Raw genomic sequence first — 72,089 nt, 5'->3', positions numbered from 1 at the left:
TCATGCATTAAATTAATTTAACACATTAAGGCTAGGAGTATTTAAATTAAGTTTAAATACTTAGGAGAAGGAACTCATTTAATTGAAATTATTTAATTAAATAAGTAGAAGAATGTGAGCAATATGATTAATTAATTAATAATTAATTACAATTCCACAAGCAATATTAATAAATTAATATAGTCTTTAGGGATGATTTTAAGCATCTACACTTACCAACTATGCCCTTCTAGGCCCCAATTGCATCATGGGAATAGTCTACACTATCTAGGTGCAATTGGGAGTATAGGTTTCAAAAATTTTAGTTTCTAGGTCTTATTCAGGCACCATTTCCTCACAACTTGCCTTTGACTTCCAATTGCACCTAAAAACTAGCAAGTGCACCCTACTAGGCCCCAACTATGTCATGGGTGTAGTCTACACTATTTGAGTGCACTTGGGGGTGTTTTGAGCCATTTTGGCATTCTGGGGTGTAGCCTACTCTGTCAGAGCACACCTAGTTCATAGAAAACACACACATAACACAGAATCTACATCTAAGGTTTCTATCACTCCCTAGGACATAGGTTAGAGGATTTTGTGTTACTAATGGCTTGTTTGCAACATGTGACAATTGTTGGATGAAGACTAATCATTGAAAGCTACTAATGTTTGTTTACAAGACATTGTTGAAGAGCATTGTGTGTTTGTCAAAACCATGTGTGTGGATTTCCTAGATTAGATAACACTTCATTTGGTGCTTAAAATAAACTTTTTCTTTTCTTCTTGGCATTTCTACAGTGTTAAAACCCTAGGGGTTACATTGGACATATCCTCTCTCCTCACCATTCATGGATCTTAGGTGTAAGAGAAATCCATGTAACTTCTATAGGAGGCTTTCCTTGGACCAAGATAGTTCATATTGGGTATGCCAAGGGATGACCTTTGATCAGTAACGGACCAAAAGCTAGGTCAACATTCTAACTGCTATATAAAAATCAATTACAATGAAAGTTGTGTTGCCATTATTGCTACGTGATAGTGTATACACTCAAAAATGGTTCACATCTATAGTTTCATCACTTCTTCAAACTAATTTATCCCATTTTCTCATTCTACTAACTCTGATCTTTTGGCCAAATTGATCATATTTCATCATTTGTGTCCTCTTTCACATATTTTCAAAACCATTTCATATCAGCTCAAAATCACCCCAAATCAACTCAGAATCACTCAAAATTAGTCCTAATCAACCTAGAACATATCAAACATCCAAAATCAATCATCATTTATCCATTCCTAGGAAATCTTGTGGATTTCAGTGTCTTAGAAACCTATCAACCTATCAATCTTATAAATCTAACCTTGGTACTATCATGGCACTTATTGCTAGGTCAAACTATCATTCATGTCATCCAATCTTTGACATTGCTGAGCCTTTCAATGTTTTGATTATGTAAAAATAGGTTTTAAAGGACCCAGAACCTTACATCAGTAGAGTATTAAGAAAGTATCATGAAAAGAGAACAAACAAACAACATGAAACAGACCTCAGAAAACAAAAAGAGGTCATAGACAACATTGCTGGAAAAGACAGCAAAAGACCAGCACAAGAACAACAATTGACCAGCTAAGGAGTATTAATTAGATGCATAGCCTACTCCACCAAAGAATGCATAGTCTCAGTAGCAACATTCACCTCATCCTTCTTAGTGGTTTCCTCCATCTTCTTTGAATTGGCCCGAGTATGCTTGCTAGGACCTTAAGAGTCTACCCCTGGGGGAGAAACTTGACCTTTATCTACCTCATTCTTTTTCAAGAAGCTGGTCATGTTATCCCCCAATTGTCTGAGTTGTTTATCCATGTTACCCAGCTTGGTTTCAAATTTAGACACCTTCCCTTGGATAGTGCTAATTTCCTTGTCCATCACCTTCTACTTGGCTTCCAACATAGGGGTCTTATGCATCAATTTTTTCACTTCTTCCACATTACCTATGACCTTTGAGATCTTGTCGATATGTTGACCTAATGTTCTTTCCCCTCTAGCTGTCTTGCTAAGATTCTCCATTTCTTTGTTCAACAACACCATTTTATGTTTAAGAATTTCAATGTCCTTTATAGAATGAGGGGTACCAAATAAGCCTTTAGAGGGCCCAATTCCACCACTAAAACAATCACCTATGTCATATTTGGACCCCTATTCACCATCATCAGTAAAGTTGGAAGCCTCAATCCTTGTTTTCACATTTTTGTTTTCCTGTCGTTGTAAAGACTTTCTTTTTCTTTCCAAATGTTTAGCAAGAAGCTCATCATCTGACAGAGGAGAAGCCCTCTCATAAATATTACCTTTTCCCCTCTCTAAAAATTTCATCAAAAAAATCACTTTCCTTCTCAAAACTCTATTTTTTCTCTTTAGTGCTACCACCTAAACCTCTTTTAGGACTAACTAGACCCCCTTTCGCCTCATCTTGTGTCGTAGAGTCATAGCCCTTTTCCTAAATACTTCCTTTAGTATCTTGATCTTCCCCTATAAAAATTATAGGTTTCAAGATTTTTTTAGATGTCAACACATTCATAGTCAAAACCATTAATCCTTCATGACAAACATGTTCACCAATCGGGTCATGCTAAATAGCTAGGGTAGAATTGGAGAGAGATTGCAACATGTATGAAGGAAAATTTACCCTAATGTCATGATGAAAATGATTTGCAAACACAAAATGGTAACCATATAGTTTTTTATATCTTCCATCCAAAGTCAAATATTCCATAATAACATAGAACAAAAACTGCCATGGACAAGACACAAAAGTCGGGTTAAAATAAGAAGCACCTATTTTAACCAGTTGATTTCTTTCTTGTTCGATCTCAGCAAAGTCATCAATCACCTTATTCAAGAACTTCCTTTCCCTATAGAAATTCATCCCATCCAACTCCAAACCCATAGCCTCTACAATGATTTCTTCTGTAACATCCAGCCTCTAATTCCCAACCATAATAGAACCATCCTTCCAAGATTTCACAAGCTGGTGCATAATAGTTGGGTTGTATTTTGAGTCTCTCCATGTAACCATTAAAATTGCCATGCCTAAGGATATCCCACACCTTAGTTTTCTTCTTCCAATCCATGCAGCTAAGCAGTTCAACCCATTTCCTCTTACCTCCCATGATCTATGCAAAAAAAGCACTGGTTTGCATGCACTGAAAGCCCCCAAAAACTCTACAAATACCACTAGCTAAGCATGGATAGAAAGAGGCAACCCATAAACTGTGCGTTCTATCCACATTTCTAAAAATAATTTCCCACCTCACTCCAAAGGAGTTAAAATCATAATTCTCTGACAACATCATAATTAAAGGATTTTTGCTAGGATTTCTATTTGTCCTGCTTAACATGCTCATAGCCATCAACAAGTAAAGTGTCATATGAATCCCATATGATTTTTTGATCATTACAACATGCCACATTCAAAGCCCAGTCAACTAAACCATTATCTTCCCTATAATTATGGGATATAATGCAGTTTTGAAAGGAGTTAATAATATAACTAGCCTTAGACATAATATTACTAATGGTCCATGAAGGTGGATAATTTTTTTTTAAGTAGTTTATAATATTGAGGGAATCACCTTCAATCCAAATGTTCTTCAAGTTCATATCTTTAGCATAAATAAGACCATAAAGTGCAGTAGAGGCTTTAGCAACATGATTGGTTTGACGACCCAAAGGTATTGCCATACCACCAACAAAGTCCCCACAACCAGCAATGCTTGGGTTCCCTTTCGATGCCCCATCAAAGTTAATTTTGAACCAATTATTCGGAGGGTAGTCCCATCTAGCCCTTTCCCTAGGGTTGGGATCTTTAGTATTCAAAATCATATTCCTGATATTTTAGTTATTCATCACCCTAGCATCCCATTCATTAAAAGGTTGATGTCCCTTACCACAATTTTTGATATTTTCATGCAAAAGGACCTTGATTTTATGGAAAACCTGAGTAGGATTAGATTCCACCCCTCTAAAGATTCTATCATTACGTTCCTTCCATATACCCCAACAAAGATAAGGAAGAATAAGTTTTGACAATTTGATAATTAAAGTATTCTTGGAAGGAGCTCTCTAATAAGAAAAGAACAGTTGGATGGTAGCATGGGATACCCAGTCCATGTTCATCAAACTCAAAATAAAATCCCACACCTACTTAGTAAAGGAGCAATGGAGCATAATATGGTCCACCAACTCCCCATCATTTTTGCAAAGGACACATTGATTGACAATGAAAAGCCCCCTCTTCTTAAGATTATCAAGAGTTAAAAAAATTTTTTGCAAAAGAATCCAAAAAAAAAATTTAACTTTAGAAGTCATACCTTTCACCCAAGCCATAGCCTAGCAAGGTACATCATGATCCTCAAAAGAATTTGTGTAGGCAGACAAAATGGAGTATTCTCCACTAGAATCATCTTTCCAAATCAGAACATCCTCTTCATGATTCAAACAACAAGCATTTAGGAATTTAGCAAGCTCCACTAGATTCAGGTCCACCCTAAGAAGATTGACCCACATATCATTATTTCAGTAATCACTAACCAACGTACCAAACTAATTCTTACACTGCACCATAAACCCATTCTATCTAGGGTCATCACAAATGGGGTGATCCAAAATCCAAATGTCTTCCCAAACAAGGACTTTCAATCTATTACCAACCTTCCATTTAACTCCTTTCCTTAATATATTTTTAAATTTATTAGCATTCTTCCATATCTGAGATCCCCCTTGATCAACATCAGAGAAAAGGAAATGCTGAAAATCAAAGTTATTTGAATTGTATTTATCCACCCAAATATTCCTCCATTCCCCCTCTTCCTTATGCCATCTCCAAAGAAGTTTAGCCAGTAAAAGTTCGTTCATAGTAGAAATCCTTTGTAGCCCAAGCCCACCTTTTCCCTTAGGAATACAAACATTCTCCCAAACAATAAGAGGGAGTCTCTTTTTAGACTCCGTACCAGTCCACAAAAATTTCTTCTAAATTTTCTCAATAGCAAGAGAAAACTTTCTTGGAATCTTAAAGACACTCAAGGAATAAAGTGGAGCACTTTGAAGTATAGATTTCAAAACAATCACCTTACTAGCCAGGCTAAGGAGAGAACCCTTCTAGCCAGCAAGTTTGACATAAATCTTATCAATCAAAGTGTTCCAAAAGCTATTAGGAGGGGATAAACCCATAGGTAACCTCAAATAAGTGATTGGAAAAGAACCACTCTCACACCCAATAATCCTTTTAATCTTTAATTGTCTAGCTTTACTAACATTGATAAAGTAAATCACACTTTTGTTCCAATTAATAATCTGGCCAGTAGCATCTCCATAGTCAGCCAAACCCCTCTTAATATTCCTTGCATTACACATTGAGGCCTCCCCCATGACAATAGAATCATCCAAAAATTGCTGATGCAAGCAAACAAGAGGTGAGGAAGACGGGCTAAGACCCACAAAGTCTCCTTTGACAACCATATTATTAACATATCTTCCCAAGCACTCAACCAAGATAATAAAAAGAATAGGAGAAATAGGGTCTCCCTGTCTAAGGCCCCTAGAAGCCCTAAAAAAGGGGAAAGGGGAGCCATTAACAAGAAAAAATAAGGAAGCTGAAGAAATTAACATAAAAATAAGATTCTTGAATCTCTTATTAAGGCCAAAAGCTTCCAACCCCCTTAGAAGGAAGTTCTAGTCAACTCTATCATATGCTTTAGAAAGGTCAAGCTTAAGAAGAAACCCTTCCTTCTTAGAAACCACAAGAGAATGAATTTTTTCATGAATGAATATAATGGAATCCAAAATCTGTCTGCCTGGAACAAAACCATTTTTCTTTCTAGAAATAATAACCAGAAGAATAGAGAGAATTCTAAGAGTCAAAACTTTGGAGATGATCTTATAAAAAGAATTACATAAACTGATAGGCCTAAACTAATCCATACAATTAGCACCCAGCTTCTTAGGAATAAGAGCAATAAAAGTACCATTAAGCTCTCTAAGGAGGTTTCTTGAGCCAAAAAATTCCTTAATCCCATTACAAACATCAGAACCAATAATATGCCAGAATTTATGAAAAAATAGGAGAGGAAACCGATCAAGACCTGGGGCCTTATTGCCTTCAAAAGAGAAAAAAGCTTTAGAAATCTCTTCCATAGAAGGTATGGAAAAAAGAAAAGAATTTTGGGCTTTAGAGATGCACAAAGGAATACAATCTAGGAAGAAATTTTGCTTCTCAGCATTGAGGACAGGGTCACTTTGCAACAAGCTAGAAAAGAACAACATGGCCTCCCTTTTAATAACATCTTCATTATCAGCCATTCCATCATCTGTCTTTATTTTGGAAATTCTATTAGCCATCCTATGCTTGAGGGTAGTCATATGAAAGAACTTGGTATTCCTTTCACCTTCTTTAAGAAAAACCTTTTGAGATCGTTTTCTCCAGAACATTTCCTCCTTAGTAATAATATCATTAAGTTCAACCAACTTATCACTCTCCTCTTTCCTAGATACCAGCTCATAACCATCAGCTTGAATCTTGTCTTGAATGTCTTTGAGTTCCTCCACAATCTTGTTTTTGTTCTCAAAAATGTTACCAAAGGTGGTTTTATTCCAGATTTTGATGTTTTTCTTAACATTTTTCAATTTAGTTGCCACTCTAAACAAAGTAGTACCCTCAACATTAATGTTCCACCACTCCTGAATGAGACTCTCCAAATTGGGATGTAGGGTCCACATATTTTCAAATCTGAAGGGGAAATTCTTCTTGAAGAACCATTGGTCAGTAGAGAAGAAAATAGGATAATGATCTGACCCAACCCTAATGTAGGAACTGAGGGAACATTTATAATTCAAAATCCACTCATTGCTAATAAGAACCTGATCCAATCTAACTTGAATAAGATCCTTACCTATTCTCCTATTCATCCAAGTGTACTCAACCCCATTTAACTCAATTTCATGAAGCATATGAGAGTCAATAAATTGCATAAGATCTAATCTATTATCCAAATTGGTTTGATTACCTCCCCATTTTTCAGAATCCTTTAAGGGGGTATTAAAATCTCCAATCACCAGCCACTTATCCTTAGCAAAAAACTTTCTTTGATAAGAAATTTCTTCCAACAAAGCCTTCCTTCCCCATTTGGTATTGGGGGCATAAACATTAGTCAGAACCCCACTAAAGTTGTCTTTTGTATTAATAAAATGCACATTCATCATATTTCTACTATGATAGATGAGATCCCCTAAATCCATTTATTAATCCAAAATATAGCCAAGCCTCCAAAAGCTCCATCAGAATCACTTCCAACAATATTCCCTCCCTTAAAAATAGAAAGACCTTCCACCTTCTCCTTTAGCATCTTAGTTTCCTAGATTAAAAAAATGTCAGGTCTATTATCCCTAAACATGTTTCTTAAAACATCCTATTTGTGAGGATTATTTAACCCTCTTATATTCCATGAAATGATCTTCATAATTTAAAAAAAAAAATTGGAGTCAAGGATAGTTCTCTGACTACCATCTATAATGTTCTTAATAGCCTCCATTGTTCTTATAATCTAATTCGAATGCCTACCAATAGTAGAAGGAGAAGACCCAACATCACCATTCTTGACAATGGCTCCACCTTTCTTAGACTGACTAGACTTACCCTTAATAGGTTTCGAATCAACTTTGGAACCCTTCTTAGTTCTTTTCACTGGGGCAATATCCTCATCTTCTTTTTTATTAGTTTTCTTCCTACCCTTAGAAAAAATTTCAACTATTGTCTAGTTGGCCTCAGAATTATCCTTTTCCAAAACTACTTCCTCAAAATGGGAGATAGTGAAAATATCCTTAATGACTCCACTAACAAAGGAATTATTCTTCAGCATAGGAACTCGAGTAGAAGAAATAGAAATATAATTCTCCATAGAAAGAATATCTAAAGCTTCCTAATTCCTCTTTGAACAAAAAATCTCAGGATAACCAAGGGAACCTAAGAAGGGGAAGTCCCCTCAATCACCATCAATGGTGAGTCCTTATTAAGCTCCTTCGAGCAAAAAACCAGACCAATATTCTCCCCAACAATATTTGTCAGGTCTATAATCTTTCCAGCCTCCTTAGAAACATCTTTTCATGTTGAAAGATCAAAGTGGGGGCCACCTTCCATTCCATTCATAGAGAAACTATCCTTTTGGGTTTGGTCCTTTGGAGGAGTAGGTCCCTCAGCTACAGCCACCATATCTTTAGATAGGTCTTTCTTAACCTAAATTTTCTTACTCTTCTTTGCAGTCTTTTTAGCTTTTCCTTTCAGAGATAGGTATTACTTTGCCTAATGGCCTGCTTTCTTGCAAAGTAAGAAAGCAAAAGGGATTGATTCATACTCTATACTTTGGTCCCAAACACCTAGTTTTGATTTTAGTGTAATGGATTTTGAAAGATCCACCCCATGGGAAACCCCAACACAAAACTGAGCATAGTTCAGCTCCTCCTTGAAACTATCACCAGATCTAAAGAGAGGAGTTCTTTGAAAGTATTGGCAATGCCCTTGAAATATCTTCCACCCAAAACTCAAGAGGGAGACCTTGAATCTTAACCCACATAGGGGCTTGAATAGCTTAATCATCCAAAGAGTAAAGATTTGGAGCCCATTTCTGTGATAGCATGGTATGTTTCCCCATTACCCAAGGGCTACAACATAGGATATCTCTCTTATCCTCATCACAAGAGAAACAAAAAGATAGACAACCCTTGGCCATAGAAGAGATGTCCACTTGACCCCTTAAACACCATTTTCTCTAGACAAAAGCACACACGTCTTCAATATTTGGTCATGCTCCAATGAAGTGCCCAACCAAGGTGGAATCCATACAAGAAATATTTCTATCTATGATCTAATTAGGAATTTCAATGGAGAACTTACCTGTATCCTTCACAAAGATATCTTTGACAAGCGAGAAAGAAAACTTTCCAGCGGGTCGAATCCCAAATAGACTAGACCATTTTTTATTCTGTTTGGGTCTCCCACCCATTTGTTTGGGTCCCTCACCCGCATCTGCCAAAGACCTACCATCTTCATCATCTCCAAAAACACCATCCCTAGATTTGACAGGGAAATCCCCAAACCACTCGCTAGGTATAGAGGAATTCAAAATCTAGTTCTCACCTAAACTCTCTCCACTCCCACTTTCGCTTGCCATTCTTCAATATCCATCGAGATGTCCTCAATGTTAGATCATGGCATTATCAACCATTTTAATAATATTGACAGTGTCTGTCAATGTTATTATGATCAAACATTTTCAATCAATTTTGATCCTAAAGCATTTACAATTCTAGTTAAATGTTACATATCAATCAATTCATGTCTTGTGTCCTTGGCATGTTATCAACTTCAATCAATCAATCTGGCATGTCTTTGGTCTACTTGTCATCATCTTATTTGTCTATATTATCATCACATTTTCATCTTATTAGAAATGAAAGAGAAAGTTTCTATTGCTTTCTTTATTAGTTTGGCTTTCATGATAGACTAGTGGGTGCTAACATATGTTGATTGAGTTTGTGATTTTCTCATAGTATGTTATGCATTTAACCCATTTTTTGGTCCTACATTTGGTGAACCCAACGTGGACATGCATATCTAACTTGGGTTTTCTTGTTTTGCACTTGTAGGTGCAAGGAAGGAGCTCACTTGGAAGGGTACAAAAATATCTACTCTTCCTTTTCACACCTAGATTAATTATGGAGTCCATTAAAATTCTTGTATGCTCTCATTTCATGCATTTTGTTAGCTTGCTATCCTAGGGTGCACTATGCTCTGTTAGGGCACACTTGTGACTGCTAGGAGTAGTTTTAGGAGTCTAGGAGCCACCAAAACCTCTTTCTACTATTTCTAACTTACAAAATGCATCTATAAATTACAAAATACATCATTGACATAGTCTACTTTATTTGGGTGCACTTGAGAGTGTAGCTTTCAAAATTTGCAATTTTTATGTCTCATTTAGGGCACAATTCCCCACAACTTGCACCTGGGCTCCGAAGTCTGCCCAAAAACTACCAACTACACCCAACTAGGCCCCAAATACATCATGAACATAATTATCAATATCTAGGTGCACTTGGGGGTGTTTTGAGCCATTTTAGCCTTCTAGGGTGCAACCTGCTCTTTTAGAGGACACCCAATTCACAAGAAACACACACATCAATCAAAATCTGCATTTAAGGTTTCTATAACTCTCTAGGACATAAGATAGATGATTTTGTGTTACTAATGGTCTAATTTCAGCATTTAGTAATCATGGGATGAAGACATGATCATAACAGACTACTAATGCTTGCTTTGAAGGACATTATTGAAGACCATTTGTGTGCTTGTCAAAACCATGTGTGTGGATTTCCTAAATTAGATAACACTTTGTTTGGTGCTTAAAATGAAATTTTTCTTTTCTTCCTAGCATTTCTATAGTGTTTAAATCCCTAGGGGTTACACTAGACATATCCTCTAACCTCGCCATTCATGGATCTTAGGTGTAAGAGAAATCCATGTAACTTCTATAGGAGGCCTACTTTGGACCAAGATACTTAATATTGGGTATGCCAAGGGATGAACTCAGAGTGGTAATGGGCCAAAAGATAGGTCAAAATTCTAGCCACTATATAAAATTTAATTACGGTAAAAGCTATGTTGGTGTTATTGCTATGTGATAGCTCTCCTCTAGTACCCTTGTGGTGCATCGAACCTCAGTTCTCAGGGTTGGGAGACCTTTCGCAAAATTTTATCATTCACTTGCCAAATGGAATGCCCTCACTAAAAATCATATTTTAGTGGCCAAAATCATTTCTATTGACTAGCTCAATGGGTCACCCATGCTCGTGAAGACATCCTACATTCTTGTGGTCTTTAGTAGAGGCAATAGTCACTTGGGAAGTCATGCCCCTTGGGAAGCAGATCTTGGTAGCTCTGAGAAGTGAGTGCATTGTAAGGGGGAGCCAATGGCACCAAGATCCTAGGTTGTCTACTTTGGATAAGCGTGGCTAAACTTTGATTCAAGTAGGAATTTAGTGGATATAGTCTTAAAGTCTAGGTTGTGGTGTGCTTGTTCACTTTTAACAACAACTATTCTTGTCTTAATGTGTCTTGTGTATGTGTAAAACATAATTAATATAAAATCCAACATTAAAATTTACACCTTGGAAACTTGAAAAAACTTGTCAAAACATTACACATTGTCAAAAAAATATAAACTTTTTCACATCCTTGAAAACTTTGCTCAAATACATTCAAATCTTGGAAAAAATGGCAACTTGTGATCCTAAACGTGCTTGGCAAAACATAGATTTCATCCTTGCATAGAATCCACTTTCATTTACTCTAGTTTGGGCCTCATTATTACATCATATAGACTTAATATTGAACCTTTTCATCCTCATTTAGTATCCATTACCTTTCATATTGCATCCATTTGTGTTTAGTTTATCTCCCCTAGTTTTTGCATTCCAATCTCAAAACTTGCATGTTGCATTGTCCATCTTGCATCTTTGCATGCCCAACCCTCATATTGACCACCTTAACCCTCATTTTGGTGTCCTAAACATCATTTTGAGCATTCATTCTGGTATTAACACTATCACCTACTATTTACCTCTTTGTGACATCAATCTAGAAGTCATAGCCCCCAGAATTGCCTTAGTTTCAGCCTAGTTTACCAACTACATCTTGAAACTACCAACTATGCCCAAACTAGCCCCAACTACATTATGGATGTAGTTGGTACTATCTAAGCACACTTGGTTGTCTAAGGACCCAATTTGGGGTTCCAAATAACATTTTAAGTCTTTAATAGTGTCCTTAGGTACCTAATTAGCTTCCATTGCATTAGCTTGCCCAAATTTGCATTTTACACCTCCTATTCTTCATTGCCTTCACTTAGGACATAATAATTTAGTTCATAACCTCTATTCTACATCTCCCAACCCATCATAACATCAAACCCAAAATCTTAGCTTCCTAGCATATCAACTTGGCAACCATACCCTTCAGAATTAGCAAACATTCTTCCTGGCTTACCAACTACGCCCAGAAACTACCAACTCTGCCAAACTGGCCACAACTATTTCATAGGAATATTTGGTACTATTGGAGCAAACTTGGCACTATCAAGGTACACTTGGGCACCTGCATGACCATTTTGGGCCTCTAAACTACACTTTAAGACCCTAAAATTGCATCAAGGAGCCTCTATACCTCCCCATTATGCACTTGACCCAAAATCGCATCTTGCACCCAAAATCCCATTTTTCATCATAGGCATTGTCCATATTGCATATCCAATCAGCATCATCACCATTTTGAGTTCCCTAAATGTCATTTTGAACTCCAAAACCTTTGAACTTAGTCAAAAATCTAAACAAAAGTATGAACTCAAGAGTATTACATTATGTCAATGGATGATGGATCTTGACCATGGTCATTTTATCCTTTTATTTTATCATTTTTTTTGGTTAAACACTACCTATGTCAAGGTAGATTTTCCTTGGTCATTTTGATCTTATCATTTTTTGTCCTTTTTTTGGGTCAAGATCCAAAGTCTATTGTCAAAACATTAAACTCTTAAGTTAATACCTTGTAAAGGTTTCACCTAAGTTCAAAACCTTTCATATACCTCTATAATTAGCATAATAATATTCCTAAACATCATTTTTTCTTACCCTAGTGGTATATCCCCTTCATCTAGTATTGATCGAATCTTAGCATCATTTTCACTAAAAGTGTCCATCAACCAAATTCTCCTTTTGATCACTTATCCTTATTTTTGCATATCCCAAACATCATTATAAACCCTAGAACACCATCCTTTTCACAATATACCTTTCATAAATCAACCTTAGCATCCCTACCAAGTCTAAAAAATAACCTTAATTATCATTTTGCATACTTTAGAGTCATTTTCATCCCCTCTAGTCAAACTTCAAAATGACACCTTGCATTCGCATTTGCATAATATCCCTGGCACATTTGCAATTTGCATGTCAAAACCCAAATTCATTTACCATTTCCTCACATTTCATAACATCCCTAAACACTTAAAAATCCAAAAAACACTCATATCTTGCATGCACACATCTTAGTTATCAATTTTTGACCTCTTTTACCAACTGCAACCCTATTTTACCAACTGCAACCCTATTTTACCAAATGCACACTTCAAGTGCGTAGTTGGTGTTTTTAGGATGCACTTGGTAGTTTTAGAATGCACTTGGTAATTAGGTTTTTCATTCTAGGTTCCAAAACCCTAATCTACACTTCCACACCTTGCATTGCATCCCAAGACCTTAGGAAACACTCTAAATCACTCAAAACACTAAAAATTTGCATTTTAGGTACCATAGCACCTTTATTTACCCATTGCATGCCTATTACTTACCAAATAATCACTTTTAGGCCCCCAAATACATCATGGACACACTTGGTACTATCTAAGCATAGTTGGTAGTTTAGGTGCACACTTGGGAGGCAGAAAAGTCCATTTAGGTTTTCCTCCATTGCATTTGCATTCTTAGGTATCATGCCAGCTCTTACTAGGACACAATTAGCTCAAAGACCTAAATAAATTTACCAACCATTGTTTCCTAAGACATTAACACAACCAAAAACTCATCCAAGATAGAAGAAGAGCAAGAAAACTCAACAAACCATTGATGAAGAACAAATCAAGGCATCACAATCTTTACTTGCAGACCCCTTGAACATGTATCCACAAGAGCACCATAATCAGGCTATGAAACAAAAAACCATAAACAATGCACCTACCATGATATTTCCTCCAAACACTTCCCCACACATGGGATGGTTCAATGGAGTCCTAACTTTGAACCTATATTTTTGTCGATACCACCTGGAGGTGGAAGTGTACCAACCACACCTGTCGATGAACAAACATATTCATTTGAATTCAGCAAACCCAATGCAAGTACTTTCAACTATAACACATCAAACATACAACAAGGTACTATACACCTAATAATGACTCTAACACTAACAATGGCATCACTAATGAAGAAATGGCTAGGGCATTTCAAGACAAAATTTTTTGCAAGAACTTCAAACTTTTGGTAGCCCAAGAAATTCTCAAATTCAACCCAAATGTGGAAGGTCTTAAGTCCAAAAATCAAACCAACACAACAATTGAAAACATACAACCGATGATCAATTTAGACTTAGGTAAGGGAAAACAACCTTTGGAGTTGTCAAATGCAATAATGGAACCTATAAGGTCCCATCAAGAACCAACCATCAAAATCCTCCAAGGTACATTTGAACACATCAATGTTAATCCCTTGCTTGATGAAATACCACCAATTCCTAAACACCCCAAAAGGACATTAAGACTTGATTTTATTCACATGATGCAACAACAAGATGCACCTAAAGGGATTTGTGCTCTAGGGATGCCAAACATACCTCCTTTGGAGACAAATCTACAAAGTGCACCTTTTCTCCTAACCCTACCAAGTGTTATGACATCAAATATTATGGAGCCTCCCACAAGTACACTATGTGAAACATCAACTACAAAAATCCCTATTGATGTACAAATGAAAAGTGTTATTGACATTACACCTATTCCCAAAAGGAACATGCCTCATTGTCAAGTCAATATGATATCCCAAGGAGAAACCTCTAACACAGAAAGGAGCCAAAATGACAATACCAAGATGACAATCACTTCTCAAGGACATAACAAACTCCCCCAACAACATCCACTTGTGATAGTCCAAGGACCTAATGTTTCCAACGTACATTCAACATATCAACAACAACATCAACTACAATAGCAACACCCTCAAGTGATGCAAGGATCAAACATCACTAACTCACAATCCAACATAAACCCACTTGACTTACAACAATTCCAACAACAACAAGCCATGTTTTCTAAACAACAAGAGAAACTCAAACAACAAATTGAATACCAATGATTCCTTGAGCAAAAAATTACATACCAGGAACATTTATTACAACAACAACATGTGTCACAACAACCTCGATTGATACCTCTACAAAAAAAATCACATACATGGTCTCACATATAGCCAATAGAGGTATCCCAACAAAAACACATGATACATCAATCATAGTCAATATCAAAAAAATTACTACATCAAATACCACAATAAGTACCCCAAAAATTATCACAACAGCAACCCTTTTGTCTTTGTAGTGCCAACATGCCTCCACGACCTAGTGACACATCATTAGACTCATCAAACATAGAAATGTTAGAACTAAGTAGACATAGCTCCTGCCACAACAAACGATCTACTCATTGGCACAAAGGACTTGAAGGAAAGACCTTCATGCAAAATCCTAATGAAGAACTATTAAAACAATTCAAACAACTTTCCAAACAAGTTGAGGCACTGGGAATCCAAAAGAAATAGGCTCTATATACAAAAAGGGACCTACGTCCTAATTTATTCGATAAAAGTCTATATATGCCTCTAGTCCCAAAACACTTTGAGGCTACAAGATTTGGAAAATATTAAGAAAAAGGCAACCCTATTGATCATATCAGAGAATTTTGTGCCTCATGTACCAAACTCAGTGACAAGCCCACTTACCTCATGAGGTTGTTCCCTTGTTCTTTAGGTGGGCCCACACTTGAATGGTACTGCAAACTTCTTGATAATATCAAATCTTGGTTGGAACTCACAGATAATTTCATCTCCCACTTTTCCTTTAACATTACAAATGAGGTGACACTTTTTGATTTGTGCTCAACTAAAGAAAAGGCAGGAAAACCATTCATCACATTCTTACTATGTCGAAGAAGCTTAGTTAGTCAATTCTCACTAGACATTCCTGAAGAACAATAAGTAAACTTTTTCTTTGAAAACTTAGTCCTAGACAAGACAAACCTTGAAGACATCCTAGAACCAAGGATAGGAAATTCACACCATTTGGGATACCTCCTGAGACTACACTACAATAGTTATTGAGTAATAACTTCATATAGTTACCCTCGATCAAAGATGAACTGTTGACTAAAGCCAATTGGTGGGATAACAAAAAGTACTATGATTACCATCGCACCAAAGGACACAAGACTTCATTGTGCTTCCAATTGAAACATGCAATACAAGACCTTATTGATGACAGTGTAATCATAGTTGATCCATCACTATTAGCATCCAACTTTGATCACACTATCTTCAAAGATCCTTTGGGTAATCATGACAAAGAGAAGCCCTCTATTTCAAACTCTAACTCACAAGGTAATGTGAATTACACTCACACTAGATATGACTAAACTATCAATTGTTTCAATGAGTCTAATTGCTACATATCCACATTCACATTGAAGGTTGAAGACCCTCATTACACTATAACTGCATGCCATACCAAGATAACCCTACCTATAGCTCCATCTAGACCTACTACTTCTACTAGACCTACACCCCCTAGTAGACCTGCTACTCCTACTTTTTTTTATTATAGCCTTGTTGAATAGCTCATCAAGGACCTTGTGCAAATATCCATTTTGGACCTACTACGTGCATCTCCCCAACATTAGAAGATCTTGGATCAAGCCCTTAAAGAGTCAATAGTCCTAGATAACATTAATGTTGCCTAGTTCCAAGACATGGTTGGGAACCTATCTGCATCACAACATATCACCTTTTCCCCTCAGGATATCCCTAAACACAAACCCAACCATAATGATCCTCTTCACCTTGAAGTCTTTGTCCATAATGCCAAAGTTAGATGTGTATTAATAGATGGAGGAGAAGGACTAAACATCTATACTCTTAAGGTTGTCAAAGGTTTGGGTTATTCTAAAGATGATGTGGATCCCTCTTGAAGAATCACAATAAATGCTTATGATGATGGTGAACACTTCTCCAAGGGCATCATCACATTACCTATTAGAGTTGGCCCAGCTATTGAAGACACATTGTTCCATGTCCTAGATATCAAAATGAATTGCAACATGATACTAGGATGCCCTTGGCTTCATTCTATGAAAGTAGTCCCTTCTACATATCATCAATGTCTAAAGTTTTCCTATGACAACGTGGAGGTTACCATCCCCAATGATCTAGATCCTATCACACTTTGTGCTAATTTGAGAGATGCTACTACATACCATGTCCCAAAAAATAATGAAGCATGACCCATAGATTCCTCTAAGTATGTGGATGCTGATATACTCCTCAATAAGGCCAAGGAAAAGATGAAGATTTAAGACAATGGGTGTGGAGAGTACTTTATGTCTCAAGTCTCTCACATTAGGGAGTCACCAGTTTCTCCCCAATCTTATGGTAAATCACAACTATTACAAGAACAATTCTTTGAGATCAGTACATAAAACACCACTTCTACCAATGAGAATACTTTCATTTGAATTGAGAAAGCACAAGTAGAACAAAAACCCACTTTGGTATCTCCTAGCAAGTATGGACTTGGGTTTACTATAATGTACAAGAAAGGCTATGATGGATGTAGTGGTCTTAGATCTTAGAAATAAGGTATAATTGAACCTATCACTACAAAATAATGACCTCCTAGTTTGGGGTTTGGATTTAAATCATTACAAATAGGTCCTCCTAGTACTACAATACCTACATGCAAGACTATGGATGTTTTGAATGATGAAAAGGCATCTGAGGATATCCGAGCTGAAACCAACAATCCTCTAGCTTCTGAGCATGACCCCAATGATATAACTAAATTTAATGCCCATATCCATACCTTTAACCAAAGCCCATTCAATACTAATTATGATATTCCCTCAAGTTATCCTGAACTATTGGATTGGGACCAATGTGGACCACCAATTTTTGATCGATTTGACAATGATGACACTCTCACAATAGACTTTGAAATCTATGAAGGCATTATGCTTGACAATCATAAAGAAGAAATTTATTTTAAAAAGAAACACATTGGCATATTTTGAGGAGCCAAATCCATCTTCTAGTTACAAAGCTAAAAGCAAAGGAAAAAATGACAAAATTAATTCTCTTGGTGAAAATTGAAAGGTGCCATTAGACCATAAAAAATCAAAAGCTAAGCAGCTCCCAAGATACAAAATGAAAAATATGATGCCATGAATATAAGTGTTTGAGTGTTCAACATGCCATAAATTCTTTTGGAGCTCTCTCAATCAACATTCATCTAGAAGGTCATTGGTCTCAACTCTCCCTTATATCCAATTACCTAATTTGCCCAACACCCAAGATCAAATCTTTATCCCACAAGCCTTTTCACATGTCATGATCAGTGACATCCCACATGACATATCTGTTGACCCAATTATCCTTACATGCCTTGATTCGCAAGAGTTAGACATTGTCTTACATACGATACATGATGGTATATCTTGAGGCCTTTCTAGTGGTTTAATTTTAGCTACAGACTCAAAATAACTCCTACATAGTTGTGTTCAATCATGGATCCAGAGATTAACAACTAGTAGCACCAGCAATAGATTTTTTCTGATCATTTTTTAGCAACATTCATGATTCTATCTAAAAGTCCTAAAAAAAATGGCAAAAAGTCCTGAAAAAATAAACCAATTGCAAAACGTCCAGAAAAAAGAAAAGAAAAAAGTGCAAAAAGTCATGAAAATTTGGATGCCTTGATGAAAACCTAGTAAACAAGTGTCTTGGCACAAAAATTTGAGTCAAGAGAAAAATCCCATCCAAAAGGGAAAACCTAGCAAACAGGTGCTTTGGGCAAGTACCATGGTAAAAACCTAGCAAATAGGTGCCATATGTAGTCAGTTGTTGCTCCTCCATCTATCAAGATTCCATCTAGTCTTTTCCCCCTCTATTATTCCTTGATCATATCTTTCCTATTGAAAAAAATCCTTGGTTCTTTGACCATGGCTCTTGAACTAGTTAACATCCATTGTTATCCTACTTAACACATCACCAGTCTATATATACTCTGTCATTAGCCTTTGTACATAGTTTGTGTCTCCTCTGGGGGGCATATCACCTACATAGTGCATGAGTTTGAATTTGAACTAGGGGCATATCCCTAAGAACTCTTTATCCATTGGACTTATCACATAATAGATTGGAGCTAACACTTGTATATGCTTTTACAATCTTGAAAAAATCCTAAATATTCAAATATGATCCTGAAAAAATCAATAAAAAAATCACATAATGTCCTGAAAAAAGCACCAAAAAAATCATAAAATGATCCTAAAAAAATCCCTAAAAATCATAAAATGATCCTGAATAAACCCTAAAAATCATAAAATGATCCTGAAAAAATCCCTAAAAATCATAAAATGATCTTGAATAAACCCTACAAACCATAAAATATCCTGAACAAACCAATCACACAAAAAAATCAATTATCCTCAAAAACCTTAAAAATCACAAAACCCATAAAAAATATGCAATAAATCTTGTACATATTCACTATGCATAATCACCCCTTTTGCATACACACTTGCACTTTGTCGACTGAAACTCAAAGCACTACACTTTCAAGACAATCACACTATCTAAGCAACGTGAACCAACAATCAATCCAACATATCACTATGAACTTCTCAACTGAATCCAAAAACAGAGCTATCACATCATCAACATGTCAAACGCTACCTACACACCTTCAAACATTAAAAAGAAAGTAATAATGGACAAGGATAGTTGTTGACTCACGTTATTCAGTGAGTGATTTATTTTTGGCTTTTTTTTTCTTTGATCATGTTCCTATGCCACTTGATGATATAAACTGATCTATAAGAGTGGTTGGGATGGTTCATGGTCATCTTTTTCTATTTTTGTCTATTATAATGTACCTTTGAGAGTTTGGTGCATGTACATATGCCTTAGGAAGGACAAGTTCATTCCCTATCTGCATCGTGCTTGTTTATGCAAAAGACTTGCATTTGTACTTTGGCCCTTTATGACATGATGTGTTACATTCCATTTGCCATATCAAAACAAAGCTCCATTTGACATATAGTGCACTTTAAAAAAGAAAAAGTATTTCCATAATACTAACATCTCCTCATCTCATCTTTCTTCTTCATCTCATTCTCCATCACCATGATCATGTCTTTTGATTCACCAAATCATCTTCATCAGGCATTCATGCATTCTTGCATCATCCTACACTGTCAATCAACTTTCTATGGCTTTCCACCTAGTTGAACCTTAGTCTAACATTTGTCTCACCATATTTGACCAAATCTAACCATTTTTGATGATTTCACTCATGTTAGGACATCTTTCCATCATTTTTGGCATGCACACACAATTTTGGGTCATTTTGAGTCCAATCAGGTTGATTTTGGCCCTCGGAGCCTTCTAGGGTGTAGTTTGCACTTTTAGAGTATAGTTAGACTTCCCAAGTGCATCTTGGGCACACTTGGTACTATCATGATGCACTTGGGATTACCAAGTGCATCTTAGGTGCACTTAGATGATTTTTGGATGCACTTGGGGTAGTAGGATGCCTAGAATTGCTCCCAGAACCCATATGTTGCACTACGGAGGCCATAACTTTTGCATTTCAACTCTGATTTATGAACTGTTAGTTGCATTGGACTCATGTATCTGTAATGAAAAAAATGAGCTATCATTTTCATTATTTTTTCACTATATTGAGTTTTCATTCTTTCAACTACTCTTAGGCTCCCGCTTGACCCCTGTTAGGTTGATTTTGGCCCCTAGATCCTTCTAGGCCATATTCTGCACTTTCTAAATTCACTTGGGCTTCCCAAGTGCATCATGGCCAAATTTGGTGCTGTCATGGCACACTTGGGCTTACCAATTGTGCATTGGATGCACTTGGATAATTTTTGGGCGCACTTGGGGCAGTAGGATGCCCAAAATTGCTCCTGAGGGCCCTATGTTGCACTTCGGAGACCATAACTTTTGCGTTTTAACTCAAATTTTCCATCCTTCAGTTGCATTGGATTTTTATCTTCATTGTGGAAAAAATGAACTATCATTTTCATCATTTTTTGTCTTTCTTGAGTGGTAACCCATGCAATTACTCTCAGACTCCTAATTGACCCCGTTCTACATTCTAGACCTCATAACTTTCACATTTTAGCTCTGATTTGTGATCCATCAATTTCTATGGTTTTTTATTCTTTTTGTTGACAAATTGAATTATCATATGCTTATCTTAGTCAATTTCTCAAGGGGGAACCCATATATATCATCCCTACTGCCGTATGTTATGGTTTTCTCATCAATTATTCTTTGATACAATGCTCTAAATCACATTATATCAAAGAGGGGCAAAATGTAGATGCTCAAAAATGGTTCACATATATAGTTTCATCAATTATTCATACCAATTTTTCCCATTTTCTCATTCTACTAACTCTGATCTTTTGGCCAAATTGATCATATTTCATCATTTGTATCCTCTTTCACATCTTTTCGAAATCATTTCATATCAACTCAAAATCACCCCAAATCAACTTGGGATCACTCTAAATTAGTCCTAGTCAACCCAAAAGATATCAAACATCCCAAATCATTCATCATTTGTCCATTCCTAGGCATTTTTGTGGCTTCCAGTGCCTTGGAAACCTATCATCCTATCAATCTTATCAATCTAATGTTAGTACTATCATGGCTCTCAGTGCTAGGTCAAAATATCATTCATGTCATCCAATATTTGACATTTTTGATGCTTGCAATGTCAAATCATGGAATTATCAACCATTTTAATAATATTGATAGTGTCCTTTGATGTTATTATGATCAAACCTTTTCAATCAATTTTGATCCTGTAGCATTTACAATGTCAGTTAAATGTTACATATTAATCTATTCATGTCATGTGTCCTTGGCATGTTATCAACTTCAATTAGTCAATCTAACCATGGCTTTGGTCTACTTGTCATCATCTTATTTGATCTATATTATCATCACATTTTCATCAAAGGTTACTGTTGTGCATTTATTTAATCAATTTTGGCCAATCATCTACTAATTTTCTCTATAGGATTAAATAACCCATAATTTAATCCTATTTTTATTACTAATTATTCTTCGTAATTTTCATCCTCAATTAATTAATTTTATTAATTAATTGATTTATCATTCACAAACCATGGAAATTCACAATCCTAAGTCACATTTTCCATCATTAATTCTATTTTTTACTAATTCTTATTTTGTGGAATAAAAGGATTTTTAATTCAAATATTCTATAAAATATTGACATCATCATGACACTTGGATATGACACCTCGTGGATTCTCCTTTGACACTTGGATAAAATATGTCATAATTCAATATGCTTATTCTCTTATGCATGTCCATGTTTGGCTTCTTTGTCATAGATTCTCGGCTTTGAGTAGGTTGAGCTATCTTATGATGCATCATAGATTCTCTTCCACATTTAGCCAAGTTTGACTTCTATGCATCATAGAATCCTACATTTGGCATCTTTTGTCATATGTGTCATGAATTCATAAAGGAATCTCTTTCCACATTACATATCTAAGCATGACAAATCCAATGCACTCGCCTTGTGTGCTAATTATAAAATGAGCACTCTTCCTCTCATTTCTAGTCCTAATTCTTGAGTCTTTCAGGTCCTTAGCTTCTTGCTATTCTCACACCATTTCTCTTAAGCTTAAATCACAACTTCAAGTATTCTCATAGCATTATCACCATTATCATATAATTTTTCTTCAATATTGTGTGCATTATAGGCAAGTTGGAGCTACATCATTTGGAGAAGAAAGAAGGACATGGAAGCTACAAATGAAAGAGGGGGTTTCTATTGCTTTCTTTATTAGTTTGACTTTCATGGTAGACTAGTGGGTGCTAACGTATGTTGATTGAGTTTGTGATTTTCTCATTGTATGTTATGCATTTAACCCATTTTTTGGTCCTACAAATAGCTCTCCTCCAGTACCATTATCGTGTGTCAAACCCTGATTCTCGGGGCTAGGATACCTTCTACAAAAGTTTATCAATCATTTGTTGAGCAGAATGCCCTTACTAAAAACCATGTTTTAACTTGGCCAAAATCCTTTCTATCCACTACCTCAAAGGGGTCACCCATGCCTATGAAGACATCCTACATTCTCACAGTCCTTAGTAGAGGCAACAGTCTGTTGGGAAGTCATGCCACTTGGGAAGCGGATCTTGGTAGCCCCAAGAAGTGAGTGCACTATAAGGGAGAGCTTGTGGTACCAAGATCCTAGGTTTTCCACTCTAGATAAGTACAGCTAAACTTTGATTCAAGTAGGAATTCAATGGATATAGTCTTATAGCCTAGGTTGTGGTGTGTTTGTTCACTTTTAACAGCATATATTCTTGTCTTATTGTGTCTTGTGCATGTGTAAAACATTAATCAAGATAATAGCCAACATTCAAATTTATACCTTGAACCTTCTCAAAACATTACACATTGTCAAAATAGTATAACCTTTGTCACATCTTGGCAAACGTTTCTCAAATACATTCAAGACTTGGAAAACATGGCCATTTGTGATCCTAAACGTGCTTGGCATAACATAGGTTTCATCCTTTCATAGAACCACTTGCATTAACCATAATTTAGGCCTCATTCTTGCATCATATAGGCTTTATCTTGCATCTTTTAGTCCTCATTTAGTATCCCTTACCTTTCATATTGCATCCATAGGGGTTTAGTTTCCCTCCCTTAGTTTTTACATTCCCATCTCAAAATAAAAACTTTGCATCTCGCATCTTGCATCTCTGCATGCCCAACCCTCATCTTTCCCAATTTAACCATCATTCTAGGTGTCATAAGCATCATTTTGAGTCTCCATTCTCATCTTAACATTATCCCCTATTGTTTAGCTCATTGTGACATCAATATGGAAAACATAGAACTTAGAATTGCCTTAGTTTCAACCCAATTTACCAACTGTGCCTTGAAACTACCAAACTAACCCCAGCTACATCATAGGCATATTTGGTACTATTTGAGTGCACTTGGTGGCTTGAGGACCTAGTTTGGGACTTCAAATAATATTTTGTGGCTTCAACAGTGTCCTTAAATACTTGGATAAGTCCCCCTATCTTGGCATGCCCTGATTTGCATTCTACATCTCCTAGTCTTCATTTCCATTACTTAGGACATCATTCCTTAGGTCATAACCCCTATTCTACATCTCCTAACCCATCATAACATCAAGCCTAGCATCTTAGCTTCCTAGCATGTCAACTTGGCAACCACACTACTCAGAATCAGCAAACATTCAACCCAGCTTCCCAGTAGCGCCATGAAACTATCAACTCTTCCCAAACTGGCCCAAACTACACCATAGGAATAGTTGGTACTGTTAGAGTGCATTTGGTGCTTCTAGGGCATAGTTGGGCACCTATATGACCATTTTAGCCCCTGAAACTGCATTTTAGGACCCCAAAACTACATTTAGGAGCCTTTGTACCTGCTCATTCTGCATTTGACCCAAAAATTGCATCTTACACCCAAAATCTCATTTTACACTTTAGGAAATGTCGATATTGCATATCAAATTAGTGTAACCACCATTTTGAGTCACCTAAATGCCATTTTTAACTCCCAAAACCTTTCAATTTGGTCAAAAATCTAAACAAAGTATGAATCTTTGAGTATCTCCTAGTGTTGATGGATAAAGGATCTTGACTAGTCTTTTTATCTTTCTTTTTGTCTTTTATCACTTTTTGATCAAGATCTAAAGTCCATTATCACAAGGTTAAACTCCTAGACAAAATACTTTCTAAAGATTTCACCTAAGCTCAAAATCTTTCATATACCCTCATCACTAGCATAATCATATTCCTAGTATCCCTAAGCATCATTTTGAATTACCATAGTGGTATATTCCTTACATCTTGCATTGTTCCAAAACCTTTGCATTATTTCCACTATCAAAACTTATCAACTTGTCTATCAACCAAATTTTCTTCTTGATCACTTATCCTAATTTTTAATATCATAAACATCATTATTAACCCTAGGAAACCATTTCTTACATAGTCCACCGTGCATACATCAACCCCTACCATCATTACCAAGTCCAAAATCCAACCCTAACCTTCATTTTTCATACTATAGAGTCATTTTCATCTCCTCTAGTCAAACCCCCAAAATATCACTTTGCATTTGCATTTGCATAGTTTCCCTAGGACATTTTCATCTTGCATATCAAAACCATATGTCATTTGGCATTTTCCTAGGTTGCATAACATCCTTAGATACCTAAAAATCCTAAAAATACTCATATCTACATCCTTAGGTATCATGCCAACACTCACTAGGACACAATCCGCTCAAAGACCTAAAGAACTTTATCAACCCTTGTTTTCTGAGGTAGCAACACAACCAAAACCTTTTCCAAGACAAAAGAAGAGAAATAAAACCCAAAAAACCTTTGACGAAGACCAAATTGAGGCATCAAAACCTTTACTTGCAGACCCTTTAAACATGTATCCGCAAGATCACCATAACTAGGAGATGATGCAAGAAACCCAAAATAATGCACCTACCATGAAGTTTCCTCTAAATACTTCCCCTACACATGGGATTGTCCAATGGAGTCATAACTTTGAACCTTTATTCATGCCAATACCACCCAGAGATTGAAATGTACCAACCACACCCAAGGATGAACAAATGCACTTCTTTGAATTTAGCAACCCAATACAAGTACCTTCAACCCTAACACATCAAACACACAACAAGGTATTGTAAACCTAACTGATGACTCTAACATAGACTATGGCATCATTGATGAAGAAATGGCTAGGGCATGTCAAGACAATTTTTTGCAAGAACTTTAAACTTTTGGTAGCCCAAGAAATTGTCAAATTCAACCCAAAAGTGGAGGGACCTAATACCAAACATCAAACCAACACAACCATTGAAAACATATAACCCATGATAAATTTGGACTTAGATAAGGGACAAAAACCTTTGAATTTTTCAAACACAATAATGGCACCTATAAGGTCCCATCAAGAACCCACAATCAAAATCCTCCAAAGTACATTTGAACACATCAACATTAATCCCTTGTTTGATGAACCACAATGAATGAAGGGAAACAATATTCTCCCTAAATATCCCAAGAGGACATTAAGACTTGATTTTAGTCACATGATGCAACAACAAGATGCACCTATAGGAACTTGTTCTCTAGGGACACTAGACATACCTCCTTTGGAGACAAATCAACAAAGTACACCTTTGCTCCTAACTCTACCAAGTGTTATGACATCAAATGTTATAGAGCCTCCCATGAGTACACTATGTGAAACATCAACTACAAAAATCCCTATTGATGCACAAAGGAAAAATCTTATTGACATTACACATATTCCCAAAAGTGATTCACCTTATTCTCAAGTCAATATGATGTCCCAAGGAGAAACCTCCAACATGCAAGGGTGCCAAAATAACAATACCAACATGGTGGTCCCCAACAACATCAACCTAGAATAGTCCAAGGACCTCATGTTTGCAACTCACATTCAACCTATCAACAGAAACATCAACCACAACAACAACAACCTCAAGTGGTGCAAGGATCTAATGTCCCTAATATGCACTCCAATGTGAACCCACTTGACTTGAATGCAATGTACCAACAACAATTCCAAAAATAGCAAGTCATGTTTGCTAAACAACAAGAGAAACTCAAACAATAGTTGGGATATCAAAGATGACTCGAGGAAAAAATTGCATACTAGCAACATTTGTTACAACAACAACATGTGCCACAACAACCTCAATAAATACCTCTACAAAAATAATCACCTACATGGTCTCACATACAACCAATAGAGGTATCCCAACAACAACTACCACAAATGGCACATCAACAACACATGATACATCAATCACAATCAATACCACAACAAGTACCACATCAAATACCACAACAAGTAACCCAACATTTGTCACAAGAAGGACCCATTTGTCTTCGAGGTGCCAACATACCTCCACCACCTAGTGACACATCATTAGACTCATCGAACACAAAAATGTCAGAACTAAGTAGACATAGCTCTCACCATAGAAAATGGTCTACTCATAGGGAAAAAAGACTTGAAGAGAAAGTTATCATGAAAAACCCTAGTGAAGAGCTATTGCAACAATTTAAATAACTTTCCAAAAAATGTTAGGGCTTTGGGAGTCCAAAAAAAACAAGCTCTATATATAGAAAGGGACTTGTGTCCTAATTAATTTAACAAAAGTTTGTATATGCCACCATTTCCAAAACACTTTGAGGCTCCAAGGTTTGAAATATTTCAAGGAAAAGGAAAGCCTATTGATCACATCCAAGAATTATGTGCCTCTTGTACTGAACTCAGTGATGAGCCCACTTACCTCATGAGATTGTTCCCTCATTCTCTAGGTGAGCCTGCACTTGAATGGTACTCCAAACTTCCTGGTACTATCAAATCTTGGTTAAAGGTAGTAGAAAAGTTCATCTCCCACTTTGCCTTTAAAATTACAAATGAGGTGACACTTTCTAATTTGTGCTCAACTAAACAAAAGATGGGAGAACCATTTATCACATTCTTACTACACTAGAGAAGCTTAGTTAGTCAATGCTCACTAGAAATTCTTGAAAAACAACAAGTTAACCTATGAATTGAAAACTTAGTCCCAAACTTGATGTATGAACTTAAAATCAAGAGTCAAAGCACCATTTGCAAACTGATGAAAAAAGGGGCTAGCATTGAAGATGCTCTTATCCATAAAGGAATCCTCAAGATAAAGAAGGAAAACACAAACACCAACTCATCTAATGACAAGGTGAAATTTTTCTCCAAAAACAAGAATGTGACCAATGATGGAATTGTGGATTCCTACATGATTAGCACAAAAAAACCTCAACTGACTTTAAAAGGTACAAAACCTATGAATTCACAAGCTCCCAATCAAACATCAACCCCACAATAGAAGACCAAGACTTCCACACAAGATAAACCTTAGAGACATCCTAGAACCAAGGATAGGAAATTCACACCATTGGGCATACCTCTTGGGACTTCACTACAATAGTTACTCAATAATAACTTCCTACAGTTAGCCTCAATAAAAAAATGAGCCATTAACTAAAGTAGATTGGTGGGATGACAAAAAAATTTGTGATTACCACCACACCAAAAGACATAAGACCTCATCATGTTTTCAACTAAAGAATGCAATACAAGACCTCATTTATGATGTTATAATAATAGTTGATCCATCATTTCTAGTATCCAACTTTGATCACACTATCTTCAAAGATCCTTTGGGTAATCACCACAAAGAGAAACCCATCTAGTTCAAACCCAAACTCACAAGGTAATGTGAATTACATGCACAAAGGATATGGCTACACCATTAACTATTTCAATGAGTCGGATACCTACATATCCATATTGACATTGAAGGTTGAAGACCTTCATTTTTCTATCACTACATGTCATACCAAGACCACCATACCTAGAGCCCCATCTAGACCTACTACTCCTACTAGACCTATAACTCCCTAGTAGACTTGATGCTCCTACTTCATCTGATTATAGCCTTGTTGAACAACTCAGCAAGACCCCTATGAAAATATCCATCTTGGACCTACTTTTTGCATCCCCCCAACATTAGAAGATCTTGGATCAAGCCCTTAAAGAGTCAGTAGTCCTAGATAACATTGATGTTGTCTAGTTCCAAGCCATGGTTTGGAAAATATTTGCATCAAAACATATCACCTTTTCCCCTTAGGATATTCCTAAAGGTAAATCAAACCATAATGAACCCCTTCACCTTGAATTCTTTATTCATAATGTTAAAGTTAGACATGTCTTAATAGATGGAGAAGTAGGACTGAATATTTGTACACTTAAAGTTGTCAAGGGTTTGGGTTATTCTAAGGATCATGTGGATCCCTCTTGAAGAATCAAAATAAAAGCCTATGATGATGGTGAAAAATTCTCAAAGGGCATCATCATCTTACCTATAAGAATTGGTCCGGCTATTGAAGACACATTATTCCATGTCCTAGATATTGAAATGAATTACAACATGATACTAGGATTCCCTTGGCTTCATGCTATGAAAGTAGTGCCCTCTACATACCATCAATGTCTAAAGTTTTCCTACAATAATTTGGAGGTTACCATCCTTGGTGATCCAAATCCTTTCTAGTTTTGTGCAAATCTAAGAGATGCTACTACATACCAAGTCCTAGCAAACAATGAAGCACAACCCAAAAATTCCTCTAAGTGGATGCTGATATACTTTTGAGTAAGGCCAAGGAAAAGGTAAAGATTGAAGACAATAGGTGTGGAGAATACTTTATGTGTCAAGTATCCCACATTAGGGAGTCACCACTTTCTCCCCAATCTTATGGTAAATCACATCTATTACGAGACCAACATTCTAAGATCAGTATACAAAATTCCACTTCTATCAACTTCATTAGTGGAGATGGCCTAGCCAAAGAACATGTTTATCACAATACATCTATTTGTATTAAGAAAGAAAGAAAAGAATATGAAACCACTTTGATATCTCCTAGAAAGTATCGACCTAGGTTTACTATTATGTAGAAACAAGGCTATAATGGATGCAGTGGTCTTGGATCTTAGAAACACGGTATAATTGAACATATCACTACAAAAGGATGACCTCTTAGTTTAGTGCTTGGATTCAAACCATTATGAATAGGTTCTCCTAGTACTACGATACCTATGTGTAAGACTATGGATGTTTTGAATGATGAAAAGGAATCTAAGGATATGCCACCTAAATCAACAATCCTCTATCTTCTAAGTATAATGCCAATGATACAAAAAAATATAATTCCCATATCCATACCTTTAACCAAAGCATATTCAACACTATTGATGACATCCCCTCAAGTTATCTTGAACTATGGGATTGTGACCAACGTGGACCAACAATTTTTGATCGATTCAACAATGATGATGCTCTCAAAATAGACTTTGAAATCTATGAAATAATTTTGATTGAAAATCATAAAGAAGAAATTTCTCCTAAAGAGAAAACATTGGCATATTTTGGGGAGCCAACTATTGCAAAGAAAAAAGAGAAAAAATTGACAAAAGCAGGTCTCTTGGTGAAAATTGAAAGGCACCATTAGACCATGAAAAATCAAAATCTAAGTAGCTCCTAAAGATACAATATGAAAATGATGATGCCATGAATATCAGTGTTCTAGTGTTCAACATGCCACAAAGTCTTTTTGAGCACTCTCGATCAACCTTCATGTGGGTAGTCATTGGTCTCAATCTTGCCAATCCTTCCTTACATCCAATTGTGTATCCCCAAATCTAGCTAGCTAATTTGCCCAACACCCAAAATCAAACCTCTATTCAACAACCCTTTTCATATGTCATTATCAGTGACATCACATACAAAGAATCCTTTGACCCAATTATCCTCATATGCCTTGATCTACAAGAAGTAGACATTTTCTTACATATGGTACACGATGGTATATCTCGAGGCCTTTCTAGTGGTTTGATCTTAGCTACAGACTCAAAATGACTCCTGTGTAGTTATGGTTACTTATGGGTCCAAAAATTATCAGCTAGTAGCACTAGAAATATATTGCTTCTTAGAATTAGTTAGCAACTTTCATGATTCTATCTAAAAGTCTTGAAAAAATATCAAAAAAATTGAAAAAAGGCCTAAAATAATATAAAAAAAATAGCAAAAATTCATGAAAAAAGTAAAAAAAGTCATGGAAACATGGATGCCTTGATGAAAACTTGGCAAATAGGCATCTTGGCATGAAAATTTAAGTCAAGAGAAAATTTTTGTATAAAAGTGAAAACCTGGCAAATAGGCGCTTTGGGCAAGTACCATGGTGAAAACCTAGCAAACAAGCACCATGAGTAATCAGTTATTGCTCCTCCATCTATCCAAATTTCATTTTTTTCTTTCCCCATTATCATTTCTTGATCATATCCTTCATATTTCAAGACATACTTGGCTCCTTGACCATGGCGCACAAACTAGTTAATATCCATTGTTATCTTACCTAACACATTACTAGTCTGCACATACTCTGCCATTGTCCTTTGTACATAGTTTGTGTCTTGTCTGCAGGCATATTACCTACATGATGCATGAGTTTGAATTTCAATTGGGGGCATATTCCTAAGAAATTTTAATCCATTCGACTTACCACATAACGGATTGGAGCTAACACTTGTATATGCTTATACAATCCAGAAAAAACCTAAAAATTCAAATATGATCCTAAAAAAATCCTAAACATTTGAATACAATCTTGAAAAAATACTAAAAATCATAAAATGTCCTAAAAAAATCACTAAAAATTAGAAAATGTCCTAAAGTAAACCCTAAAAATTGTAAAATGTCCTAAAGAAACTAGTCACACAAACAATATCAAATATCCCCAAAAAACCCTAAAAATCACAAAACCCACCAAAAATCTGTAATAAACCTTTTAAATAGTCACTGTGGATAATCACCCCTTTTGTGTGAACATTTGTAGTTTTGCAGACTGAAACTCAAAGCACTACACTTTCAAGATAATCACACCTATCTGAGCAACATGAACCAACAATCAATCCAACATGTCACAAAAAAAACCTATCAATTGAATCAACAATCAGAACCATCACATGGGTAACCTATGAAACACTATCTAAAGACCTCAAACACTCAAAAGTAGGTAATAAAAAATAAGAATAGTTGTTGGCTCACATTTTTTAGTGAGTGATTTATTTTTTTCTTTTTTTTTCTTCGATCATGGTCCTATGCCACTCGATGATATAAATTGATCTATGAGAGTGGTTGAGATGGTTCATGGTCATCTTTTATTTTCTACCTATTAAAATGTACCTTTGAGAGTCTGGGGCATCTATATATGCCTTAGGAAGGGCAAGGCCATTTTATGTCTACATTGTTCTTGTTTACGCAAAAGGTTTGCATTTTGCACTCTAGCCCTTTATGCCATGATGCATTGCAGTCTATTCACCATATCAAAATAAAGCTCCATTTCACATATAGTGCACTTTATAGAAGAAAAAATCTTCCTATTATACTAAATATTCCTCATCTCATCTCCTCCATTTTTTGTGTCTTCTTCATCCACTACCTTGCATCTCATTATTGACAAATTGACCTACCATATGAATATCTCAGTCAATTTCTCTAGGGGGCACCCTTGTATATCATTCCTACTAGGGTATGTTTTTATGGCCTTCTCATTAGTTTTCTTTGACACAATTCTCTAAATCACATTATATCAAAGGGGAGGAAATGTAGATGATCAAAAATGGTTCGCATCTATGATTTCATCAAAATGAAGTTCCATTTGACATATACCACACTCTTTGAAAGCAATAGTCTTCACCTCATTCTAGTTGATCCTCATCTCATCTCTTTAGTATTCTTTCATTCATGTCTTCATTCATCACCATTATCATGTGTTCTAATACACCAAATCATCTTCATCTTGCATTGCTACATTCTAACATCATCCTACACTATCTGTCAGCATTCTAGGGCTTTCCACCTAGTCCAGCCTCGATTTAACCCTTGTCTGACCAAGTATGACCAAATGTGACCATGGTTGACTTATTTCACTCATGTTCTAACTTCTTTTTACCATTTTGGACACTTGCACAAAGTTTTAGGTCATTCTGAGTCCAGTCTAGTTGTTTTTGCCCCCTGGAGCCTTCTAGGGCACATTCTACACTTTCTGGGCACACTTGAGCTTCCCTAGTTAGCCATGGGTCTACTTGGTATAGTCATGGCATACTTGGGCTTACCAAGTGTGCAATAGGTGCACTTGGTTGAGTTTTGGGTGCATTTTGGGTAGTAGGAAGCCTAGAACTGCTCCTGGAGCTTCTATGTTGCACTCCAGAGGCCATAACTTTTGCCTTTCAACTCTGATTTTCAAATCTTTAGTTGCACTGGATTTGCATCTTTTTTGCAAACAAATTTACCTATAATTTTCATTATTTGGTCACTATCTTGAGTGGTAACCCTTGAAAATACTATCAGCCCCTTAAATCAACATCAATTTTCACTAATTCATCTTGTTCCCTCATTCTACTAACTTTGATCTTTTGGCCAACCTGATTGTATCTCAACAATGTCTATCATCATCATATCCTCTTTCACATCAATTTGACATTAGGAATCATATCAAATCATCTTGCAATCATATCAAACCAACTCAAAATCACCCCAAATCAACCTGGAATCACCCAAAATCAGTCCTAACCATTGAAAAACATGTCAAACATCCAAAATCAATCATCATTTCTCCATTCCTAGGCTTTTTTTTTTCTTTTAGTGCCTTGGAAACCTATCATTCTATCAAATATTTTCATCTAACCTTAGTACTATCATGGCTCTTAGTGCTAAGTCAAACTATTATTCATGTTATTCGATCTTTGACATTGTTGAATCTTTCAATGTCAGATCATGGCATTATCAACCAAAATCAAATCTTCTAGTATTCTCATAGCACTATCCATATCATAGAATTTTTCTTCAATATTGTGTGCATTATGGGAAATTTGGAGCTAAATTACATGGAAAAGAAAGAAGGACATGGGAGCTACAAATGAAAGTGTTAGTTTTTAATATTGTTTTGCTTTCTTTTGATTCATTTGGCTTTCATGGTAGACTAGTTGGTGTTATTATAAAAATTGGGCTAATGTATAACATATTATGAGAAAATATAAAACCCAATAAACATATGTTAACACCCACTAGTCTACCATGACAGCCAATTGGATCAAAAGAAAGAAAAAGAATATATTAAAAACTCCCTCTTTCATTTGTAGCTCCCATGTCCTTCTTTTTTCTCCATGTGATGTAGCTCCAAATTGCCTATAATGCACAAAATTTTGAAGAAAAAGTCTATGATATGGATATTTCTATGAGAATACTTGAAGTTGTGATTTTAGTGTGAGAGATGGAATGAAAATACCAAAAAACCAAGGATCGAAAATGAGAGAAAGAGTGCTCATTTTATAATCAACACTCAAGGTGATAGCTTTAGATTTGTCACCCATAGATATGAAACTTGGGACAAGATTCCTTTGAGAATCCATGACACATATGTCACAAAATTCCAAGTGGAGGATTCTATGATACTTGGAAGTCAAACAAGGATAAATGTGGAAGAGAATCTATGATGTGTCATATGACACCTCAAGCCCACTTAAAGCCAAGAATCTATGACGAATAAAACCAAATATGGATGTACGTAAGAGAAAAAGAATCTTGGATTATGACATATTTTAGCCATGTATCAAAGGAGAATCCATGAGGTGTCACACCCATGTGTCATGATGATGCCAATATTCTATGGAATATTTGAATTAAAAATCCTTTATTCCACAAAATAGAAATTAGTAAAAATGGAATTAATAGAGAAAAATGTGACTTAGGAAATTGTGAATTTCCATAGTTTGTGAATGATAAATTAATTAACTAATAAAATTAATTAATTGATTGAGGATGACAATTAGGAAGAATAATTAGTAAGAATGATAGGTTTAAATTATGGTTTATTTAATCCTGTAGAGAAAATTAGTAAATGATTGGCCAAATTTGGCTAAATAAATGCAACAACATCCATTGATGAAATGTGATGATGATATAGATTGAATAAGATGATGATGGATAGACCAAAGCCATGGTCAAATTGATCTATGGATTGAAATGATAACATGCCAAGGACACATGACATGAATTAAAGATATGTAACATTTAACTGATATTGTAAATGCTATAGGATCGAGATTGATTGATAGTGTTGATCATAATAATATTGATGGAAATATTCAATATTATTAAAAATAGTTGATAATTCCATGATACAACATTGAAAGGCTCAATGATGTCAAAAAAAAATGACATAAATGATAGTTAGACCTAGCACTAAGAGCGATGATAATACCAAGGTCAAATCGACAAGATTTGATAAATTGATAGGTTTCCAAGGAACTTAAAGCCACAAAAATACCTAGGAATGGACAAATGATGATTGGTTTTGGATGTTTGACATGTTTTACAATGATTAGGACTAATTTTGTGTGATTTCAGGTTGATTTGGGGTGATTTTGAGTTGGTTTGATATGATTGCGAGATGATTTGATATGATTTCTAATGATGTTGAAATGATTTAAAAATGATGTGAAATTTATGTGAAAGAGGATATGATGATGATAAACACTATTGAGATACAATCAGTTTGGCCAAAAGATCAGAGTTAGTGGAATGAGGAAACAAGATGAATTAGTGAAAAGTGATGTTGATTAAGGGGTCTGAGAGTATTTTCAAGGGTTACCACTCAAGATAGTATCCAAATAATGAAAATTATAGCTCAATTTGTTTGAAACAAAGATAAAAATCTAAAGCAACTAACAGTTCAAAAATTGGAGTTGAAATGCAAAAGTTATGGCCAGTGGAGTGCAACATAGGGGCTCTAGGAGCAATCATGGGCATCCTACTACCCCAAGTGCATCTAAAACTCAACCAAGTGCCTCTAGTGCACACTTGGTAAGCCCAAATATGCCATGACAATACTAAGTGTGTGCATGGTGCACTTGGGAACCCAAGTGTGCTAAGAAAGTGTAGAATGTGGCCTAGAAGGCTCTGGGCAGCAAAAACATCTTGACTAGACTTAGAATAACTTCAAACTTTGTACAAGTGTCCAAAATGGTGGAAAGAGGTAAGAAAATGAGTGAAATCAATCAAAAATTATCAAATTTGGTCAAATTTGGTTAGAAAAGGGTTAGACCAAGGCTAGACTAGGTGGAAAGCCCTAGAAGGTTGACAAATAGTGTAGGATGATGCCAGAATGTAGGAATGCAAGATGAAGATGATTTGGTGTATCAGAACACATGATAATGGTGATGAATGAAGACATGAATGAAAGAATATTGAATAGATGAGATAAGGACCAACTAGTATGAGGTGAAGATTGTTTCTTTCAAAGAGTGTAGTATATGTCTAATGGAGCTTCATTTTGATGAAATTATAAATGCGAACCATTTTTGAGCATCTACACTAGTGCTAACCAATTTCGCTCAGTTGCCAAAGGATTTTCATGATTTTGCAAGGTAAACTGAGATAATATTGGTTAACAAAAGAAATCATTTCTAAGTTAGTTTCTACCAAGCTAGGTCAGCTAACAAAGGATTTTCTTATTTTGGTATAATAAATTTAATTGATTTATCTATTGATTCCAGCTAACTAAGGTGATAAATATTTATTATTCTAAGTTGCATTTGAGTTGACACGAAAAAAATAAAGATATAAGTATAAGATCAAGTTGTAATTCCAAAATGTGTGTGTAATACATGAAGATGTTATTGAAGATTTAATGATGAGAATAGGAAGAAAATTTGAAGGATAAGTAGAATATCCTTGTGGAGCAACAAAGCCATATTCGATTAGGAAGGACTAGATACAAGCTAGAATAGAGATCTATAATTAGCAAATCAGTTGCATTCAAATCAGGGTGATGAGGCATATTAATGTCTCAAATTTGATATAGTTTTTTATATGGTTTGAACTTACTCTTTGATCCTTGTGAAAAATATTCCCAATATATTTGTTTTAAATATCTTGTGAACTTATCTAAGGTATGGCTAGAACTTATTAAACTTATAGATAGTGGATATGACATACCTTGCTAAATATTATACATAATGTGCAGTATTTCATATAAATATTTTAAGCTATGTTCTAATATTTGAATAAAAGTAGAAATGTTGTTGTGCATATGTTTCCAATGTTTCTAATTTTTAGGGAAGTGGCACAAAGAGTGGTGATCACCATATTAAAGGACGAAGTAGTGAAGACCATTCATGGAAAAAGAAGCATAGATCAATTTTGGATGATACGCTATGTCTACAAGGAGAGTAATTGTTTTAGAAAAACTAGGAAGATATGACTTGCTATATATCCTATGAGCTATTATTCTGTTACTTAATCAATTTTTTATGTCATGGTTGTCATTATGCCTTCTTGTCTAGTGATGTTTGTTTGTAGTTTTTATGTTATGTTTTTAATAAGTATCCAATCCTGTATATATAAGGAAGAAGGGGTCATCTTGAGGAGAGGAGATGAAAACTTAATGAAATATTACTAGTTTGAGATTCAAAAGTTGTTCTTTCCTATTCTTCATGAACTATCCATTCATATAATCAAAGAAGAATTTTAATGAGAGAATTATTTTGGAATATCTATTGTGTTCTTAGTTAGTTGAAGCCAACTAATGGGGCCCACTTGGGAGTCAAAATAGATTTAAGTAGAGTAGATTCATTTCTTATTATTTCCTATTTTAAGATAGATTTATTGTATTGGTCTTGTAACGTAGTTACTTTGAAATTTCTTGCAGCACTTGTGGAAAATGATCGTAGTGAATGTTTGAATTCTTAACCAATTTAGAATTCCTTTTCTAAAGTTTTTGTAGTTATCTGCTGTTAGTCTAAGTATGTTTACTATTGTGTATCAGTAGTATAGATTCCTTTCATGCATTTTACTCTCCTATATCATAGGTGTTGAGACTCTTTAAGAAAATTAGTGCACATATCATGTTGATCCATTTCAAGTACTATGTCCTTATGTTGAAAATTCAAGTGTATTTTTCATGATGGAATAGATAGTTCTCAAAAATAGACATATTACTCTTGAGAGAGGAATAATGGTCTGATTATCTTGATCTATTATGAAACCATGCATTTCTGGGCCAGGGATGGTGTCAAACTAGGAACCTTTACGAGTCCTTTATTTTCATATTAGTTTGCCAGTTCAAAACCACAAAATTTTGACTTGACTAATAGTCACAAATCTAATTACATGCATCGAGGAGGGTGACAATAAGATGAATATGGGAGATTTCTCTATGGGAGAGTATTAATCAGAATGAAGAAATTGAAGAAGTTGAGTTTCCTTTTTTGGATGCAAGCCCTATTTTCCCTATAGAATCATCCTCAAGAGAAGAACCCATAGATACAAGTGGTCTTCAACCTTTTGCTAAAGTTTTCACTAGTGTCCTTGATAGTACTATTCCAAATCCACCAGTTATTAACCATCCAATACTAAATGTTCCTTTTCAATAGCCATCCCATAATCCAATGCTTCCAATAATGGCACAACCTACTTTTTCATTTCCTCTTTTGAGTCTCATAACTAATGCTTATCTCAAAAATATACCTACAACTACTCTTCCAAAGTTCTACGGCCTTGCAATTGAAGACCTTAATATTTTCTTATTTGAATTTGACATACTCTATCATAGCTTTGACTACAACACTGATGCCCATAAGCTCAAGTTGTTTCCAGAAACACTAAAAGAATCAGCTCTATGATGGTTCATGGGAGTAGGAGCTGATGTAGTGGGTACTTGGGATGAAATGTAAACACTCTTTCTAGACAAATACAAAGAGTATTGCAAAGAAAATGATTCAAGAGGAGATGATATCTTTAGAATATCACAAAAGGAGGATGAAACATTGGAAAACTATGTTTCACATTTCTTATATACACTATAGAAGAACTCTTAGAATGTACTATTAGAGGATTTACAAAAGCTAGTTTTCTTGAGAGGGTTGAATGATAATTTCTAGAGGCACCAGACTTAATGGTTGGTGGTGATGCATATCACCCTTCTTGGGATGACCTTAAGAAAATTTGTCTTAACTACTAAAGGTCAACAATGAAGAAAGGAAGAGGACACCAAACTATAGCTACTAAAGGAATTAGTCAAGGTATTTCAAAGCTTCAGATATCTTATATGCTCTTAGATTTCAAGCAGGACATCATAAAAGGCATCACTACACATTTGACATAATGACTAAAAAGAAGAAGCATGCTGAAGCTAAGGTGTAATTATCTAAGTATTGTCTATAATTTTGGATTTAGAAGAAAGATTACTAGTGCAAATTGGTTACTAGCATGGAGAACTAGCATCTTCCAACTAAGTACATCAAGATAGATGGAGAGGATGAGCAAGTATTCTTCATTGCTCAATGCTAGCAATGGACCCAACATCAAGGTATGCCTTAAGACCCTTTACAAAATTCAAACTATATGGTAATCAATGGAAAAATTGTAGTACCCAAGGTCCCCTACAATATAGTCAACCTAATTGGAATAATGCTTAGCAAAATAATCCACAATAGCCTTTATGGTCTTAGAATTCCCAACCTTCTTGGCCAAACTAGCAAAATAATCAATCACCAAATTAGTAGAACCAATGGAAACAATCCCAAGGGAATTGGTAGTACACAAACTAATGGAGAGAACCTCAACAATAGCCTAACAAAAATATTTGTAATCCATAATTACCACAACTACCACCTCTAGTTTAACAACCTGCACTAATGCCCCCACCTATAAGTCCTAGACCTCAAAAGAAAACCTAATTGCCCATACAACCTCAACCAAATCCAAATAGCTAGTAGCTACAACAACCTATGTATTCTATTGATGCTTAGCAATATCCTACTTATACTCTAAATGTTGTAGATATATATTTGAGATCTAGTACAACCCTACCAATGCCTAAACTACCTCTCATAACTAAAATACTAGATACTCCTATAGTATCAGAACCCACAACTTCTAAGCCACAAGTGGCTGACCCAACCAATGTAACTAGCTTAGCTCAAACTCAAATAGTAGTTGAACCTCCTTTTCTAGAAAAGCTCATACAAAGTAAACTTGCATAGATAGAGGAACAATCCTTTGACATCATTGATCAGTTAAAGAACATGCATGTTCAAATACATTTATTCCAAACTATTAAAAATGTTCCTATTTATGGAAAATCCATTAGAGAATCTTGTGTGAAAAATCCTAGGAGGAAGAAAAAGGATCCAACTACACTCAATGTTGTAGGACAATTGGTTGACATCATGTTAGGAAAATTAATCATTCCTAAATATTTTGATCTAGGAAGTCCAATTGTGAATATGATTATAAATGATCAGCCTATTAAAAATGCTTTAATTGATCTTGGTGCTGCTATCAATATCATGACTAAGGATACTATGAAATTTTTTAATATAGAAGGGTTAAGAACTACACCAACAATTCTACAACTTGCAACTAGTTCTATTATCACTCCTGATAGGATGAAAAAAGATATAGTAGTAACCACAGACTCTCTAGAGTACCCTACAAATTTCATGATCTTGTCTCCAAAAGTACATTTATTGAGTTACCTTGTCATTTTAGGATGACCATGGTTAGCTAAAACCAATGCAAATACAAGTTGTAGGTTAGGGAGTATGACCATATCCAATGGACAAGCAACAAAGAAATTTGATCTATATCCTCTAGCACAACCACAACCAAATTTAAGTACATCTATATGGAAAAATTTTGGGGATGGAGAAGAAGAGTTAAACTCTATAGCATAGCTTATGATGTTACATAGATAGTCTTTTCTAAAGCTATAGAAAGAAGATTAAGTAAATCAGAGTATTCTTAATAATACTTGTGTGGTAGAAAATAATGTATCTAACAATTCTATGTTAGAATTAACTACATATGAGGAGTATAATGATAGCTTTTTCTAATCAAGGAGCTAGACATTATCCATTAGCTCTTACATGTGAACTAGATCCAAGTCCAATCTCTAAAGCTACTATAGTTGATCTTCCAATTACAATTGAGTTGTCAAAAGGTCATAATCTCCATGCCAATCCCAAATTGTCTTCTACACAAATGAAATAGCTAATAGAGCTTCTTCAAAAACATGGAAAGACTTTTGAATGGGACTATGGGGATATGAAAGGGTTGAGTCCTACATTATGCACTCATAGAATATACATCAATGAAGGATGCCTACCACTTCATCAACCCCAGAGAAGGATTGGTCTAGCCCTTAGAGAAATAGTTAAAATTGAATTGTAGAATTGCCTAATGCTGGTTTTATATATCCTATATCTGATAGTAGAAGGGTTTCACCTCTAGTCATAGTACCTAAAAAGGGAGGAAAATGGCATATTTTTGTAGATTATAGAGAACTGAATAAAGAAAACAAAAATGATCACTTTCCTTTACCATTTATTGATCAAGTTCTGGACACTCTAGTTGGTAAGAAATACTTATCTTTTCTAGATGGGTATAGTGGTTATAATTAGATAATTATAGCTCTTGAAGATCAAGATAAAACCACATTTACATGCCCATGGGGTACTTTTACATATTATGTCTTGTCATTTGGGCTTTATAATGCCCCTACAACATTTTAATGAGCGGTGATCAACATTTTTAATAATATATCACATGATTACATGGAAATATACATGGATGATTTCACAACATTTGGAGTCACCTTTGAAGAAGCCTTGATGAATCTTGAAAAGGTTCTTGTTTGATGCAAAGAACATAATCTATAACTCAACAGTGAGAAATGTTTAATGCTCATGTAGGAAGGAGTGGTGCTTGGTTAGTTTATATCAGCTACAAGAATACAAGTGGATCTGGCTAAGGTAGAGGTAATTCTAACACTACCCATACCTACAAAACCAAAATATGTAAGATATTTTTTAGGTCATGCTAGATATTATAGGAATTTCATAAAAGATTTTAGTAAAATAGCTAGTCCTTTGTATACACTATTGACTAAGGAAGTTGAATTCATTTGGACACCTAAATGTAATGAAGCCTTCCTACAGCTTAAGAAACTCCTAACTATGACACTAGTTGAAAGGGACCTAATTGGTCAATTCCAATTTCATATCTATACTAATGCATCAGATTATGTTGTAAGATCTATATTAGGAAAAAAGCCTACTAATCTTGAGAATTCCATCTACTATATTAGTAAAAGCCTTCATGGACCTTAACTAAATTACACAGTAACTAAAATAAAACTTCTAGTTATAGTCTATGCATTGAAAAAGTTCAGACATTGTGTAACTAGATATCCTATTCTTGTTCATACTAATCACTCAGCTATATGATACTTAATGAACAAACCAACTATAGCTAGTAGATTGGCAAGATGGCTCTTATTGCTACAGGAGTTTGATATTACCATTATTGATAAGCCAAGAAAATCCAACATAGTTGCTTATTATTTGTCTAGATTGACCATTATTGATGAAGATCCAACTCCAATTAAAGATATCTTTCTAGATGAGCACTTGTTCCATATATCAACTCATACACCATGGTATGCAGAAATAGCAAATTATTTTGCTACAAATATAATGCTCCAACATTTCTCTCACAAAGAAAGGAGGAGATAGTAGAGAAAAGTTTTCATTATTCCTGGATAGATAACAATCTCTTCTATGTTGGACCAGATCAAGTCATGAGGAGATGTTTCATGGAAGATGGGATATATGATATACTACATACTTTTCATGATGAGCCATGTGGAGGCCATTTTCTAGGAAAAAGAATAGTATTACAACTTAATATTATGGGCCAACCTTACATAAGGATGTAGTGACTTGTACAACCAACTGTGATAAAATGCTAGAGGATGGACCAACCAACCAAAATTGATGAAATGCCACTCAATCCACAAACTGTAGCAACACCTTTTGACAAGTGGGGTATGGACTTCATAGGTCCCATTGACCCACCATTAAGTGAAAAATCCTACATTTTAGTATGTATAGATTATGTGACCAAATGGGTGGATGTTAGAGCAATGATAATTGTAAGAGATGAGAAAGTAGCCAAATTCCTATATGAAGAAATATTCACCCATTATGGAGTTCCCAGAGAACTTGTTACAGATCAAGGAGCCCAATTCAAATCAAATTTGATCAATACGATTATGAGAGAATACAACATAAGGCACTGTAAATCTAGTCCCTATCACCCTCAAGAAAATGGGCAAGTAGAGGTCACTAATAGAGAAATTGAAACCATTTTGACTAAGATAGTACACATACACAAGAAGGATTAGACCAATAGATTAACTGAAGCTATTTGGGCATATAGGACCACATGGAAGACAACAACTAGATTCATTCCATTTGAGCTTGTGTATGGTAAATTAGCCATGTTTCCTATTAAATTTGAGCATAAAACACTACACACTACTTTAGAGTTGAACATCAGTCTTCTTGTAGCATAAGAAGAGAGACTTCTCCACTTGAACTCACTGATGAAATAAGAAAGAAAACTTTGGAAAGAACAAAAATTATTCAACAATAGTGAAGGTAATGGCATGATGCACATATCCATAATAAACAATTCAAAGTAGGATATTGTGATCTCCTATATGATTCTCACTTCAAAGAAAATCTAGGGAAGTTGCAAACTCGATGGCTAGGGCCTTATGAAACTCAATATATATTTGATAACTGAGTAGTGCAACTGACAAAAATTGATCCTATCTAGTTCAAGTTACTTGTAAATGGCCATAGGTTGATCCTCTATCATAAACCACAGACCAAAGATGAGTTCCTATAGCAGTTCCAACCAACCAGTTTACTAGCTCCTACGAACATAGTTCCTATAGTAGAGGGTGAAAATCTTCTTCTTGCAGCCATTCCATGATAAAATTTCATGAAACCCTCATAATAAAACCTCATTTAATATGAGGTCCATTCTTTCACTCACTTTTCTCTTTCTTAATATCAACCCATCCCATTTCTCTATCTACCATCTACTAACAATCCACATCACCTACACATTCTATTTTTCTTATTTTCAATAAACTATACTATCAACACCTTTTTTGTAGTCATTAGACTTTTCCACCTCACCAATCTACATACAGACATACACTCTCAAATTTTTAGGTATAATTATTTCTTTACTCTTTATTCATTTTTTGTATATAGGTTTTGATATTTATATCTAATACTACATTATATGTATCATATAAGTCTTAAGCTAGTTTTTGGTTCCTATACCAAAATTTTTAAAGTGTGGACACTTAACAAATTTTAGTGGGGGGACAAATAAGTGTATTCATTTTCAAATGTCATCTCTATCTTAAGTCATGTCCATGTTATAGGTTTTACTTTGGTTATATGTTGTACTTTGGTAGCGTTCTGATATTTTTTCATTAATTTTCAAAATCTTTCTATATCTATCATACCCTTTTCATCAAGATTTTGGGAAAAGATCACCTATCTTTGGCATGATTGAAAGGACTAAGAGTTATTACAAGAACACCTTCAGATTAAACCTTGATGTTATTCATAATTAATGCATCATTATTTTACATGCCAAATGCAACAGAGTCTTGTTAAGGGAAGTGGTAATGATATTTCTTAGAAAGATTAATTTGAAATTTAAAGAAGAGGGAGTTTGTAGAGGTGAAAAGTGGAAAAAATTAATAGAGCGGTAAAAGTAGAGGAAATCAAAGCTAGACATCCTGAGATGGGGAGATAGTTAAAGATGTATGAGCTAGTCATTCATAATATTTTACTCATAGATGCTGAAGTAGTCTGGCAATTTCATGCTTGTGGATGGCTTAGTTATTTCTCACAATTAACTGAGTATAATGAAGAAGTGGAAATGGAATTTATGACTACATTTGATGAAGGGGAAGCTATGATATGTGGATTAAGAGTGATTTCTACTAAGAAGAGGATAGTGGAAGTCACAAGACTACCAATAGTTGGGGAGCTTTATCCAAATGAGCATGATGCTAGGTCCTCACAAGCACAGTTCATTCAACTAGGTGACCCTCAGTTGGACATTACAAAACAAGGGTGTAAAAGACTTTCTCTTCCAGCTCCATATCCAAACTTGGAAACCCAAATTATTAGGTATTTAACCTATGAAGGCAGGTTCTCAAACTTGCATGAACATCATTTTAAATTGCTTAGTTGCATAAGACATAACATGCAAGTTAATGTTCTCAGTTTTCTTTATAACATGTTATGCATTAGTGCTGAAGAAACTCAAAAAGGAAAGGCAAATTTTGTTTCCCATCATGCTCTCATTAAAATTCTAGTTGAAAGATCTCTTAGGGATTCTTCCCTTATTTCATGGGAAAATTTTTTTAAATTCAAGACCTTACAGCCACAAGCCAACCCTGTTCCTCAAAATGAGGAAGAAATTGTAGAGCCAAGCCAAAATTTAGCTAAATTAGAAAAATAACACTCTTTTGATAGGCCTGTTAAACCTATTCTAGAGGATGCTTTACCAAGTTCTTCTATAGATAAGGGCAATTGTAAGGTTAGTGAAGAAAGCCCTAACCTTGAAAAGGAAGCCTAGAACCCCTCTATTGAAGTAACACAAAGAAAAAGTTATATTCTTGAAGCAACCATTCCTACAACATCTACTCCAGCCATGCCTAAACCAAAATGGACCTATAAAATGGTCGAAGCTAAAGAAATTCCTATGTGTAGAAGTCCTCACATGCAAGGCTGATCATCCCCAATTTCCATTGAAAATATAAAAGCCCCAATTTTAAAGTCTCACACAGAATTAATTATTGCAAATATCCTAGATGATTCTGTTGTGCAATTAGAACCTCAAAATATGGAAACACATGAAACCAAACCTTTTAATGAGAAATTGTAGGAGAATCAAGAAATGTGTAAATAAAACCCTACTATTGTTCCAAAAAAAGATCCTAGCACTTATCAACCTACCATGCTACCAATACCTAAATGTTCCAATGTTTCTCTTATACCTTATAAATCTTCCTGGTACACTCAATATTTCCAACAAATTTCCAAACAAAAAAAGATGAAATCTAAGGCTCAATAATTTTTGTCATCTACAATTCAATCGATATTGTTTGGTCTCTAAAATCATTTTATTTTTCAAAAATCCTTGTGGAGGCAGGATAGAGACCAAATGCAGAAGGAAATATTTGATAGAGATGAGGAAATTAAATCATTGAAGAAACAATAGATGAATAAAGCTTCAAAGCTAGTTGATTAGGCAATAGCATGTACACCACCCCCAAGTGTGTATGCTATTTTTTTTGAAGGAATAGTTTCTATTATTTTAGTTGATGATGACAATGAGAGACATTGACTATGAATTTAAAAGTGCTCAAGCTTTTTATAATGTGTATCAAACTTTGGCTCCATGGAAAAATAATTTTTTGTGCGAGCTCTATTTGCATAATCTCATAATTCCACATGAGGCAGAGTGGAATCCTTTGCTTTATATAGGGGATATTCACCTAAGAACTCTAATATCATCAATATACAATGAAACAAATTATGATAGGCAATTGGATACTTAAAGAGATCTTCAAAATTCTAAGCCACTACCACTCTAGGTTGAATCCCATAAGCCTTATGACCTTTTGAGAGATTGGTTCAGATTAACTTGTGGGAAACCAAAACTAGAAATTAGAGAGAAAGTGTTTGAAGAAAGGGAAATTTTTTATAGAGAATACCAAACACTTCCAAATTTCACATATTAGAGAGTAATTGCAGGGCTTAGAAATTGATGGAGTTGACTAGTAGAACCTTTCCAAAAGTTTTAACCACATAGCCCTATCAATTTTGAGGCAATAGTTAATAGAGTGCCTAAATATATGCAACTAAGAAGGAAAATTAGAAAAGATCTATGGATGCTACTAACTTTTTAGCCTCCTACCCTTCTTAGGCCTCTGTATGAACATAATGCTAATAGGTTAGAACCATTGGTTGAAGAACACTTGGATGAGCATTCAAGATGAACCCGAGGATATTTCTACACCTTCATAAGTGGGAAATAGGTAAAGACTATAGTGGGAGATTTCAAAGCCATGGAAAAGAAGTTCAATGCTTGAAGACGTGCATTTTCTTAGTGGGGGGTAGATGATGAGGCATATTAATGTCTCAAATTTGATATAGTTTTTATATAGTTTTAACTTACTCTTTGAGCCTTTTGAAAAACATTCCTAACATTTTTGTTTTAAATGTCTTGTGAGCTTATGCCAGGTATGGATAGAACCTATTAAACTTATGGATAGTGGATATGACATACCTTGCTTAATATTATACATAGTGTGCAGTATTTCATATAACTATTTTAAGCTATTTTCTAATATTTGAATAAAAGTAGAAATGATGTTATGCATATGTTCTGAATGTTTCTAATTTCTAGGGAAGTGGCATGAAGAGTGGTGATCACCATATTAAAGGAGGCAGTAATGAAAATGGTTCATGGAAAAAGAAGCACAAATTAGTTCTAGATGATAAGCCACATCTACGAGGAGAGTAATTGTTTTAGAAAAACTAGAAAGACTTGACTTGTTATATTTCCTGTGAGCTATTATTTTGTTATTTAATCAATTTTGTATGTCATGGTTGACATTCCACCTTCTTATCTAGTGATGTTTGTTTATAGTTGTTATGTTATATTTGCAATAAGTATTCAATCCTCTATATATCAAGAAAAAGGGGGTCATCTTGAGGAGATGAGATGAAAACTTAATGAAATTGTTGGTGTAAATAAGTATTTACTTATTACACTTACTTAAGTTTACTTAGGTGAATGCATTATTTAATTATTTTGCATTATTTTATTTATGAGACACTTAGGAGTTTGTGCACTCTTGTGAGTTGTCTTGATGACATGATAGAGTTCCACACCTCTTTTAAGAACATGTTGTCTACAACACAGGAATCTTCTACACACATGTGACACTTCCTCATTCTTATCCATTCATCTAGAACGTTGGATAAGGTGCTTAGTTGTCTTATCTTCTAGTTATTTCTAGAGACATTCTAGGTGCTTCCTAAGAGGCCTTTATATATAGGCACACCTAGTGTGTTTGAATCTCACATTCTAAACAGAGCAATGTATTCAGAAACACTTTGATTAATTGATCATATCCATTTTTAGTCTACTGTGTGCTTGTGTTTGAGTTCTTAGTTCCCAGGTGAATTTTTCCCTTAGGCAAATTCTTACATGGTATCACAGCAACTTGGAGATTATCTCATCACATAGCCATTTTGAGACCATCATCTTGCTTCATCACTGCAACCCGACTCTAGAAGTATCATAGAAATTGGGAGTGTCTAGCATTAGATCTAACCTCACCATGGCATTCAGAATGCTAATTTGGTGAAAATTGGCTACAAAGCTACCTATGCTAGGCCAAAGTCGATTGTGAGACAAATTTTTTTGCAAACTGGCACTTGAAGGATCGATTTGTAAAATTGGTATGATCATTTCAGATCTGTACATTTAATTCTCAGATCTACTTTTTTTCATCTGCATCTTTCCTATTTTTTTGGATTTGCATTATTTTTTGGAAATTTTTTGGCCATGGGGCCATAGGAGAGATTTTTTTGCAAGTGAAGATTGAAGCTTGTTGGTGCAAATTTGATATTTGCATCACATTCAGAAGGTCCCAAAACCCCTAGATTAGATTTTTTTTAATCCAAATTAGAGATTTGAGGCAAAATCTAGGGCCATTTGTTTTTTTGAGGCATGGCGGCGATTCAGAAAAAATAACAGCAGCAACAATTTTCAAAAAGTGATATCTTTCTCATACGGACTCCTTTTTGCGAGCAATTTTTTTTGTTTTGCGGTAGGATTTTGTAATCTACACATTGGTGCAGGTGGTTTGAGATCTCTATTTCTAATTTTTTTTGCAACTCCAAAATTTTAAATTTTGCCACTTAAAATGCATGGTACGGGCTCATCTGGACTCCAAATCAGGTTCCATTTTATTTTTTGAAAGTACATTTTTTTTTTCTAATTTTTAGATCTGCAATCACATTATAGATTTTGTAGACAAAAATTCTACTTTCAGAAATAAGCCCTAAATTGGCAAGTGGCTTTCAAGTGCCAACAACATCTTTTTAAGGGGGGTTCTTTGATTTTTTGGGAGTTCATTGATTGATCTCGTGGAGTCTTGTCAGATTTGTTAGTTTGGTATTAGACCACAATTGACAACAAGGAACTATTACAAATGGAGGACTTTGATAATTGACCATCTAAGAGAACATCCAAGATTGCTTCCTTATCTCTATTCAATGCCACCACATTTTGATTGGACATATATTATCAAGCTTAATCAATTTCTATGTAAAAGTATGAGTAGGGAATCTTTTGGTCCTATTAGATTGGCACATTTTCCTTGTGATATTTGGTGGTCTATTTGGGAAGCATATGGAGAGCCATGTGATCCTCCATCTCTAATGGACTTTCTACATCCAGTCACTCTAGCTATGGTTTCTTCAACCTCAAATGAGATCACACCTCTAGCTCCTGTTGCTCCTACTAATCCTATTTTAGCCACAGATGCTTCAAAATCAGTGTATCAGGATACTTTATGTCTTCCTACTCTACCTTCATGCGAAGACTTCCTTTTAGACATTGCACAATTGTTCATGGAGTCTCACATTGAAGATGTGGGAGATATTCTTAATGACATTCATCTTCTTTTTGAGGCAGATATTTCATTCTTTGTCACAATGGAAGACTCATGTATTTCATCACTGTGGGGTACTCATGGTCTTCTAGTTGATATTTCTTGCTAGACATTTTAGCTCTATTCTTGGAGTCACACATAGCAGATATGGGAGACTTTCATGATGATTTATCACTTCTATTTGCTGAGGTAGATTCTTCTACAATTATTGCACATTCTCTACATGATCAATCCTTCTAGGTTGGTGTGATTGTGGATTATTATGTACAACATCTACAAGAGGTCTCTTCATTTGTTGAGAAGACTATTGGTTTCCTGAGACAGGTTCTCCCTCCTTCCTTGTTTGATCTACTCTTCTCTTCAGCAGTTTTGGAGGAAGCCATCATCAGTATCGACACAGGGATTTTTGAACAGGTTTTAGAGATACTAATCATCATAGAGATTCCTTCTCCATCCAGGGGACACATCTCATAGGTAACCTTTCCTTTGTTTCTTCCAAAGGGGAGGAACATCATATAGAGGTCATGGATCAGCTTCTACATAGGAACATTCTTCACTGATCAACACACTACTTTTAAGGGGGGGACTACCTCATCTCCTTCTTCTCTTTTTTGGGGGGGACTTTTTCCTCATAAGAGGTTTTGTCCTTCTCCATTCTTTCTTGTATATACATGGATGTATGTCATAATGGGGGGTCTTGATTACTCCATCCATCGATGCATCCTTATCTCTCTTTTTGGGGGAGGGTTTTTCCCATGAGGTTTTTCCTCTTTTCCCGTTTTATGGGAGATTTGTATTTTCATTATATACATGGGTACCTAACATGGCCTAGTAGCCGGGACCCATTCTGCATCTTCATCCTAGTTTGTAAGCTTAAGGGCATTCCCCTAAGTTGCACTTAAGGGGGGATGTTGGTGTAAATAAGTATTTACTTATTACACTTACTTAAGTTTACTTAGGTGAATGCATTATTTAATTATTTTGCATTATTTTATTTTTGAGACACTTAGGAGTTTGTGCACTCTTTTGAGTTGTCTTGATGACATCACAGGGGTCCACACCTCTTTTAAGCACATGTTGTCTACAACACAGGAATCTTCTACACACATGTGACACTTTGTCATTCTTATCCATTCATCTAGAATGTTGGATAAGGTGCTTAGTTGTCTTATCTTCTGATTGTTTCTAGAGACATTATAGGTGCTTCCTAAGAGGCCTTTATATACAGGCACTCCTAGTGTGTTTGAATATCACATTCTAAATAGAGTAATGTATTCAAACATACTTTGATTAATTGATCATATCCATTTTTGGTCTACTGTGCTTGTGTTTGAGTTCTTAGTTCTTGGGTGAATTTTTCCCTTAGGCAAATTCTTACAAAAATATTACTAGTTTGAGATTTGAAATTTTTTCTTTTGTGTTCTTCATCAATTATCTAGTCATGTAATCAAAGAAGAATTCTAATGAGCATGATTTTGAAATACCTATTGTGTTCTTAGTTAGTTGAATCCAGCCAAGGGGGCCCACTTGGGAGGTTGAATAGATTTAGGTAGAGTAGATTCATTTCTTTCAATTTTCTATTTTAAGATGGATTTATTGTAATGGTCCTACATCATAGTTACTATGAAAATTCCTACAACACTTGTGGAAAATGATCAAAGTGGATGTTTGAATTGTTAACCAATTTAGAATTCCTTTTATGAAGTTTTTACATTAATCTGTTGTTAGTCTAAGTGTATTTACTATCTTGTATCAGTAGTATAGATTCCTTTTATGCATTTTAATTTCTTGCAACATAGCTATTGAGACCCTTTAAGGTTCTTAGTACACATATTGTTCTGACCCATTTCAAGTCCTTCATCCTTGGGTTGACAATTGAAGTGTATTTTTCATGATGGAATAGATAGTTCTCAAAAATGGACATAGTACTCTTGAGAGAGGAACAATGGTTTGATTATCTTTATCTATTATTGAACCATAAATAGGCCATCTCATTGGTACTCTCTAATCATTTTAGCAATGACCTAAATTTCTTAATAGAGTTGGCTTAACAACTATTTGCAAATCCTACAACAAGTTGGTAGTTTTATTGAATTGTCTCAAGACCTCTAACAAGGCCACTCCTAATAGGGTGATTAAATCCTCTAATAGAGTCACACCTAACAATATGTTTTGTAACCTTTAACAAGGTTGGCTCCTAATAGGGCTCACTTAGATGAGTGAAAATAGTAACTAGTTGCAATTAGTGGTTTTTTCCAAATTAGTTTTCCATGTTAAATGTTGGTGTCGAATGTGTTCATGTTATTTTATTTTATATGTTTGAAACTTAGTTAAAGTAATGGTAATCATAGAAAACATCTAAAAGTTTATGTGTTAAGCATTTACCAAGCTAATTTAGTTGTTACTAATTTACAACATTTTATGTGTGTTTACCGAGATTCAACAGTATTCAATTTTTAGTTTGTATTTTTGTACTGACATCTAAGGGATCTAGGATTTATTTTAATAATAACTGATTCACCCCTTCCCTCTCAGTTAGTCCTCTTATATTTCCAACAATTGGTATTAGATATTTTGGTGCTTGTAGAGAAATTTTGAAGCTAAACAAAGATAATTTTGCAACATGTCAAGGACTTATGAGGTTACATCTAGCTACCATCAATGATTCAGGTTGCAAATATCTTGATCTTGAATACAATTCTCCCACTGGAACATTATTAGTTGAAGATATTGCTAAAATGAAAAATCATAATATCATGATGATTGATATTGCATTTGCTCTTAATTATGTCAAACTTGATGAGATAAAGGATTGCAAAATTGCTCATGCAATGTGGACCAAACTAAAACATATCTATGGAGGAGATGAAAATGTAAGAAGAGCCAAAGTAGAAAGCCTTAGAAGAAAATTTGACCAAATGAGAATGAGAGAAGATGAAAACATTGCAAAATATGTGGAAAGGATCAAAGAAAGTGTAAGTGCAATCAAAGCATTTGGAGGAAACATTAAAGAGAAAATAGTTTTAAGGAAGGTACTCAGAACTTTTCATCCTATTTATGAAATTAGAGTATCTACTATTCAAGAAATGAGATGTGATCCAAATAGTAAAATATATTTGGATGCTCTCATTGGAAGATTGATAGCTTTTGAGTTAGATAACTTCGATAACTATGTTCCTAGTGTTGGTCTGACTTTTTGTGCAATAGAGGTTTTTGTTAAATTATAGAAAAGTCAAAATTTTTTATTTCTAAGTGAAACATAGGGTTTCTGGATAATTCGTCCATAAGAAAAAACTCATGAAAACCCTATGCTCTATCTATTTGTAAACTGTCGGGCGCGAAACTTTTGAATTTTCAAGTGAGACGAATATTTTGTCCCTTTTATTTTCTGTTTCCCCGAGATTCCCTTTTTTCTCAATCTTTCTAACCATCAAATCCAAGTAGATCTACCGCTATCGTTACCTCACTATGAAGAATTGCATGCTTTTTAAGCCATGCGAGGTAGCGAGTGCTAAGTATTTTACGAGGCGGGACCGCAAAGTGAAGATATGGTGGTCAGACATTGGTTTTCTGAATGATTTATTGTCCAGGTACATGTTGCAACTACTGTCCAAACAGGGAAGGGGACCCAGTAGAATATCTAAAAATAGAGCCGGAATGATGATTTTTTTGATGCTTTGCCACCTCACTATCAGAAAAATCAGACACTTCACCGTTAGCAAAGTAGCACGGCCCCGTAAAGTATGAAGGGGTAGTGACGTTGCATTTTTCCGGTGCCTCGACTTCACCAGGTGGCGTGACAAGTCATAAATGCCATTGTCAGAAGTAGTTCAAGTAATAGAAATTATTATCTTCTGTCCCTTGCATTTTTTGGTACGAAATTCATTAAAATGCTGGAGCTCGCTACCTCGCTATTGAAAAAATTAGTTTCTAGAACAAATATCAGAAGATGATGAGGAAGAAGGTGAAAAAGTAACAATCACCCCCGAAGTTAATACTGAGGACATAGAAACTCCCCAGGCTGAAGTAAATTTATAGATAACTGAAGACAACACATCACTTTCAAACCTCATGGCTACTTACTCCGAGGATGAAGATTGATTGTAAGATCAGATTGTTTTATTTGTATCTCAAAAAATAAGAAGCATAACAGAAAGGGACCCACCAAGAAATGTTTGTTGTAATTAACCTTTCTGTTATTTTGTTCATGTCTTTAGAAGGACACCTGTCATTTGTTTAGCCTGAAGCTTATTGCATCTCACACTATTTAAGTGAGATCCCAAGGCTAAAGAAGGGTCCAAATTCTTTTTCTTCTAAGTATTGTGCTTAGTCTAGTTTTTGGTCCAAATTTTGAAGGCAAGTTTGTAATGTGTTTCTCTGTCAAATTTTCTGAAAATACATGAAGATAGAATGAACTGTGTTTATTTCTGAAGGCTATTTTGAGTTTATTGTAAAACATGTACCATTTTCAAAGGAAATGAATACAAACTATGAACTATCCCCATATCAGTTCTTTCTAAAATTTTGTCTCCTGCTCAATACTTAGCTATCTTGATGTTGTATGAGTAAAAGCCTGTGCAATCGAATGCAATCTAGTTAGGTTATATATCCATCTATCATTGCTGTTAATTCAGTGGATTAAGTAAAAGCTTTGATGAATGTGATAAGATTCCTTAAGTATTGAAAAGGATTTTGAATGATAAATTCTAATAAGAATTGCTGATACAATTTGTTGTAAGGCAACAAATTAGATCTTATATTTTGTTATAGACTCTGAAACCCCAATGGATTAGGCACTGATCAAGTTATTTCAGCTGAAAGAGAAGTATCTTACAAATGGTTGTTCAATTACATCATCAAATCAAACTTTACTTTTATTTCCTGTAGATATTCAAAGTTGGCCAGCACTTGTCTGCATGAAATCTTTTTAGCTTCAGTTAGCCATTGTTGTTGAAAACTTCTACAGATCTATAGAAGATTCCTTGGCCATATCTGTTTATGGGATGTGTTTTGGCAAGGTAGTAAGAATTATGTATATATTTGAGGATTTTGAAATGAGAATCAAAATGAAACTAAGAATAATCCTCATATAGTAGTTTCATATTTAAACCATCCCTGGGTATACCCACCCTGGTTGTGCAGATCCAAAAGAGTAGAAAACCATTTGTAGTTTTGTTGAAGTTGGGTCCAAATACCTTACATGTGCCATTGTTGATAAGAACAGGCTAGTCTTTAGATTATGTATGTACTGTGATTTTGGTATTAAGCTTTTGTCGCTTAGTAGTTTTAGTACCATTTAAAACACCAACAAAATGGCGACTCTGCTAGGGAGTTGTCCAACACCTCTGTGAAAAGTACTGCAGTTTCTTTGGTCCTGCTATGTATATGTGTGTCATGTGATCTATGTCTTGCCCATGGTTATAAGGGAACCTTTTAGTGTCAAACTTTGAGAATTTAAAGAAGATTGAGCCCAAGTACGATTGCTACACACTGACGTATCCAACCTATCCAAGTGTCTTATCTAAACAAGCAAGAGTTGTAGTCTTACGACATCAGTGATTGGTCTGTCTATGCCATATATTTTTTTTCCTACTTGTGTGTCAGTGTTCTTTTATCAGCTAAAAGTCTTATTATTATTTTTCTCGAAATAGGGTGGTGACTCAGTCAAGGTTTTGAAGCTAGTGCTTATTGAAATAAAAATGTAAATATGGCTGAAAAAAGGAAAAATACAAGAGCTTACATGAGAGCCAATCCAGATGTATCAATGTATATTGATTTACCCCAAGGTGGTAGAAAGAACCAAAATAAGAAAAATATAGATCAAAATCCCACTTGGAAACCCAGAGGTAATGCGTCCATCAATTCCCGCTATCAACCAATAATAGGAAGAGAATCTTCTTCGCTTAGCTCTGAATCTGAAACTACAAGACTCTTAGGAGGCATTTTCAGTACCCCATTACTAGATGAGAGATTTTTTCAAGACAAGGACGTATCTACTATGGGAATTGCTTCATTAAGACCAGATCCTGTAGCCGATGTAAATTATAGGCTAGGATTTAGGAGTTCATCTGATAATCCTTTTAATCCCAGGGCAGCCCCATATGTAGAACCAAACCTAATAGATCTGGATGACCCTATTGATTCTGAGGCAACTTCTACAGATCCTAAAGAAGTGCACTCTGAGATAGAATTTTTGAAAAAATGGATTACTGAGGAAGAAGCTAAATGCATTTGTCTTGAAAAGGAGAAGGAGCAGGCCACCTTAGATGCCATAATAGAAAGAGATGCTCTGTTAAGAAGGATGGCTACTTTGAAAGAGCAAAATAAAAAATTAGAAGAGAATACCACAACTCTCCATAAGGATGTTTTTGGAGATATTGATAATCTGAGAGCTAAAGTGCAAGAATAGGAGAAACACCTAAATCGAAGGCAAGAACTAGTTATTGCTCAAGTTCAAGCCTATAAACATGTTCAAGTTGATCCTATAGAGCCCACTACAAAAGCTCTAGATAAAGGGAAAGGCAAGGCTATAGGAATCCAAATAAACGAGCCGCAAGCTATACCAACCAAACCTATACAACCCTCCATGACGAAGTTAGATCTAGATCTTGAGAAGGATCAAAAAGAGAGGGAAGATCTTGCAAAAGAGCTTGAGAAGGTTGAGAATGAAGCTCAAGCTACAGAAACTAGAAGGAAAATCCAATTCATAAAGTCTAATTCTGCATTAGCTTCATGGCCCAATCTGTCTATCCCACCTATAAATACTATACCAGTTAGTGCTCCCACAATTTCAACTCATGGAATACCCCAATCTGCCCCTACCCCATCCTCAAATATTGGCACCCAAGTCCCATTTGTCCCACCACAACATTCCCAAGTTGGTCCCCTGAGTGAAGCTAATATAGCTAGCACCTCAAATGTTCCTGGTTTCTAGAAGAAACCTATATACCTAGAAAAGTACAGATAGATATCATTTGCTGGTATTCTTGGTGCCCCCCATCCCATATCTTTTGATTTAAGGGATAAAGTGGTTAAGTTTTTTGGAAATAATGCTGTTACTGGTGAAGAACATTTGAGGACTTTCATTGACATGTTGAATGATTATGAAGTTGAACATGAAGACATGGTAATGAAATTTTTTGTGCATTCATTAACAGAGGATGCAAGGGATTGGTTCAGGAGGTTACCTGATGACAGTATTACCTCATGGAGTGATATGGAAAAGTTGTTTAAAGAGTAGTATGGGGACAATACCAATGTAGGATTCATGTTGAACGAGTTCAAAAATATCAAGAAGAATCCAAATGAGTCCACATTTGATTTCAATGTGAGATTCCAAAAGGGTATGTACAAACTTTTTCAATTCATGAGGTTAAATGAAGATGTCTGTCTTACAACCTACTTCAATGCTTTTGATAGCAAAATGGCTTATCAATTGAGGGATAAAGATCCTAAAACCTTGAGAGATGCCTATAAAGTTGCAATAAATATAGAGAATAGTAGAAAGGCATCTGGAAAACTAGGTAGGAGGGATGATCCTAAACTTTTTAATTCTAAGAACAATAATAAAAGGGAGGGTGACAGAACCCCTATAGGAAAAAAGCTCGAAGAACCTACTATAGGCCAGGTTTTAGAAATGCTCAAGAAGATGAATCCCACTAGTTTCAATAACCCAAATGTTGCTGAAAGACCCTCGGTGAATAACAACAACTTCAATAGACAGCCTAGGATGCAGAATTACCCTTATACCACTTAGTGGAAAGATGGTAAACCAGTTCCTAACCAGACCCAAAATGTGAAGGACAAGGGTACTCCAGACCCTCTACAAAGGAACATTTTAAATATAAATGATGATGTACCATGGTGCATTATATGCCAATCACCTCATTCTACTGATTATTGTGCTATTGTTCAGTCATTTTCCCAAGCCCAAGAAGTGAAAGCTAAAGAAGAAACTGAAGATAAGAGCCATGACGATATAAGCTGCAATATGGTGAGCATGTATGATGATTTGATAGATTCTGATTCAGAAGAGCCTGAAAATGATGTCACTAGCTAAAGAATTGTTTACCAGCTACATCATCAGCAAGTACTCTCAGATGATGAAGGGTATGATGCAGATAAGGTATGCAGTACATTTTCTAATGTGGGTCTCACAAGTCTAAGAATTCCCTCCAAGGAGGAAATTGACAGAATTATAGCCAAAATGATGTCACAAGTTCATAGCAATTATAATTTGAGAAATAGAGCAATAAGAAATGATGCAAGAAAGCCATCTAGTGTCTTCATCAAGGACATCACTCATAAGATAAATGATCAAGACAAGAAAGTCCATGTAGATGTGCCTAAAATCAAGGAGAACAAGGGTAAGAAATGGGAACCAAAGAAGAAGGTTCAATTTCAGATAAGCAAAGCAACAAAACCAGTTGTGCAACTGAAGAAATCAGAACTAGATGTTGTAAAGAAAAATGTGGTGCCTACTGCTCAAAAGACTCTGACTCCAGGTATTATTGTAAAACCTACTATGGTTGAACCTGTTGATATGATATCCATGTTATCTCAAATTACTGTAAAAGTGCCCCTGTCTAAACTTTTTAGAATTGAAGAACATAAGAATAAGGCTTTGTCATGGTTGGGTGGAATAGCAAACAATAATATTATTGTTGACCAAACTATGCCCCAACAGACCCCATTAGTAATAGAGGACAGTGGTATCATATCCCAGATTCCTCAAATGTTCCTAGATGATTCCTTAGTGGCATTCATAGAAGATATTGATCCTTTTTTCCTCAGTCTAATCATAAAAGGGAAAACCCTAAAAAATTGCATGATAGACTCAGGAGCTTCCAACACTATAATGCCTTTTAAGGTAATGGAAGCCTTAGGATTGAAGGTAGATACCAAGCAAGGCAGATGCAGAGAGATGGATGCTAGAGAAGTCTCAGTCATAGGTACTATAAATGCCCTTCCATTCAGATTGGTTGCATATCCTGAAGTAGAATTAACCATGTCTGTCCTTGTGGTAGATATACCTCCACATTACGGAATGTTACTCTCTAGAAAATGGAGTGTTGCCATGGGGGGAAGCCTACAATGTGATCTAACTTATGCCACTTTTAATATAGGGGACAAAGCTATCAGGGTAAATAGGGAACCAAGGGTTGACCACATCTTAGGTGAAGAAATTGACAAAGATACCACTTGTTTCCTATATACTGGGATTAGTGCTTTCAGGGCTGAATTAATGATTCAGGAAGTTGAAAATTTACCTGCTATCATTGAAAATGAAGTTGAATGTTGCATGAATTCACCAAAATTATGGACAATGTTCTTTGATGGGGCTAGTTCTAAAGAGGGTGTAGGGGTAGGTGTAGTCTTTGTGTCCCCTGAAAATAATACTTTTAGGTATTCATTCACCTTGAAGTTTGCCTGCACTAATAATATTGCAGAGTATGAAGCATTGCTGCTAGGGCTCAAAGTTGCCATACATCATAAGATTAAGAAATTATATGTCATAGGGGATTCTGAACTAATTATCTCTTAGATAAAAGGAACCTATTCATCAAAAAATAGGAGACTGAAACAATATAGAAATGCAGTCTGGGATCAAATAGAATTCTTTGATGCATTTGGGATCACATGGAGAGATAGAACACAAAATAAGATGGTTGATCTATTGGCAAATGTAGCCATCAAGCCAAAAGAAATATCATTTGCAGGAATCTCCCAGATTGAGGTGCAAAATAGGCTTTCCATACCTAACAACAGTGAAAATTGGCAGGTTTTTGAAGATGATAAGGATATTACAATTTTTTTGTTAAATGAAGACAAGTATCACGGTCAGGAGATGGATTGTAGTGGGATGATTGAAACCATAAATGGGAAGGAAACCATTTTTGGTCAAGAAATAATGCAATTAAAAACAAATAAGATGCCAAAGGGGTTAGTAGTCTTGGAAAATATTTTTGATAATCAAGACAGAGTAAAATCTGGAGTAAATGACCCCAAATCCTAGGAGTTAGAAGAAATAAACTTGGGTACTGATGAAGTTCCTAAAAGGGCTTATATTGGCCAACATTTGCCTATTGAAATCTAGAAAACATTAATTGACCTACTTAGAAAATACAGACATGTTTTTGCTTGGTCATATGATGACCTTAAGGCTTACAGGGAGGATCTTTTCCAGCATGTCATACCATTGAAGGAAAATGTAAGACCGTTTAGGCAAAAATAGAGACCAATCAATCCTACCCTTGCCCCAAAAATGCAAGAAGAACTGACAAAACTAAGAGATGGTAGAATAATCAAACCAATCAGGCATTCCACCTAGGTTTCAAACCTAGTTCTTGTTAGGAAGAAGAATGGAGATATTAGGCTTTGTGTTGATTTTAGAAATTTAAACATTGCATCTCTGAAAGACAATTATGGCTTACCTAATATGGAAGCCATGTTACAACAAGTGACTAGCTCTGAATTGATGTCAATGATGGATGGCTTTTCTGGATATAATCAAGTTCTAGTAAAAGAAAGTGAACAGTTCAAGATAGCCTTCACAACCCCTTGGGGAACATATGTGTATGTGAGGATGCCTTTTGGCTTGATTAATGCAGGAGCTACTTTCCAAAGAGCCATGGATGTAGCATTTCATGAGTATATTGACAAATTTATGGTTGTGTACCAGGATGATCTTACAGCATATTCTAACAAGGCTGAAGATCACTGGAAACACTTGGAAAAAATCTTTATAAAAGCCTTGGAATATGGGGTATCTTTAAACCCAAAGAAATGCACATTCGGGGTCACAGAAGGAAAGTTATTAGGACACATAGTGTCTAAGGATGGGGTAAAAATAGATCCTGAGAGGGTAGTAGCTATTGAAAAAGTGCCCAAACCACAAAATGTGAAAGGAATTCAGTCCTTTTTTGGTTAGGTCAATTTTCTAAAGAGATTTGTTACCAATTTTGCAGAAATCAGTAGACCCATCTCAAAGATGCTCAAGAAAGGAGCTGTTATAGATTGGAATGGTGAACCCTCACAAGCATTCCAAGATATAAAAACTGCAATAAAGAATGCTCCAGTATTGAGGACCCCAGATTATGCAAAGCCCATGCATATTTTCTCTTTTGCATCATTCCATACTGTAGCTGCAGTCTTATTACAGAAAAATCAAGAAGGATATGAGCAGCCTATTGCCTTTTTCAGCAAGTCCCTGCAGCCTGCTGAACTGAAGTATGAAATAAATGAAAAGCAAGCATATGCTTTGGTAAAGGTTGTAAAAGCTTTTAGAAGTTATTTGGTAGGTGCTATTGTTGTCACTTTTGTGCTACAGTCAAGGATATATTCTCTAAGAAGGAAGTGTCAGGCAGGAGGTGTAGATGGATCAATAGAATCCAAGAATTTAACATTGATATACAAATAACAAAATTAGTAAGAGGTAAAGGCTTGGCCAAACTCATGGCTGAAACTAATCTAGAGGCAAATCAGATAAATCTGGTAAATGATGATCTCAGAACTGACTTATGCAACATGGACCAATGTGATTGGTACACCAATGTCATATATTATTTGCAACATATGGAAGCTCCTCCCCATCTACCTGACAATGAAAAAAGGAATACTAAATTGCAAGCCATCAGGTACATAATTGTCCAAAATAACTTATGATGGAGAAATTTTGAGGGAATCTTGTTGAAATGTGTGGATAAAGAAAAGGAAAAAGAGGTTTTGAAAGAAATGCATGCTGGAGTATGTGGAGGACACTACATGCCCAAAACTACTGCACATAAGATAATGAGGGCTGGATTCTGGTGGCCTTCTCTGTTCAAGGATGCTCAAGTTATGGTTAGAAAATGTGATCCTTGTCAGAGGTTTGCTAGAAAGCTTAAATTCTTAAGAAATACTCCATTGAGACCAGTTGAGACTCAAGCACCATTTCAATAATGGGGTCTGGACTTCATAGGAGAGATTTTCCCCAAGTCTAGCACTGGCTATTCTTGGATTCTGGTTGCTACTGACTACTTTACAAAGTGGGTGGAGGCTATCCCCACAAGAAATGCGACAAGTAAGGTGGTAAATAATTTTCTGTTGAATAATATTATCTCTAGGTTTGGATGTCCACAGAGAATTGTCACAGATAGTGCTATGTGTTTTAGATCTGTGGAGTTCATCAAATTTTGTGATAAATATGGAATGACAAGATCATCATCTGCTCCATATCATCCACAAGGGAATGGACAAGCTGAGTCCACAAATAAGAGCCTGTTGAAGGTCATTAAGAGAACCTTGGATGATAATAAAAAGCCATGGGATTCCAAGTTACAGTTGGCAATATGGGCTGACAGAGTAACTGTAAAGAAAGCAATTGGTGTAGCTCCATTTGATTTAGTATATGGAATTCAAGCCAGAATGCCTCAGAACAACTTGATGGGGCTATACAATTACATCCAGTTATATGATGAAGATACTATAGATGAAATGCAAGAAAGAATGGATGAATTGGTAGGATTGACTGAAACCAGAAGAGAAGCATCTTTGAGGAACCAAAAGTTGCAATTGCAAGTCAAAACACTTTATGACAAAAGAACTGTAAGCAAAAAATTTGAAAATGGAGACCTAATCTTGATGTGGAATGCCAAGATTGAAGATAAAGGAAAACATGGAAAATTTGATCCTATTTGGTTAGGCCCATATCTCATTGAGAATACTTGGGGTGAAGATTCTTATATAATCAAAGATATATCTGACAATATTCTTGAATTGCCAGTTCATGGACAGTTCTTGAAGAGGTATTTTTCTTAAAAAATACTTATTTTCTTCCATGAACAGTAGTTTTAGGGTTTCCTGTAGTTTTTTTCCTGTAAAATCCTTATAAATATCCTTGTGCAGTCTGGTTCCTTGTTTTTTGTGTGTTGCTTTGTGCTCTCTAAAGAAGTTGTCATCTTGCCAAGTGTGTGGTCTGCTCTTCCATAGATTCTGAATTCTTGCATAGACTCAAGTAGTCTATCATCCCCAGACAGAGCCACTATTGGTCTGACTTTTTGTGCAATCGAGGTTTTTGTTAAATTATAGAAAAGTCAAAATTTTTTATTTCTAAGTGAAACATAGGGTTTCTGGATAATCCATCCATAAGAAAAAACTCATGAAAACCCTATGTTCTATCTGTTCGTAAACTATTGGGCGCAAAACTTTTGAATTTTCAAGTGAGACAAATATTCTGTCCCTTTTATTTTCTGTTTCCCCGAGATTCCCTTTTTTCTCAATCTTTCTAACCATCAGATCCAAGTAGATCTACCACTGTCATTACCTCGCTATGAAGAATTGCATGCTTTTTAAGCCATGTGAGGTAGTGAGTGCTGAGTATTTTATGAGGCGGGACCGCAAAGTGAAGATACGATGGTCGAACATTGGTTTTTTGAATGATTTATTGTGCAGGTACACGTTGCAACTACTGTCCAAACAGGGAAGGGGACCTAGTAGAATATCTAAAAATAGAGCCAGAATGATGATTTTTTTGACGCTTTTCCACCTCGCTATCAAAAAAATCAGACACTTCACCATTAGCGAAGTAGCACGGCCCCATAAAGTCTGAAGGGGCAGTGACGTTGCATTTTGCCGGTGCCTCGACTTCACCAAGTGGCGTAACAAGTCATAAATGCTGTTGTCAGAAGCAGTTCAAGTAATAGAAATTATTATCTTCTGTCCCTTGCATTTTTCGGTACAAAATTCATTAAAATGCCGGAGCTCGCTACCTCGCTATTGGAAAAATCAGTTTCTAGAACAAATATCAAAAGATGATGAGGAAGAAGGTGAAAAAGTAACAATCACCCCCGAAGTTAATACTGAGGACATAGAAACTCCCCAGGCTGAAGTAAATTTACAGATAACTGAAGACAACACATCACTTTCAAACCTCATGGCTACTTACTCCGAGGATGAAGATTGATTGTAAGATCAGATTTTTTTACTTGTATCTCAACAAATAAGAAGCATAACAGAAAGGGACCCACCAAGAAATGTTTGTTGTAATTAACCTTTCTGTTATTTTGTTCCTGTCTTTAGAAGGACACCTGTCATTTGTTTAGCCTGAAGCTTGTTGCATCTCACACTATTTAAGTGAGATCCCAAGGCTAAAGAAGGGTCCAAATTCTTTTTCTTCTAAGTATTGTGCTTAGTCTAGTTTTTGGTCCAAATTTTGAAGGCAAGTTTGTAATGTGTTTCTCTGTCAAATTTTCTAAAAATACATGAAGATAGAATGAACTGTGTTTATTTCTGAAGGCTATTCTGAGTTTATTGTAAAAGATGTACCATTTTCAAAGGAAATGAATACAAACTATGAACTGACCCCATATCAGTTCTTTCTGAATTTTGTCTCCTGCTCAATACGTAGCTATCTTGATGTTGTATGAGTAAAAGCCTATGCAATCGAATGCAATCTAGTTAGGTTGTATATCCATCTATCATTGTTGTTAATTCAATGGATTAAGTAAAAGCTTTGATGAATGTGATAAGATTCCTTAAGTATTGAAAAGGATTTTGAATGATAAATTTTGATAAGAATTGCTGATACAATTTGTTGTAAAGCAACAAATTAGATCTTATATTTTGTTATAGACTCTGAAACCCCTATGGATTAGGCACTGATCAAGTTATTTTAGCTGAAAGAGAAGTATCTTACAAATGGTTGTTCAATTACATCATCAAATCAAACTTTACTTTTATTTCCTATAGATATTCAAAGTTGGCCAGCACTTATCTGCATGAAATCTTTTTAGCTTCAGTTAGCCATTATTGTTGAAAACTTCTGTAGATCTATAGAAGATTTCTTGGCCATATCTATTTATGGGATGTGTTTTAGCAAGGTAGTAAGAATTATGTATATATTTGAGGATTTTGAAATGAGAATCAGAATGAAACTAAGAATAATCCTCATACAGTAGTTTCATATTTAAACCATTCGTAGGTATACCCACCCTGGTTGTGCAGAGCCAAAAGAGTAGAAAACCATTTGTGGTTTTGTTGAAGTTGGGTCCAAATACCTTACATGTGCAATTGTTGATAAGAACATGCTAGTCTTTAGATTGTGTATGTACTATCATTCTGGTATTAAGCTTTTGTCGCTTAGTAGTTTTAGTACCATTTAAAACACCAACACCTAGTTCAAAAGATATTGAATCTTCTTTTAAAGCTAAAATCTCACTAAAAGAAAAGGGTAAGAAATCAAAGTCTAATCAATCAGGAAGTGAAGAAGAAAAAATATTAAAAGAAATTTTAGATAGTGATCTTGAAGTTGTTGAAGCCCTACTTGCAAGGATATATTCCAAAGGAAGAGGAAAGTACAAAGGTAAAATTCCTTTGATCTACTTTTATTGTGAAGAAGTTTGTCACATTGTTGCTAGGTATCCAAATAAGGAAATCAAAGATGAAAAGAAAAGTAACAAGCAAAAAGGCAAGAAGGACTCCAAGAACTACAAGAACTACAAGGAAAAAGGTAAGAAATATTATTTTATAGCTAAAGATTCTAATAATAGTGAAGATGTAATGGTATATATTGTTATAAAAGATGAATCTAATGATGAAAGAAATAAGATGGAACTTATCTCTCATGTTAGCAAAAATTATATATGGATTACTGACAGCAGATTTTCACATCATATAACTAGATACAAAACAAAATTTGAGCACATGGAATATTATGATGGAGGTAGTGTGACATTTGGAAACAATGAACCTTGTAACATAAAAAGAAAAGGATGTATTTTTATTAACAAAAGAACTTGTATGTGACAATTCTTATTGGACTAAAGGACTAAAGCATAATCTACTGAGTGTCGCATAGTTGAATAACATTGGATTCAAGGTAGATTTCATGAATGGACAAGCCAAACTAATTGATGGAAAAGAAAATTTGGTTGAATCTCGCAGGAAAACAAAAGGTAATCTATTTTATCTTGATCTCAATGATTGTTCATATTTTATTTCTCAAGTAGAAGAAAGTTAGTTATGGCACAAAAGGCTATGTCATGTAAACTTTGATAATCTAGTTAAGATAAGAAAACTTTGATTTTCTTTCTAGTTTGAAGAAGCCTGATATGGGTCTATGCAAGAATTGCCAAATTGGCAAGATGGGAATGACTAGCTTCAAAAGAAAAAACTATCAGTCAAAAGAAGTCTTGGAAATTGTTCATATAGATTTATGTGGACCTATTGGAATAGAAAGCTATGGTGGAGAAAAAAATTTCATTCTTTTTGTTAATGACTATTCTAGAATGATGACAATAATGTATCTAAAAGAAAAATTAGAAGCCTTTCAAAAATACAAGTGTTATCTAGAAAGAGTAGAAAAGGAAACTAGAAAGAGTTTGAAATACTTAATATCAGACAGAGGTGGTGAATTCATCTCCAATGAACTCAATAATTTTTGCATTGAAAGAGGAATCAAAAGACAAGTATCAACCCCTAGTACACCATAGCAGAATGGTATAGCTAAAAGAAGAAATAGATTTATCATAGATTGTGCAAGAATCCTAATGATTGAAAAGAAGGTTTCTCTGAAATACTAGAAGGAAGCTATCAGTACTATAGTTCATACCTTGAATAGAGTATAATTGAAGAAATATTCAAACAAAACACCATATCAACTATGGTATGGCTACAAACCTAAAGTAAGTTACTTGAAAGTATTTGGCAGCAAATGTTAGATATCGAAAGAATCTTGAAAAGAAAAATTTCATGTAAAAGGTGATGAAGGCATATTTCTAGGATACTCCTATAGAAATAAAGCATATAAATGTTTGAATTTGTCTACTCATAAAATTATAGAAAGTACACATGTTACAATTGATGATTTTGTAGAAAAGAGTGAAGAAGAAAGCAACAAGGAACCATAAGATTATAGAAGATTTATTTACTATAAACCTAATACCCTACCAAATCTATCTAAGAGAAAAGAACCTTCACATCCTAATTCCCTAATAGTTATCAAGTTGTAGACAATGCAACCCAAGTTACAATCTAAAGGACCCAAGTCACAATTATATTCTATCAAGCTAGTTCAAACCAAGCTTGATGGACCCAAATCATAGAAAAAAGGACCTGAGCTTGAAACTAAAACTCAAGATGAAGATGGTGGAACTCATTCAAAAACCAAAGATCTTGTGTTAGCAAGATATGTTATAAGGCATCATGCACCTGATCAGATCATTGGAGATAAATTAGATGGAAGAATGACAAGAGGAAAATTAAAAGGTACATGTTTACTTGCTAAATTTGAACCTAGAAGTGTTAAGGATGCTCTAGAAAATGAAAGTTGGATTGAAGCAATGAATGAAGAGATAGAACAGATAGAAAAGAGCAAAACTTGGACTCTTGCTCCTAGACCCAAGGATAAAAATATAATTGGTACAAAGTGGGTATCTAGAAATAAGATGAATGAAGATAGAAAAGTTTCAAGAAACAAAGTAGGACTAGTGTGCAAAGGTTATTCTCAAGAAGAAGGTATTAACTTGTGTGACTCATTTTCTCCTATGGCAAGACTGGAAGGTTTTAGAACCTTACTAGAATATGTAGTACATAAAGGATTTAAATTATATCAAATGGATGTTAAATATACATTCTTCAATGGAATTCTCGATGAGGAAGTCTACATTGAACAATGAGAAGGTTTTGTAGATCTTAACAAAAAGGACATGGTCTACAAATTACACAAAGCATTATATGGTCTTTAGAAAGCTCTTAGATCTTTGTATGAAAGATTTCATAATTACTTGATATAAATTGGTTTTTAAAGAACAAATGATAACAATAGTCTATATGTCAAGGAAAGACTAGACAAGATGATTGTGTTGGCAGAAATATTTGTTGATGATACTTTATTTATAGGAGATGATGATGTATGAAAATTATTTTTTAAAGAAATGAGTAAAGAATTTGAGATGTCTATGTTTGGTGAGATAAAATTCTTTGTTGGATTTTAGATATAGTAGAAAAAAATGATATCTACATCACTTGATCTAAGTATATCAAGGAGATACTAAAGAAATTTGGAATGGAAGATTCAAGACCAGTTGGAACCCCTATCTACTAGACATAAGCTCTCCAAAAATGATGATTCTAAAGAAGTAGATCAAACCCCATATAGATCAATGATTGGAAAATTGCAATAGGTAGTACACACAAGACCTAATATTGCTATAGTAGTTGGAATAGTGGTAAGATTCTCAAAAAATCCTAGAGAAAACCATATGATGGCAATCAAAAGAATAATGAGATATTTGAAAGGTACTAAAGACTATGGTTTATGGTAAAAACTTGGAGGCAATTTGGAATTGAAAGCATTTACTAATGCTAATTGGGCAGGAAGTATTGATGACAGAAAAAGCACTAGTGGTGGAGCATTCTTTCTTGGTCAAAGACTAGTATCTTGGGCAAGCAAGAAGCAAAATTGTACATCTCAATCCACAATAGAGGAAAAATATGTAGCAATAGTAGTTAATTGTTCTAAAATTATTTGGTTCAAACAACTATTGGAAGGAATGAAGGTATAGATCAAATATCTAGTAGTCATATATTGTGATAACACCAGTGTAATAAATATATCAAGGAATCTAGTAATGCATTTCAAAACAATGACATTGCTATAAAATATCACTTCTTAAGAGAATTAGTGTGGGATAAAGAAGTCAAATTGGAATATGTGAATAAAAAAGAAAAAATTGTAGACCTATTCACCGAGTCATTACCTAAGGATGCATTTATGTGTCTAAGATGTAAGATAGGGGTCATTCCCCTATCTAAAATTCACTTAATGAAGTTTAGTGATGCATCAACTAGAACTTGTTGAAGATCAATTAGTTGGTGCAAGATTAGAAAAGGGAATATTGAAAATGAATTAGTGCCTAAGGCACATTTTCATTTATAGAATTATTGTCTTTGGCTTGCGTTGTCATAGAGGGAGAAGTTTACTATCATATCTCTAGGAAATATTTGGAACCAAAATAAAATAAGTAACCAAAGAGGGAGAAGTTTTCCAATGAAGAAGTTTGTTAAAAGAGGAAGAAAGTTTTGAATAAACTTGGTAGAATTTGTTGTAGATAGAATCCAGTGAAAGGAAGCGCTCATACTGATAGAGGGAGTTCTCAACTCTAAATTCAAAATTTCATTGTGTTATAACATGTTGTGTTGCCATCAATGCCAAAGAGAGAGATTTTTGGATATAATTGATTAATTATGCATTGTCCTTGATGTTACACAAATTTCATAATCATTATCAATTAGTATATGCCAAGCTCACTTTGGTAGTCAAGACAATTTTCTATGTCTACTGAGCACTCTTATGTTTGCCTAGTTTAAAAGGTAGTGTCTACCAAATTCATTCAGGTGTCAAAGGAAAAGATGGAAAAAGTGTGTGTTAACTGAGTTCACTTAGTTAATGAAGGAAAATTGGATGGAACCAATGGTAACCAAGCTCAATCAAATTTCAAAGAATTTTTGTGATTTTTTAGTGTTAACCAAGATTCTGTTGGTTAACAAAGGAAATTATTTTTGAGTTAGTTTCTACAAAGCTAAGTTGGCTAACCAAGGATTTTCTTATCTTTTCATAATTATCTTAATTGATCTATCTATTAATTTTACTTAACTAAGGTGATGAATATTAATTATTCTAATTTGTATTTGAGCTAACTTGACAAAATGAAAGATATAAGTATAAGGTCAAGTTGTGACTTCAAAATGTGTGTGTAATACATGAAGATGTTATTGAAGATATAATTATGAGAAGAGGAAGTGAATTTGAATGATAACCACAATATCTTGGTGGAGCAACAAAGCCATATTCAATCTGGAAGGATTGGATAAAAGCTAGAACATAGATCTATAATCAGAAAATTAGTTGTATTCAAATTAGGTCATCTCATTGTTACTCTATAATCATTGTAGTAGTGGCCTAAATCTCTTAATAGAGTTGGCTTAACAACTATTTGTAAATCCTCTAACAAGGTGGCAATTCTGTTGAATTGTCTTAAGACCTCTAACAAGGCCACTCCTAACAAGGTGGTTAAGTCCTATAATAGGTTCACACTTAACAATGTGTTTTGTAACCTTTAATAGGATTGACTCCTAACAGAGCTCACTTCACAAGAGTGAAAAAAATAACTAGTTGCAATTGGTGGTTTTTCCCAAATTGGGTTTCCACATTAAATCCTAGTGTCAAATGTGTTCATGTTATTTTCTTTTATATGTTTGAAACTCAATTAAAGTAATGGTAATCATAGACAACGTCTAAATGTTTTTATGTTAAGCATTTACTAAGCTAATTTAGTTATTACCGAGTTACAACAATTTGCATGTGTTTACTGAGCTTCAACAGTATTTGGTTTTTACTTTGCATTTCTGTACTAACATCTAAGGGATCTAGGATTTATTTTAGTAGTAACTAATTCAACCCTCCCCTCTCAGTTACTCCTCTTATATTTTCAACAATTTTTACTTCTTCTCTACTACTAGTATCTCATGTTTGTTGTATAACTTGTGACTAGTGATCATAGGTTTACCAATAGATTTATAACTTTCCAAACCAAACCTTTTTAATAGATCATTCAAGTACATAGCTTGTGAAATAAAAATACCATCACTAATCTATACTATCTACAATCCTAGGAAAAAAAATATTTCTCCTATCATGCTTATTTCAAACTATTCTTCATCTCTTTAGTAAACTTATTGCATGCTTCATCATTAACTCCAAAAATGATGTCATTAACAAATATTAAAATAATCAACAAACCATTTTCAACTTCTTTCAACTACAACTTACTATCTATTGTATCTTTAGAAAATCTAAGATTTGCCAAATAATTTTCCAATCTTTGATATCAAATTCTAGGTGCTTTCTTGACACCATATAAATATTTCTTTAGTCTAGATACCATGTCTTTTTCTTCTAGTAAAGGAAAACTTTTAGGCTGATCAATATATATGTCTTCTTTAATTTCTCCATTCAGAAAGGCTGATTTAACATCCATCTAATAAACCTTGAACTTTTTATTTGTTTCATAAGCCAAGAACATCTTACTACTTCCATTTTGGCTATAGGTGCATATGTCTCCTCATAGTCTATGCCTTGCTGCTATGAATATCCCTTGCATACAAGTCTAGCCTTGTTCCTCACAACTTTTCCTTTCTTATTCATCTTGTTTTTTAATATCAATTTGGTTCCTTTCACATTCATGTCTTTAGGTCTAGGAACTAACTCCCATGTATCATTCTTCACAATTTGATCTAATTCTTCCTTCATTGCTTGACTCTAATGATTGTCTTTACATGCTTCATCTATGCTTTTAGGCTCAACTTGAGATATCAACTATATCTCCTCATTTACTCTATTCCTTTTCATCAAACCTTTGCCTTTGCTTCCAATTATCTACTTAGGAGGGATTCTTTGTTAGATTCTTGTTAAAGGTAGGAGTTAACATCGAAACTCTTATCTCTTCCCTATATTCAGGTCTTTGCTCTCCTCTTTTCTCAACATCATTTTGAAAATCATTGTTAGTCTCAATGAAAAATTCAGCATTATGTCTAGCAATTCTAGAATTATCTTCTTCATCATCTGAGTTGTACTTTACCATCTTTTCCTCAGTTCCAAACTTTTCATCAATCCTTACATTTGTGCATTCAACTATTGTCTTAGTTCTATAGTTAAAACATTTTTATACCTTTCTTTTTAATGAAAAACTAAGAAACATACCTTCATCACTTCTTGGATCAAACTTACCAATGTCATCACCTCTTTTAATGTAAAATTTTCTTCCAAATGTTTTTTAACCAAACCATAGTTCATAAGGTATCTTGTTCATCCCTTTTCTAATATGTACTTTGTTTAGAGTGTATATTGTTGTCTTGACTTCTACTCTCAAAAATGTCTTAGAAACACCATTCTGAAACAACATTGCTCTTGTTTCTTATGCTATTGACTTATTCCTTCTTTTAGCAATCCCATTTTACTTAGGTGCTCTAGGTGAAGATAGCTACCTTTTGATTACATTCTCTTCACAAAATATGTTAAGCCCTCTAGAGGTGAATTCTCCTCCTCTATCACATCTCAAACACTTTATCTTAACACCATATTCATTCTCAACTCTATTCTTAAATATCTTAAGATTCTCAAAAGCTTCATATTTCTCTTTAAGAAATGCTACCCACTAATGTAATGTTTTGAAATGGGAAGAGTACTTCTTTGAGGCAGGGGGGGTTGGGGGCGGGGGTGGGGGGGGGGGGGTGTTGAATCAAAAGTAACACACTTTTAACCTTTTCTAATCCTTCCAATTAAATAATTGAAAATTAAATTGCATGCATGTAAACATATAAATGAACATAAAGTAGACACATGCAATAACACATAACACTAGATTTGGTAACCTAGAAACCCTCCAAGAATAAGAAGGTAAAACTAGGGTGGGGATGATACCCACAAAAATTACTATAGCAATAAATGTTTGACCACTTCTGATGATCTACCTTGTGAAAGGCATGTCCTATTAAAGGCTTTACACTATAACAATATTGACCTAATTAGAGGATTTACAAACACTCTACATGAAGTGTCACCTTCTTAAAGGATTTACAATAGGTTGTTAAACCTACCTAATACAATAGGATTTTCAATCACCTTCTTAGAAGGTTCTCCTACCTAGCTGTTAAGCTAACCTATCAATATAAGATTTCCAACTTCTAATACAATGGCACAAAAGTATTAGAACAATGAACCTAACAATATGCAATCTTTAATTGTTGGATTTAGGAAT

The sequence above is a fragment of the Cupressus sempervirens genome, chromosome 7 (genome assembly GCF_028749045.1).
Source record: "Cupressus sempervirens isolate cs-2001-9-10 chromosome 7, ASM2874904v1, whole genome shotgun sequence".
In the NCBI taxonomy this organism is placed as follows: Eukaryota; Viridiplantae; Streptophyta; class Pinopsida; order Cupressales; family Cupressaceae; genus Cupressus; species Cupressus sempervirens.
Note: the sequence above shows the minus strand (reverse complement) of the source record.